General features: G+C 46.7%; 1 protein-coding gene across 1 annotated transcript; it reads left to right on the top strand.

The window, feature by feature from the left end:
• Window positions 1–11,597: 11,597 nt before the first annotated feature.
• Window positions 11,598–70,828, top strand: LOC147663136 (conserved oligomeric Golgi complex subunit 1-like; the record flags this gene model as incomplete). Its single annotated transcript, XM_086950646.1, has 3 exons — window positions 11,598–11,956; window positions 68,974–69,218; window positions 70,647–70,828. Coding segments are annotated over exons 1-3 (739 nt in total), but the record flags the coding sequence as incomplete, so codon positions are not given.
• Window positions 70,829–72,089: the final 1,261 nt, after the last annotated feature.

Genomic DNA, 72,089 nt, shown 5'->3' with positions numbered 1-72,089 from the left:
TCTCTCTCTCTCTCTTTCTCTCTCACACTATCTCAGACCACAGGCCGAACGCAAAGAAAATATTTTGTTTACAACAAGGGGGGAGATGTTGTGCCCTGGACAAGGGCACTAGGACCCTGGGACGCAGGGTAGAGGACAGGGGACACCCGACACCACATCCGGTCAGGGGAGGGGACCTGGGGACACTCTGGAGTCGACCTCGAGGTGAGAGGTCAGGGAAGCAGCACACTGTACCACAACTAATAAAGAAGTACCTGAAACGCCCCATCGTTTCCTGTGTGTTTCCTGGGGTCGGGAACACAACACAATGGATGACGAAGGATGGCTGAAACCAACTATTTTATACAAATACTTTCAGTCAAATCAAAAGGTCTTGGTTAAAGCAAAACCTAGAAACAGCCACATACCATGTGCCATGTAGTGGCGGACCATTAGCAAAGCCTGACTAGCCAGTTGCGAATTACTGTGTTCATGTGCTTAAATTGTACTGGTGAAGCTAAATAATTGCCTAGACATTATTGTTTGTTACAACTGTTCAAAGTAGCAGCATAATACAGGAATAGAAGGTGCAACAAAATTTAGAATTTCTTCCCCCATAATTTAGCCAATCAGCTGCATAAATTGTTCTTCTATTGTTGCAAGATTCAAGTAACCTTGCTCAATTCCTAAATCTTAAAAAATATGGGAAGAGCTCGGCCACATATGTCTTAACTCACTAAGCAATCTTAAAACGTTGTGAATCGTTGTAATTTTTTCTTTGTTGACAATTTGTTTCGAGAGATATCTTGTCAAACACTAATTGAATAAGGTTTTTTGTTCATTCCACTTCTCAGAATACAGCATTCCCAGACTAGTCTCTCATGTCTCAGCATCCTTTCGTCCACCTTCCCATATGTGGAATCTGCTTTTGAATGAGTATTTAATATACTAGAAATTGAGCATACGCTAACATAAGCCTTTTTCATGCTTTATTTAATTCTGAATAAGACATCGTAATATGCCATGCGATCACTGCTGCTATTGCTTACCTTCCTGTACTAGGACATACAGCAAGCAATGCAAACTGCACCATGCTGGTTGGAGCCGGTGCTTGGCTTGCGGCAGCTCTTGCCACTCCAGATTCATTGGGAGCGCCGCAGAGGACCCGTGGTCAATCACTAGGTGAAAGTGTGGGCTGCGGCCACAGTGACCGCAGAAGATTGCAGCAGCCCTTGAAGACCCTAGAAGGGGATTGGTGGCTTGTTTGCTCACCTGCGTGCATCATTACTGCAACATCTTGACGGCCTGGGGAACAGGTGCGGCATGCTCGGGCATGAGGCATCCTTGGGAAGGGTTGAGAGTGGGATGTGTGGAAGTGTTAGCCATAGGTGCAGCTTGCACCCACCTTACTACCCCCTGCCTTGTAGCCGTAAAATCTGCTCACCTGACGGTTCCCCCAGGGCTCTTCCTCACTCGTGAAGTAGTGTGGCTCACTGGTTAGAGGCGGCAGACCCGAGAGCAGAGCACGGCCCGGGACCAGGGTTCGATTCCCGGCACGGCAGGTTTCTGGACCAGGGTCAGCGGACTCGATAATTCTCTCGCCTCGGTGCCCACTCTGATCAGCGATCACACTCGGCAACTCTGGGCATTAGCTTGCCTCATCTTTACTAACGGCCCCACCAGACCGCCGGGGATGCCTGGTCTCACCCTGAAGATACCCATTAAGGGACCATCTCTCAGGGAAGCCAGGAAGGGTTTCGCAGCGGTCGAAGCGCCTTGGGACCCTACGGGTAAGTAGTGCGCTATATAAATGCCTATACATTTACATTTACATTTACATTTACTCGACTCCAGCCCTGTTACTGGCTCATGCACCTGGCTGAATCTGCTGTGCAATCAAACTGGGTCTGTCCTGTTAGCCACTAGGTTAGCAGATGAGAGTGTGAGCAAGCGTGGAGAGAACAAATCAAGATAACCGGCTCCATATAAGACATTACACAACGTATAAAGACTATTTACAAACATTTTCGCCTGTTTAAGGAGTTGTACATGCCTCTCAGAGTACAAAAATATTGGAGTTAACAAAAGTGGGCAGATGCAATTGGATATATGAAGTTAATGATGATAAGTGACAAAACAAACAAGGCAGCCAAGGAAACTACGGAAAGGTCCCAAGGTGTAACCAAAAGAAAACATAAGCACAAAGTAAACCAAAGAAACATTCTGCAGTTTTTATTAAATACCTCCCAAAGGGGACTCAAGCCCATGTCAATCCCAGTCGATTTGCTAAGCAATGAATCTCAGGAGTCCTGTTGCCTCATGCCGTCAAGTAAAGCTGCAAACCTCGCTTTGTAAAAATTGATAACGTCGGATTTTTCATCTTCCCAGCCTCTCAATAAATATGAAACACACAAAAAGTCACCTAGGCTTTCCCCTACATGCATTGTTCCATCGGACTTCCCAACCTTGGGCTTGCAGCTAATTAACTGTAAAAATACACAAGCGAGAATTTGGTACTTACCACTCATCCATCACCTCCTTGGCCGTTAGTAACTACAGACCCTCAAGTAGCCAAAACTCAGCCAAAGGCAATGGTGGAATTCAAGTGGGCAAAATCTGACTACTATCATTCATACAATCTAAGGCTGTGATACTTCCCAGCATTGGTGGAAAAGTGGGTGCGTGGACAAGGTACATCGACACAATTTTCCTTCTGGTAGTTGTTAAAAAGAACTGAATCAATACAGCCCACAAAAGGACAGATGGGGCCTGGAAAATCTACAATCATTAAAGAGGACATTACAGCACAAGTTTGGGGAAATTAAAGTAAATGATGCATCTCCCTGTGGTACAGTGCAAGCGGGAGACAGTTAAAACACATCCAGACCCTTGATTTTCCATCTTAGCTATGGTTCAAGCCACAGTGGAGGCCCTAAACTTTCACTCTGAAAAACTAGCGATTCAGGTGGGTTTATTAAACATGCTTGCACTGTATGTTACTGGAATGGACACTAAGCTAGAAACCTTATTACACATTTCTTTCCCCGCCAATAAGGTCTGCCTACGATGATACCAAGGGATGTTCATGCTCATCCCTCGTAGACAAGCGAAGTTCATTGCTGAGCACTGTGCAATCCTTAATAATGGAGTTAAAGAATAATTTGAGACTTAATTTATTAACAGGAAAGCTTCTTCTAAGCTAGAAACCTTACTACACACTACTTTCCCGTCAATGAGGTCTGCCAACGTTGATTCCAAGGACTGTTCATGGAAGTTCATTGCCAAGCGTTTTGTAATCCTTAATAACAGAGTTAAAAAATAATTTGAAGACTTCCTCTGCCAACAGGCAAAACAAACCATTCAAAACAGGTAGTACATCTACAAATCATATAAGCAGACATGTATCTGGCACCTATTAATTTTCATCAGCACACAAAATTACAAATTTACTAGCTGAGCCAGTAAAATCTAAACCAGGGAATACTAAAAAAGAAGGAAGATAACACACAGAAACCAATAATAATAACGACCTTGTTTGCACGTAGTAAGAGTGACATCTAAGACAAACCCTTCATGAGATTTCCAAGCTTCTACAGTTGGCATTTCCCTTTTAATCCAATGGGTTCCATGGCCAAAACATTCTCCCAAAGGATGCAAAATTACAGAGGCTCCCCTCACCTAAACCAAATGCGAAGCACAGCTTTCCAAGAAAGTGCCACGGAGAATGCAGTAATGGCAAAATCAGATGGGAGTCTGTGTGATATCACAGGGGACCGGGAACGATCACCTCTGCGATATGTATGTAATTATAAATTGTCAAAATGCCAAAGAGACTCCGCAAGAGCAGAAACAAGGTGCAACCACAAGTTACTCAGGATGCATCACCAAGGCCAATCCAACCAGCATTGCATCAAATTCTCAAAATGGCTCCTCAAGGGAATCTTGACAAGGCAGCAGGAGAAGTGTCCAAAAAACAATCCCAGGGTTAGGGACCACCTAGCCAGAAACAATATAACAGGGCATGTTGAGAAGCACTTTGAAGGGGGCCCCTCCTGAGCTGAGAGCATCCACCCCAAGTACAAACTTCCGCCCTTCAGCCTACTCGTTTCTCAGGAACCCCATTGGTAAAAACTGGTCAAAGGTCATTTCAAAGGGATCCCAGCCAAATATGACTACAAAGTTATGTACTCCATGGGAACATTTGGGCAATGAGTGGAGTTGGCTTCCATCGACTCTAACAAACGGAGCCACTAAATGACTTACAAGCATACAACCACATAAGACTAGAAGCACAGAACATACAGATGTTCCTGGTATGAGGGCAGTTTAAAAAAACTGCCCTCAGTATTCACATTTTGTGAGAAGCATCATGTAATTTTTACTGCAAGAGACCTGGGCCCAGGATAAAATCCCATTAATTTAATACATCAAGTTTAACAACCTAGCAGTCAAACATACCCTAAGTGAAAACCAAAAGTGCGATATGTCCATTTACATCTCACTAGTTTTAAAGGTCAAGGCAACCCAGCTGGACTTGACTTTCCGCTGAATCCTGGTGGTTAAACTGGAGGACTGGTCCAAGGACACAAACAAACATGCCCCTACTTATTTTGAATATATACATCAATCCACCATCAGTGGAAAAGCGGAAAGTTGAGGCAGACCTGCAATTGTTAACAAAAGGGAGTTAATATCCTGAGCAACAAGTGTCCAAAAATAATCGGAACAATCCACATCAGTAGAAGCCACAGATTTCTTCTTATCTTCTTTATTTTCATATAACACAGTCCAACTTAGCCGTGAATTCTAGCCAACACGTGTTTCATCTTATGTGGGGTAAACCACAGACTTCTTCAGGGTAAACTGCGAAACAGCTTGGTCAGAAACGTCGAGTATTAGGTACTTCAAAGTAAAGTGGCTGAGTAAAAGAACTCCAAAAACGTCAGAACCGCGAAGGTTGAAGGCTTCAAGGAAAATGAACGAAACCCCAATAGTAATGCGCTGAGTATTCAACTATTGTTCCAAAGTCAGTGATCAGTAATCAATAGTCTCCCGGACTTCTAAGGAGCACTCTCCACGAGAAATGTTGTGTCTCTCATGACCTTTTGATTACCGAAAAAGCATGAACTGCTTACAAAGAACAGTAAAGAAAATGTCCAGATGATAAATCACAGTTAGAGAAATTCAGATGTTCAGACAGGGTATGAAAAAGTAATACGGGCAACCAAGAAGAAGCATACCAAAGGGCTGTGGGCACAAATACTCCACGAATGTATAAGTAAGCATCTAAGCCAATTCTGGAGGACTGTTATCAATTTGAAAGACATACTGCCAGAGATCGACGCCCAACACCACCCACGGCGAGTTCTCCTGCCAACGGTGCCGACAATCCTTCACCACCACCAGCCCCCCCCCCCCTCCCCCCAACAACCACTGAACCCACGCCGGACGCCCGCACCACCAAAGCCCTGACGTACATCCTCCTCAATGTGCACTCCCTCCACAGACACGCCACGGAGATCTGGGACCTGCTTGACACCCTCTCGCCAGACTTCGCCTTCTTCAAAGAAACATGGACAAACGCCACCTCCGCCCCCCACATTGCCACCGCCTCCCCGACGGATACAAGATCCAGAGAAAGGACCGCCACCACCGCCCAGGAGGAGGACTCGCCATCGCACACAAGAGCTCCCTCCGACTCTCCACCTCCAGCATAAGTGACCCCATCTCCAACGCAGAGCACCTCCACTTCCAGGTCCATACCAGCCCCAGAACCATGCTACGGGACACTCGTCTACAGGCCCGCCCCCTCCCCCCCCCCCGGGGCCTCGCGCCTCTTCTGTCACCACCACTGCCGACCTCGTCGCACCCCACGCCATCTCCTCCAAGGACTACATTCTCATCGGAGACCTGAACTTCCACCTCGACACCCTCAGCGACCCTGACTCCACCACCCTTCTCTACAACCTCCCCAACCTCGGACTGAAGCAGCTCGTCACCACCGCCACCCACAGAGCCGGACACACCCTCGACCCCATCTTCGCCGGAGGGACAAACATCCACTACAGCCACACCACGCAGCCCCTCTGGACTGACCACTACTGTGTACTCTTCACTTTCATAACCACCACCGCACCCAAACCCGCCCAGCGCCCACCATGAAGGAACTGGAGTAAGATCACAGAGGAACACCTCAACACCATCCTCCTCCACGACCCTCTCCGCCACGACCGACGCCAACTCCGCAGCCAAAGAACTACACCGATGGAACGCCGGCTGCGCTGAAAAGCTCGCACCCCTCTGCCACCCCGTCAAACAATGGCCTCTAAAGGCCGCCTGGTTCACCACTGACCTCCAAGAAGGCAGGCGCTCCTGGAGATGCCTCGAGAAACTCTGGCGGAACAGGAAAACCACTGAAGACCAGAACAACTACAGGAACCCCATGAATAAATACCACCAGAGTATAAAGGTCACCAAGCGGACCTTCATCAAGAACAACATCCACACCAACGCAAATAACGCTAAAGAACTCTTCAATGTCATACAGCCCATCGAAGCAACGAATGTCATACCTTCTCAGGACCTCTGTAACAAGCTCAGTTCCTACTTCCACCTGAAAATGAAGGCCCTCTACGACAACTTCAGCGAACAGACAGCGGACAAAACCACCCTCTTCACCACTGACAACTAGCAGACCATCAACACTTGGAAACCTGCTACCACTGAAGACACCACCACGACCATGAAGAACACCCACTCAGGAGTACCCAGACCCTTGCTCACCGCACATCTACCACAGAGCCACTCCCGCCATAGCACCCGAACTAGACCGTACCATCAACGCCTCCTTAGAATCTGGCATTACCCCGACTGGAAGCGGGCAGAGGTCAAGCTCCTCCTCAAGCAACCCTCGGCCGATGGACCTGAGGAACTACCGGCCCATCTCTTTCCTCCCCTTCGCAGCCAAAGTCACTTAGAGATTCATCAACGCCCAGCTGACCATCTGCTTCGAAAAGAACTCCATCCTCTACTCCCCCCAGTCCGGTTTCTGCAGCAACCACAGCACCGAGACCGCCCTCCTTGCCGTCACTGATGACATCCACATGCTACTCGACCAGGGCCACACTGCGGCCCTCATCCTGTAGTATTGCCTAAGGCCTGCTTTGCGCGCATGTTATGTAAGCATGGCTCATTAGAAGTTTAAACGCCATTTTATCTTTTGCTGCTTTTGCACACGACACTGCATAGCTGTTTTTGTAAGTTAGCCTTCACGAAGGTCTAAACATGAGAAAAGGTTTTGTTTTCGACATCTCTAGACTTACATTGTGCCCCTAGTCTGCAGAGTGCTGAAGCAGTCTAGGTTATCAAAACAGGTTAGCTGTTTTTCGACATGTTCGAGTAACGCTTTCTAGACACAACAATTTGGCAGCTGTGAGCCAACTAAGATTCTGACGCCTTTATTATTGCACACTTGCCATGATTTCACACACTTGGAAGATTTCCCTTTCCTGGGATGCAGAGAGCTTTAGCTGATCCGGATGTGATTTACCCGTACTGAGCGGAAAGGTAATGGGGTCCTCCAAACAAGCCTCAGAGACCTTCTTTAGTTTATAACACATAGTTCCTATATAGGGAGGGTGTTAAAACTAGGTACTATCGGACCTGTTTTCACCATCATTGTAATATGATTTCTCCTTTTGTATTTTATGGAATTGTAACAATGCTGACCATATTATTTTTAGTCATATGTCTGCTTATGTTGGCTAAGATACTGCATCAGAGAATACGTTGTTAAAATAAATATTTTCACCTTACTGTGTCTCTTCTTTACTCCTGTTGTGGACTGGTACGAGAGTATAATAAAAGAGTGTTCTCACTTCCCACCACTCCTGAGTTTGTCCTAAGTCGCATGTTCTAGGTTGTCCAATCATTCGTTCCTTTGCTATAGGACGAAGAGCTAATGTGACACTGATGCTAGCTGGTTGGGGTTTTTCTAGGTACTGAGGTGAGTTTCTGGTACACCACAATTCACTCATGTCCAAGGTCTCTGTGCACAGTTCTGTGTGTTAGCAGGATCCTTGCACCAATCCTACTAGACTTCTCAGCAGCCTTCGACACCATCTCTCACCACACTCTCGCAGCCAGACTCCAGGGTGCCGGTATACGAGGAGCCGCCCTCGAAAGGTTCCGCTCCTTTCTCTCCGGCAGAACCCAAAGGATTAGACTCCCTCCATTCCTCTCAGGACCTACAGAGATCAACTGTGGAGTACCCAAAGGATACTCGCTCAGCCCCACGCTCTTCAACATCTACATGGCCCTCCTCGCCACCATTGTCAGACACCTTGGGCTCAGCATAGTATCTTACGCCAAAGAGGCCCAGCTCATCCTCTCTCTCACAAAGAATCTCGAAGACTCCAGACTCAGCTTCCAGGAAAGAATGAAAGACGTCGCAGCCTGAATGAGCGACAGCTGCCTAAAACTGAATTCGGAGAAGATAAGAGGTCCTCGTCCTCGGACCCTCCCCCAAAGTGTGGGACAGCTCCTGGTGACCCCCTGCCCTCGGAAACCCACCCACCCCGACAGATCACGCCCAGAACCTTGGCATCATTCTAGACTCCTCCCTCACCTTGACCCACCAGATCAACGCCGTAGCCTCCACCTGCTTCAACTCCCTCTGCAAGACCTTCAAGTGGATCCCCTGAATATAGAAGGACTGTCACCACACATTCATACAAGTAATCAAAAGAAGAGTGACCATACAGGTAAGGTGTGTAGAGGAGGTGGGTGTCGCACGTGAAGTCTGAGGCCAGTTGGTAGTGGTCCGATGGTAGGACCAAATTTCAAGAAAAAATACACTGTTTTTTCAGGAAACCCTCACTCACCCTAGTGGTGACATGCTTCATCATCGGGTCCACCGGGAGAGATCGAGTACCTCCCCGGTGTGCTGCGACGCCAGGAGACTGCGGAGCAGGTTTTTCGTGAAGATGAAGTGTGAAAAAATTAGAAAAGTTTAAAAATGTCAGAGGTTGTACCAAAAAAACTTTATTCACTGGTCAACCTGACATATTAAAAGTAAGATATGTGAAGGGAAACTAGCCAAATACTTTATACTGGTGTTTACCCTGTAAAAAAGGTCAACATGTTTCTGCCCATTTATATGTGTGATTTTACTGGGCTTTCATCAGGACCGGTAAGCGAGGTACTCGATCTCTCCCGGTGGACCCGATGATGAAGCATGTCACCACTAGGGTGAGTGAGGGTTTCCTGAAAAAACAGTGTATTTTTTCTTGAAATTTGGTCCTACCATCGGACCACTACCAACTGGCCTCAGACTTCACGTGCGACACCCACCTCCTCTACACACCTTACCTGTATGGTCACTCTTCTTTTGATTACTTGTATATTGCTTGGGGACTAAGAGTGCCCTAAAAAACCCTCTCTCTCCTTTTGTTGGGACACCACACATTCATAACCAGCAGAATGGACTACAGAATCGCCCTCTATGCCGGAATCAACAAAACCCTGCTACACAAACTCAAAACGACCCAGAAAATCGCAGCCAGACTCGTCCTCGGAACCCCACGACAGGAGCACATGACCGAGCACCTACGAAACCTCCATTGGCTCCCCATCGAGAAGAGAGTAACCTTCAAGCTACTCACCCATATCTACAAATCCCTCTACATAATTGGACCCAAATACCTCAATGAAAGAGTATGCTTCCACGTACACTAAAGGAACCTCCGCTAAGCCGACCTCGCCGTGGCAGAGACCACAAGCATCTGCAGAACCAAAGCAGGTCGCAGCAAAGACCTGGAACGAGCACCAAGTCAACATCAGAAGCTCCCGCACTCTGCACACCTTCAGGAAAAGCCTCAAGACCTGGCTCTTCGACTGATCCGGAGCTGCCCCCCCTCAGCGCCTTCAGACCCACACGGGTGAGTAGCGAGCTTTATAAACCCCCTGATTGATTTATACTGGAGGTCATCAGAACAAAGCTACCTGCTGTAGCCTATGGCTGCAAAGCACCTTACAGACAAGAATCTGAATGGCTTGAGTCATTAAACCTTAACACTTAGTGGTAGCTTTTCAGACTACTCCAGAATGCTGCGCCAGCAAAAATCAGGAGGGCGTTTAGATTTTTGAGACAAAAATATGCAAAACAAGGAGCCTTTGTCAAATTCTACCACAAAGTGACAGCAGCCAAGGTATTAGACTCATTAGATCAAAGGCTGTGGACTGGACTGAACTTTCTACAAACAGGGGCCACACAGTGATTATTTGCAGTTCTGTAGAGAATTTCTACAAATAAACAAATTGTGGGAACTCCCAACCTTATTTCAAGTCTTTAGGAAATATGTTAACAAAATTATGCGAGCACTCGCTTTTGGAAGGTAAAAACATATTTTCAAACCAGTCTCACTCAAAGATAAGCATCCAGACCTATAGACACTATTGCAGCAGGAATACCCAAGCATTTGCAAATCATTCCGCAAAAAATTCAAATAACGCGACTGCACTTGGGTGACTTCCCAATCCGGACTTCTGTCCGAAATGGCGAACAAAAAGAATGAATAGATCCTGAAGAGGTTGTAATCAAATGTAAGAAACTATTATGCAATTCATTTGTATTTGCCCAGCATTGTTAACAGAGCGACTGCAATTTTAAAACGCGCTGGGAGTGCGTACTTGTCAACAAGCAGTTATATGTTGTTTTAATGGGGCAATATTAGACTAAATTTGCAGAGGATCAGATTTTTTTAAACAAGTTGTAAACAAACTGCAACAAAAAACAAGCTAAATGAACCTTAAGCCCTTGCTGATAGCACCGCTTTAAAGTAAATACACCCTGACGAGTCATTAGAAAGCCTTTCTAAATCGCACTTTGTGTTTTATGAGTATTGTCATTAGCATCGGTTGGCGCACTCTTTGCTCTAGTCTCCAAGTAAAAGCCCTATCTATGGACATCTTTGATCTTGATCCCTATCCGTTGCTCCTTGATGCCCCTGGGCTAAGTTCGCGCTTTATAAAGCCTATATCCATTCATTCAAAAGACTACAGTGCGGGTACACCCCACAGCTTGGTAATGTCAATAGACCACGGCAGCAGCTAAATCGCAAATCGACAACTTTGATAGGCATATCTGATGAATGTGCTCCTCGGTCCTCTCAAACAATCTTGAGGTGTTCCAATGATGCGAGGCAAAGAGGACTTGGGTGAAAGTAGTCTTTATTTCCGTAGGCAGACTCCACTCCACCCATAGCTCTGGCTCCTCTAAGCCTCCAGCACCAACTGACCCCGCAACATTCCACAAACCATGCATAAACAAACCAAGAGCACTCTTCCCCATACATTCCACTACATTCCCCTCGAAAACCAGAATGCCAAAAATCCGTATTCCTTTCCGTAGCATAGTATTATCTCACGTGACCAACGTGCGACGAGACGACGTCTCGGTTACATGGATGGGAGACAGCCATCACGTGACTGTATAGTTGACAGTTCCACGTCACCAGTAAGAGTTGTAATGACTTCCCCCGCCTGCTGCTCCAGTTTTTACTCGCTATTGAAGACATGTGACCCACTGCCCTATCACGTGACGAGGGAAGAGCCTGGCCTCGGCCAATACTTCCGGGTACCGCAGTTGCCGCTGTCAGTGAGCACCATGGCGGCGGTACCGGCGCGTAGTCTGAGGGTGGGCGACATAAAGGACCCTGTGGCACTCTTCGAGGCTTACAGCGCCGAGGAAATCCGCGGGTTAGAACGACGTGTGCGTGCCGAGATGGAACAGAAAAAGGAGGAGTTGAGGCAGATGGTTGGGGAGCGCTACCGCGACCTGATCGAGGCGGCGGACACGATCGGAGAGATGAAGCTTTGCGCGCAGCAGGTGGTGGGCTCCGTGCAGGACATGCAGCGATACTGCACTGGTCTACGTGGCGTGCAGCAGCAGGGCCGCGGCCCCCTACGCGCACCCGAGGTACAGTAAGTTCTCTCTTATCTTTATTTTCCTGCCAGGGAAACCTTAGTTAATGGCACAGAACAGTGAAGGAAGAAAGGCACTGTGTGGGTAGGGACTGCAAAGACCGCATCCTGATTAACGCTTATTCCTTTGAGGATCAGCTGTCAAACCATCCACCGATTCTTACCTGTTGCAAGTTGCATTGTGACTTAGTCTGACCTCCTGCTAGTTGCGTTGGAATTATTGGCAGGCGAAGGCTACTGTGCACGATTACACGTAAAGCTTGCTGACGCGTCGTGGCCGCAATAGCTATGTTTGTCGGTGGGCTGTGCAAGGTGCCAAAGGGGACTCACTGCTTTATCCTATAATGTGTACTAGTAGGTGGCTGCAGCGTAGCGGTCGAAGTGCATAATTAAAAGTAAGGAACAGTGATCCGGAGTACAACGGGGGGCGTGGTCGGCGATTGTGGGGGTTGGAGGTAGAGACGTGGCTAAAAACAACAAAATATTCTGTGCCTATTTCGTTAGTTTGATCTACAGATAACTGCATATAATGCAAACACTTCAAATTAAAAATACATTCAATCCAAATTCATCTTTGGGGAGTTCGTTTTTCCGGTAGGACAGTTTTGCTGGTTAATGTGATCTGTGGTTGAATCTTGGTTGGTACCTTGTGGAAATAGTGATGTGTATTTATAGTACTAAGAGGTTCAAGCCTGTGACAGCGCAGTGAGCAAGATAGAAATTGGTTAATAACATAAATCAGACGGTATAAGCTAGGCAACGCACATGAAATCTCAAATCATGCAAAAAGATTTTCTTTAAATATTTACAGTTTTTTCAAACGTTATGTTTTTAGTAATGCACAGCTTGTACCTAGTGCAATCCTTTAGGTTTTCTTTCAAGGACAAATTCAAAATTATATCAATTAAAACCTATACTGGGTCCAAGCAGCCTTTATATTTGCTGATTACCAATTACATACATTTACATTTCTTTCTGGTAGTATACACCCTACAAAAAATACTTGTTCTTGAGCTGCCTCTCTCTTCTCTCACCTCATAGTAAATTCGCCCTTTCCTCTCCGTTTTTTACTGGCATAACTGACCCATTTAGGATAATAAATAAGTATGGGAACTGTTTTGAGCACATTAATTAAAGCTTGCCGCAACTTTCCCTCGACCACTGCCGCTTTGGGGCAAATTGTGACGGAATCTCCTGAATTCAGGACTGTGTGCGCAGCGGCATGGTTGGCTTAGCCTGTTAGACACTCATTAAGCTGCCGTCTTACTGTCCTACCTCCATTATGTGAAGGTTTAATGTAAATGCAGTTGTGTTTGTTAATGATCTGTGCAAGCCACAAATCCCAAAAATAGTGGGGGACAAATTAGCATAAGCATTTCACAACGACGAGACATGACTTAACAGGGAGTCACGTCATTAAGTGATGTCACCTTCCTATGACATCCTTCTCTCTTGAGATCATGTACCATTTTCTTCTACATTACTCACCATGGCCACTTCCTTGGAAGCTGCCCAAGGTCCATCAGGACAAAAACTGCAACCTCGTTGGTGAGTCTCCGTGATTTTAAAAAGTGCAACACCAAGCTTGGGGTTGTGCAGTGCACTTGCATTGGAAACCTTGTTGGAGAGGTTGATAAATACGTGCTTGATTTAAGGGTTGTTACTTAGTAGGTGATTGGGCTGCTGCATACAAAACAATCCCACATTGTTACAGCTATATACACAAAACTATTTAATATACGACTGAAAAAACTAAATATTCCACGCAAGTACAGAAGTTTAAAAATGTCTTCAAACCTTTTACTTTGCTTTTTTTCTAATTAAATACCATGTTTAATTTTGAGATTCTTACAGTAGGGATATCTTATCCACAATACAAGCAAGACAGGTGACAACACCACCAGAGTGTTGGGTGGAGAAGTGTGGCTCAATGATTAGAGCGGCAGACCCTGATGCAGAGGTCTAGCCCGGTACCAGGGTTCAATTCCCCGCCTCGGCGGTTCTTGGGCTCAAAATTCCACGGACCTGATAATTCTCGCCTCGGTGCCTATTCCAATCATGGAGTCCCACTCTGCAACTGGGCAATAGCTTGCTTAATCTCCACAACGGCCCCCACAACGCTAAGGATGCCTGGCCTCCACTTTGGGGGTGCCCAGGAGTGGACGCCTCACAGGGAAAGCCAGGATGGGTTCCACAGCAGTATTCGTACAAGCGCCTTGAGACCCTTACGGGTGAGTAGTACGCTATACAAGTGTCAATTTACATCTACAATTTTACATTACTAGAGTGAGTCGTACAGAAAAATGTACATTCACGGAGGGTGGGTAGATCCTTTCACTCCCCTAGGAAGTGAAGGAGAAGATAGAAGAGATAGGAGTGCATAATAGAGAAAAGGTGTTTGAATCAAGAGGGTGGGAAAGGAGGAGGGAAATAAAAGAAGGGCTGTGAGAGGTAGGTGAGAGTGGAAGATGCAAGAAAGGAACCTGTGGAGAGGAGGATAAAAGGAGTATGTGAACAGGAAGATAAAGGTGAAATGAGAGGAAGGTGGGAATGATTGAGATTACCTAAAATGATAGTTAAAGAGGTGCATATAGGACTAGAAGCGAGACGGGGGCGATGAGACACAGAGTCATAGGTAGAACCAGAGCTAGAGAGAGATTTTGATCTGAAATGGTCTTGTTAGGAGCTGATCTGTCTCTATCGGTAGTCCTTTTCACACACTGAATAGGGAAGGTCTGTGTTAAATTATTTATTTTTATTTGTTTGAGTTTTATATAGGGAATATCCAGAGCTCCAGGATTTCAGGTCTAAGGTGCATTGACAAAATTAGTATTTGTGTGCATATAGGTACAATAGTTGGGGCTCTAGCATTTTACTTTGTGTGGTACCTTGAATCAGCATATCTCTACATGGGTCACAGTCCTGTTAAGTAATGTTGTCATAGGTCGAAACGTTGTGGATAATATGGTACTGATGTACCAAAGAAGGGCAATGACTTGGTGAATATAACACTAGTCTGGCCTGCAGATGTACTGATGTACCAAAGAAGGGCAATGATTTGGTGAATATAACACTAGTCTGGCCTGCAGCATGAACTGCTACTCCAGTCTTTTTGACTTTATTGCCCTGTAACCCTGTAGTGGTGTTGCACCCCCAATTTAGTTGCTAAAGTGGGGATTGCCTCTGGACCCCATGATCTGCTAAGCCAGGTCGCGCCTAAATGCTGGCTAGTTTTTTTTGCCATTGGATTCAAACTAGCCTGGCTGATGAGGGGTGATACCCCGAAAACGGTCCTAGGATGCTTGTTTCCACTCCAGGCAAGACCTGGCAGTTCAGGATGGGCTGTTCCCATGAGGCGCAGGGTCAAGACTGATTTGCATATGGCTAGGACTGAACTGGGAGGGCGAAGTGAGCTAAAAAACGATGATGGATTCAACCCAGATCTGTGACTTGGGGAGAGTGTCTAAAAAGTTTCAGCTCTCCGTCCCATCATCTTTGTCTTTACTCCCCATAAAGAGCTGTGTGTGTGGGGGGGGGGGGGGGGGGGTGTCTCTCCTGGTCTTTCAGGACCGGGGTAACCCAATTTTACTTTATTTGACTTGAGGGGGTCTCTCAGATTTCTCCACATGCCTCTGGATCAGGGTACCCCTACCATGCCCCCTTCTATAAGTCTTTGTTTTGATTTTCAGGACAGAGTGCCACATGTCCTGTATGGTGGGTGCAATAGTTTTAAAGCTGTTGTGACCAACTAGTCAGAGTGGGAGCTCCAGCGGGACCATTTCTCTCCCACCAGAGCAAAAAGCCACTACGAGGAAAAAAGCCCTCTTGGCCAGTCTGAATGCTTTTTCTGAGTAATAATCTAACTTTCTGCCAAATTTGGTGCAATTCCATTCAGCTGTTTTGACTGGTCTTAAATTCCCTATGGAAAATACATCAGGAAAAAGGGTTTTGGGACTCCTGCCCCTTCTTCTCGACCCTTCTTGACAGATCACCCCAAAACTTTTCAAGAAGGTACCAAGGTGGATGACCGTTTAAAAAAAAGAAAAAAGTTTTCTGAAGATTCATGAAACCAAATTTAACAAAATCATAAAACGCTCTCCCTATAAAAAGTCTTACCTAACTATAACCTCCACAATCTTATATATATCAAACAAAAAGTCTCTCGTTTCCGGAGCTCAGAACCCTTCAGGGCGGCCTCAATGAAATGGGCACGAGAAGCCCACAAAGCACTTGCCATGCAAAACAAACGTATTGAGGCCCAATACCGCAGTTTCCGGATGCTACGCGGTCCAGCAGCGCCTGCTTCCCTTTTCCCCTAATGTTTCGGCTGAATGCCTTGCTCACAGGAGGAAGAAGACACCAACGGGCGCTTGGGCGTGCTTTAAAACAGATTTTATTCACGTGACTTCACTTTCAAAAACATCAACTCCCATAGTGCAGTATTGTTCATATAGCTGTTACTGTTGGAAGTCCTTATTTCAAGCCTAATTGTGCCTTATTACTTGAAAACTGCACTGATGTTAAAATAGTTCAATTTCAAACAAAGTTAGTCAGGTGTTATGCCGCAGTGTTTCCATTCTGCGTGCGACCGGCAGACACCAATACCTGCAGCATGATCTTTGCAGAAATCATCCTGCTAGAATCCCTTCTTCATGCAATCCGTTTTCGCTGATTAGCATATCCTCTGTAGGTCGGGTGCATGAGTGAGTGAGGCTCCTCAATTTCAAACAAAAAGTCTCTCGTTTCCGGAGCCCAGAACCCTTCAGGGCGGCCTCAATGAAATGGGCACGAGAAGCCCACAAAGCACTTGCCATGCAAAACAAGCGTATTGAGGCCCAATACCGCAGTTTCAGGATGCTACGCGGTCCAGCAGCGCCTGATTCCCTTTTCCCCTAATGTTTCGGCTGAATGCCTTGCTCACAGGAGGAAGAAGACACCAACGTGCGCTTGGGCGTGCTTTAAAACAGATTTTATTCATGTGACTTCACTTTCAAAAACATCAACTCCCATAGTGCAGTATTGTTCATATAGCGGTTACTGTTGGAAGTCCTTATTTCGAGCCTAGTTGTGCCTTATTACTTGAAAACTGCACTGAAGTTAAAATAGTTCAATTTCAAACAAAGTTAGTCAGGTGTTATGCCGCAGTGTTTCCATCTGCGTGCGACCGGCAGACACCATTACCTGCAGCATGATCTTTGCTCAAATTGAGGAGCCTCACTCACTCATGCACCCGACCAACAGAGGATACGCTAATCAGCGAAACCGGATTGCATGTGGAAGGGATTCTAGCAGGATGATTCCTGCAAAAGATCATGCTGCAGGTAATGGTGTCTGCCGGTCGCACGCAGATGGAAACACTGCGGCATAACACCTGACTAACTTTGTTTGAAATTGAACTATTTTAACTTCAGTGCAGTTTTCAAGTAATAAGGCACAACTAGGCTTGAAATAAGGACTTCCAACAGTAACAGCTATATGAACAATACTGCACTATGGGAGTTGATGTTCTTGAAAGTGAAGTCACGTGAATAAAATCTGTTTTAAAGCACGCCCAAGCGCACGTTGGTGTCTATATATATATATATTTTTTTTTTTTCACTGAAAAAACCATAGGTTTCATCATACATGTTATAGTTAGCTGGACATTTCACTTATACAAAAACCTTTGAAATTCTCCCGTTATAGTTAGTTCAGCTAACTATAACTCGCGTACCCGCAATGCACTGCTGATGACGTCACATATTACATCACTCATGACATGTCTGTGACATCACTCATGACATAACTCATGACATCACTGATGACATCATCCTTGTGAAAGAGTGGCAGACCTCCTCTCAGCGTAATATAACCTTTTATACACCCATTCAAAAATAGAAACTAAAATTTTCAAAAAAATGGAAATACTGATACCACTTACCAACAAGCTATTCAGTAATTCCACCGTCTACATACACATCCACTCATTCACCAATAGTTCTTTATAGTCACTTATACATGTACTCACTCATCATACGTACTCATACTTATACATATTGTTACACACCGACACTCATCCATACACTTACTCGCACATATACTCACACGTGGAAATAAACTATCAAACATACATTTATTTGCATATACAGCATATACACACAGCACTACACTTACTTTTACAGAAACGTACATATACTTACTCTCTTAAACAATCAGTTACAGAAACACATACTTATTTATACAGGAACTCTTTCAATCTCTCACTCTCACATATAATCACTTATATACATCAATACTCATATATAGTAGATTAAAAAATATGTAGCTACTCATAAAGATACTATTGAGACAGTCAATCTCTCACTAACACACCCATACACACACTCATCCACCCATACAGGCCTAAATATATGCAGTCTTCAAAACACATACAAACAGTGAGACACTCGTTCATGCATTTATGCGCTAAGTAATACTCCCCACTAAACCATACAGACACTCATACTGATACTCAAAAAGCCAACTAATAACTCATATAGACACTCATGTAGCTACTCACCAACCCATGCAGCCAATTATAGACCAAGTGAGACACTGATCCAGATATTTACATATGTAAACATTACTCGCTAATACATGTATTCACTAAGATACACTTAATAAGTCAGTTATGCAAACATTTTTACAAAAAAAACATCCATTGAGACATTTATTTATCTATTTCTTCTTCCATCGACCTTGTGATACACATATAGAAAACATATTTAAATTAAAAAAAAACATTCACTGGATGATGTCATCAGTGATGTCATGAGTGATGTTATATGTGATGTCATCAGCAGTGCATTGTGGGCACGTGAGTTATAGTTAGCTGAACTAACTATAACAGGAGAATTTCAAAGGTTTTGTATAAGTGAAATGTCCAGCTAACTATAACATGTATGAAACCTATGGTTTTTTCAGTGAATTTCCAAGGTTTTTTAAATGCTAATTCCTAACTATAACCTGTGTCAAACCTATGGTATATATATATATATATATATATATATATATATATATATATATATATATACACACGCATATACGCACTGGAAAACTAAACACCCACTTCCTTTACAAAGAAATGGAAAGTTTGCATCTCTGCAACCTCTCTAATTTTTCACCTTAGTCATCTTCCACTCAATCAACACAACAACCACAAATACACACACCTACTTGCTACCATTCTTCTTTAATTCAAATTCAAAGTGCAGGCCATTTATTCAGCCTCCGTGAATAGCAGTGGTTAATTTGCACACTTCCGTCCTTTCTTGCGTCTTTTCTACCACACACTGGGGCAAGTTTACAAGCCCATTGCGCCACTTTTGCATCATTTTTCCCACGAGCTTGTAAATCTGCCGAACTGTGCACTAGCTTTCTTCCTTAGATGTAGTACTAGTTTCTCTTGCTCCCACTGCAGAATCCAACACCCTATCTATGTAATGACCTGGAAATTCAAAGATCCACTTCACTGATAATGCAGTAGGTAGTTTGCGTCTCTCCAGCCTTTCTTATTTTTCACTATTCTTCTATTTTATATTCATATTCAAAGTGCAAGCGCTTTATCGAGCCTTTTTGTTGTAACTACTGTTCCAGGAATTCTGCTCATACACAGAACTATGCATAAAGTCTTAGGACCTCAGTGAATTATGGTGTACCAAAACCCACCTTACTACACAAACCCCCTACCAGACTAGCAATCAGTCACTCATTGGTTCTTCGCCCTAGAGCAAAAACACCAATAACTAGTCAACCCAGAACATGCGACTTAAATTACATGAAGTAAACTGGATAACAAGAGCACTCTTTCATTATAGTCTTACACCAGTCAAAAACAAGATGTAAATAAAGACATGTGCAACTTTGAAATGTTTATTTCTAACGCCATAATCTCATGCACAGTACCTTAGATAATACAACTAAACATATTATCAGAAACAAGGTTGTCAGCATTGTTACTATTCTATCAAATACAAACGGAAAAAGCATCCTATAATGTTAAAGGTAAACACATTTAAAATATACCTACATTTCACCCTCCCTACCTAATAGATTAGTTTATAACTACAGAAAGTCTCATAGGATTACATGGGCAGACTCATACCTCTGGTAGTCAGCAGTAGTGCATCACATTCAGTGCTCCACAAACTGTCACGATACGAATGTTCTCCAACTGTGTGTAACTTTGCCTCCACAATGCATTATGACATGTGCAAGTATCAGAGAAGGCCACAGCTGCATATGTGTTATGGCTCGAACGTGCGAGGATCATTCTGAATAAAAGACACAGTATTCAAGATAACCTTGATGTTCCATGCTCTCACTATACACACAAAACTAGCGAGGCAGTTTACAAATCCAGCATACCAAATTATTCTCATATAAACCAAAATACTCAGCGTTCTCTAAACAATATCACAAGTACGTGTCGTGTGCAAAGAAGAGCAGGAAAGCAAAAATAGCGTGTAAGCTTCTAATAAACCCATGCTAACTTAGCAGGGTGTGAGGGCAAGGCTCAGCCCCACAGCACCCTTCCTTGATCGAAGCACATGATATAAACGTGGGCGAATTAGAAACGCAGAGTCCAAGCCTAAAAAGCAGAGTCAAGTTCACATTTCCAAAAAAAGTTATTCGCTCTTTGAAAGAAAGAAGTAGCTAAATAATAAAGAATACGTAGAAAAATCAAAGAGTCTTAATCCAACAGCGTATAAGCACAGTATGAAGCAACAGCCTCCAAGAGGAAGTCATTGTTCTCATCTGAAAACATTTCAGCCATCCAATTCAATAGTGCGAATGAACATACATGTTCCTCAACAACCGGAGCGTCTATCACCATCAGGGGAAAACTCGGGTCATCTTCAATGTAACTGCGTGCCAAGAAGTCATGCGCCGCTGCAAAAACATTCCAACATCCATTATTCCATGTATCCCTGCTCAGGCCATAATCCCGCCGCGAGAACAGAGCAATTCATGAGCAACTAAGGGGCTCATCAGCTGATCATAATCCGCGTTGGGAGACACCGTACTGCAGAGACATAAATCCAGAGCCCAGTCGAAATTGCAGCTCAGGCAATAGAAGACAGGTTGAACGCATGTGAAAAAGGAAAATCGAAACGATAATCCATAAGCTGCACTCAATGTAGCCAGAGGTAGCGCTCCGTAATAATTAAGCATTCGGTTGTGGAGTAACAACAGGGACATATTCTTGTCTGCTGCAAGATGTGCATCCATATGTAAGTAATCAAATTAATACAAGCACACCGGTAACTAATGTGAGCATTAAGGAGAATCCACCAAAGATACTGGAAAAAATCGAATGAATAAACACCGACAAGACACCAAATATACTTTCTACAGAAGTCACAAGGCCACTGCTTCTAACTTTAAAAAAGTAAGGTAACCCCGTAGTCAAGGACACATTAAAGATACTCTAAATTAACTCCCCAAAATTCAAGAACACGTCTGTATTTAATAAATCATGCACTTCTGTGCGGGTGTTTGCTACATGAAGGACAAATGTTTTTGTAGCATATATAACCGCGACCTCTTTTTGACACAATAGCGCTCTTATACGACTCATTTGGTTGATTCTGCTTTCAAGGTCGAAATCGACAGCCAGATGGAAACATCCAGCTTCCCATGCAGAGGAGTTAACACAACTTTTTTTTAATCAAACCACACTCTCAGTTACCGTAATCATGGAAGCGATGCCTGCTAACATTGCACAACAATCTCCATTATTTCAAAGTAAATAAGTCCTGTTTGCAGTAAACTGAACGTTGTTATGATAGCAGGTGTCGGACTACCTTTCCAAACTCAGTCCAAATTAGGCGCATTTTGTTTACAAGAGCCATGCAATTGTATGTGTCTACAAATTAAGGAGTGATCTGCTGCTATTGTGCAATCCTCGCCATTCAGATAGACTTCTTTTCCCTCCCTCAGGCACCTATATGTAAATGGTAATAACCAAGCTTCATGGACATAAGCGCTGCCTAAACATCCATATCATGCAAACCTCAAACTTAAACAGGTTAAAAAATAACGTTAGGATACTGTGGATAAGCCACACACCTGAATTGGATCTCCAATGAGTGACCACTTCTAACTATTCTCATAGCGTGCCTGTCCTCTGACTTGACAGTGAGAGAGTAATCGCACCATAGTTTATACTGCTAATCATTTTCAGCATACGCTACGAATACGCTTTGACGTTACGCGTCGCATCAAACCTTCCGTGTGACGTCATGTACGGCGCTCCGTACGCGAAACACGCAAATGTTTTTAATTGTTTAAAAACATATATTCATGTATTTAATGAACATACTAACAAAAGACTTAATCTAGGATAATTATGAAATCATTTTTTAAAAACTTTTAAAAATCCTATATTAATTCTATATTGTATGAGTGGAGCAGCGTGGCGCTCCGCCAGCTGCCCTAGACTCCACCACGCCCAGACCCGGTTCATAAGCACGTGTGATCGTCACCACAAAACCATTAGCACGCATATCGCTTTACCACACATGCTTTTACAACTAGTATGCATTTACCACGCATAAACGCATAATCTTAATAATATTTTTTTCTTGACGAACACGCGTTCTAATGGCTGTGGCTTACGTCCTTCAAATTAGTTTCTAGGTATACGTGTGACCAAGTCTGATAAGATCGGAGGCCAAGGACAAACACCGTGGTGTCTGTGTCAGGAAATCTCATCGATCAGAGAAAATATGCGCAGGGTAAAATGAAAGTAACGGGTATAATAAAAATAATGGTGGAAAACTACTAAAATGGCAGTTGAACAGAGTATGTAATCAACGTTTGGCGCCTCGTCACTACATTTCAAATAAATATACATACAATATGTTTATTAGCATATTACAAAAGTATAGCACAGGATGACACACACGACCCGGGAAAACAAAGCGACAAATTTAATACCTAAAATCAGGAGAGGTTTTCTTGGCGAACTTGAAGAAAAAGAAAAAAAAGTGCACTCGCAAACAAGGCTGCGCATGCGTAGAGAGTACAACTGATGCAGGAAAAAAAACGGAAAGTTTTACATACTGTCATAGAAATATAGCTCTAAAAATTGCCCCCGGAATTTGCCCCCCGAGGCCTAATGAATAAAACTGACTTCTAGTTTTTTTTTTCCCTTTTCCACTGCGTACGTGTACCATACGCAATTTTTTTTTTTTATTTATACATTTTTTTAAAATGACCCTAAAATTCCATGTACGACCCCCTGAGCAAGCCTACAGGGTCAGAATGTTTCTACCCTGCCCCCTTTCCTTATTTCTCAACTTTGTTTTACTGTTTTCTTGTGACTCGGTTCTACCGAGGCACAAGATGGCCGCCAACACTTCCTGGTTTCGAGTGTTGACAGACAGTTGACAGCCAATCAGCATGCAGCTCGCGCTCGTAATTGAACGGATCTCCGTCTGCGTGTAGAACTCTGTCTCTAGATATCGCTATGATTTTACTTGTAATTTTCTCAGAAACTACTGAACGGATATACACCATTTAACAAAAAGCACAATCTGCGAACCGAACTCTACCTCTCTGCCAAATTTGGTGTAATTCCGTTCAGCCGTTCCGGCTGTAGCCCTGGCTAAAGGTCCCTATGGAATATTACATGGGGAAAACACGTTTTGGGACCCCCTTTTTTTCTCGGCCCCCACTTGACGAATCCCCCCCCCCCCCCCCAAACTTTCAGGGAAGGAGCGGAACCGAGCAGGCCATTTTCTTGGAGACATTTGCGAAGATTCGTCCACCGGCGCTAAAGTTATTCCAAATAGAACGTTGTGGATTTCCTATTGAATGTAGGTCCTAACTATGACTATCTCTTATCCTCTCATTCATATTAAATATCAACTAATGGAACTTACTCAAATAAGGAAGTAAAATTCAGTCACCATATTCAGAAGAGCTGCAAAAGGAGAGGCAGCACTGCAATCCGTGTAATTTTCTCAGAAACTACTGAACGGATATACACCATTTAACAAAAAGCACAATCTGCGAACCGAACTCTACCTCTCTGCCAAATTTGGTGTAATTCCGTTCAGCCGTTCCGGCTGTAGCCCTGGCTAAAGGTCCCTATGGAATATTACATGGGGAAAACACGTTTTGGGACCCCCTTTTTTTCTCGGCCCCCACTTGACGAATCCCCTCCCCCCCCCCCCCCCCCCCCCCAAACTTTCAGGGAAGGAGCGGAACCGAGCAGGCCATTTTCTTGGAGACATTTGCGAAGATTCGTCCACCGGCGCTAAAGTTATTCCAAATAGAACGTTGTGGATTTCCTATTGAATGTAGGTCCTAACTATGACTATCTCTTATCCTCTCATTCATATTAAATATCAACTAATGGAACTTACTCAAATAAGGAAGTAAAATTCAGTCACCATATTCAGAAGAGCTGCAAAAGGAGAGGCAGCACTGCAATCCGTGTAAATCTACAGTTTAATCAAGTTTCAAGCAAACATCAGCACGCAAAATCGAAAACATATACGCACATTTGTTTTATAAAACGGGAAACCTAGGCTTCTTTTTTTCAAAGAGAAAGGGAATCTTACACTGTTGCTGCTCTGTTTTACTGTTGTGCAGTGAAGAAAAACATGCGTTGCGGCTGAATGTGCACCTGTTTTGTGAGGGTGTCAAACTTGCATCTAGGAAGTTTGTGGGTACCTGCTTTGTGAGTCGGAATTTGCTGCTATGTTCTTCCTGTACTTTGTGTCTGAGGGAACCTTTTGCTCGTCTTCTTGCTGCTGACACCTGTTGGGTACCTGTTTGTGCTAGGGAAGCTTGCTCTGCTTCCTTGGTGTGCAGTGCCTAAATTGTATATTAATGAAGCTTCATATATAATGCATACTCTGCATGAATTATGTACAGTCCAATTGATTTGGTGACTGAATATGCCTGAGATTATTCTTATGAATTATCTCTATTTGCACATTTCACTATTGCACTTTTTTGCCAGTTAATGATGAGTAAAATTGGTATCTTAACCAATCTCAACAGCAATATCATGCACATAGCACTTTTATGTATAATATGCACCTTATTTTTATAATTTTATTTTAATTCTCTTTGGGGACATGCACTTTTATAAACTATCAACCGACAATTAGCATCATTAAGGGCAAACAAGGCATATTTAGCATTTATGCAAACATCAACTGAGATTTTTGTGTGCTTAAAATTTGAGATAACTAGTTTTTAAGGAGGGGCGGAGCTAGCCGGCGTCGATGGCGGACGTGTGAGCTTTCGGCTCTCCGCTTAAGCCCCTTAAAAATCCTGCAAAACTATCCTGCTTAATGCCGAATTGACTGGGTTCGGTACCTGGTGACCCCCGGTGGACCCCCTGACCCGGTTGAGTGGCCCGGAACACCGGTGGCTGTGGGTAACGACCTGCACGAGATTGGCGACGGAGAGAGTCGCGGACCAGGCCTGAAGCCGCGACCTGCCCTACGGAGCTAGCCGCACGACGTCACCTGACGTGCGGACCTGTCGCCCGGAGGAGCCGGAGAGCGCAGCACGCAAAGACCGGGACGATTCGCCTGCCCGTCAAGGCTCACTCGGAAAACCAGGCGCAGGGACAAGAAGCCTGCAGAGACACTTTCATTCGTACGCCAGTCGAGACCAGAAGCTGTGCTGGGTGGTTGGCGCAAACCGACACGAGGGGCACCCCGGAGGTTACTTCTGCGACGCAGCCGCCATTTTAGGCTTGCCAGTGCCGCCGTGGCTGGGACTGAGAAGTGTGCGGTACTCTACACTTGAGGCACTGTCTGGACAATTGCTGGGTGAGATCCGCACTGGTATCGGACCCTCACCATGGGGAAAAACGATGCAACGCAAGCGAAACTCTCATTTGACCGCCGGAAGACGAGGGGGCCGGAGTCACAGGCAGCAGAGGCCTCCCCGAAAGGCGCCGCAGCGGCCTCGACCCCTGCGGACCTCAGAGAGTTGCTGGCGGCGATGGAGAAAGGAATCCAGAACAGTATAGAAGCGGTGGGCGCCAAGATCGACGATTTATCGTACCGCATGGACCGCATGGCGGAACGTGTGGACAAACATGCTGAGCGTCTCGACATGGCGGAAAGACGCCTCACGGAAGCAGAGGAGGCACAGACAGAGTGGGACAAAGACCGCCGACAATTCGGCAGGCTGCTCCAAGTGATCCGTGATAAGGCCGAGGACTTGGAAGCGCGCTCCCGCAGATCGAACATTCGCATAACGGGACTGGCGGAATCAACTCAAACGGGCAAGATGGAGCTCTACGTGGAACGCCTGCTGAAAACGCTACTTGGGGAGGAGGCCTTCTCCCCAATGTTCATAGTGGAGAGAGCGCATCGCACTTTGGGCCCTCAACCCCAACCTGGTCTGCCTCCTCGACCCATCATTGCCAAGCTCCTAAACTACAGGGATAGAGACACGGCTCTGCGGCTAGCTCGGGAGAAAGGACAACTGCAGTTGGAAGGTATGAAGATATCATTGTACCCCGACTTCACGGCCAAAGTACAGGAGGAACGCCGCCAGTTCATACCGCACAAGAAGCAGCTGCGCGAGCTGGGCCTAGACTATGCGATGCTGTACCCGGCCAAATTGAGGATTAACACCGGCGGGAAATCGTACTTCTTCACGGACCCGAAGGAACTGCAGAAATCATTGAAAACTTGGGCCAAAGAACGCAAGGAACACCGACAGCGGCATGGAGAGGACTTGGAGGAGTCGTCAACGATGGAGGAACAAGACTGAGGCATCGCACCTGCTTTATTTTCAGTAGTAGTGTGTTTGTTGGATGAGATACTGTGGATGCACTATGAGACTCCCTGTTGTGGGCAGTGGCCTGGACTCGACTAGAGACAATGGCTGAGAGACGGGTGGAAGCTCGTCACGTCGACTCGTACCGCCTTGTTGTTACTGTACCGATTCACGACTGCTGGTGAGGTGTTCACAATGTTATGCTCAGGGACGGGTTGGGGGGCAGGGGGGGGAACCGAGTGGATTCAGTTTGAGGCATTGCCACACGGGGGGGCTGAGCGGGGGGACGGAACGGGAGAGAAGAGAACTTTTGCACCTCTGGTGGTTATTACGCAGTTTCGGCACGCTTTGCCCCTGTGCTTTCGGCTGAGACACTCCCTAGGGAGTTGGGACTAGTATCGCCCGCTACTTTGGGGCATTTGAGTTGATGGGGAATTGTGGGGGGTGCTGTCTGGCCGGGTTGGGGGTGGTCAGCTGTGGGTGGGGCGGGGTCAGGGGGGAGGGTGGTTGGGAGAAAGTTGAGGGGTTTGCTGTCCGGGGATTGAAGGGCCTGTGGTTTGCTATGAATGTCTGGCGAATGGAGTGCGCGAGGGAGCGGGGTGACTGTCTGCCTGCCTTGAGTGTTGCTGTGCTGTTTGGGGGTCCAATACCTCCCGACGGAGTCAATATGGCGTGCTATGATTCAGGATGTCTGCTACTGTAGTGACTGAGCACCCGCAGCCGATACGCGCGCTGTCCCTGATAACCTGGAACGTGCGAGGGCTGAATGACCACTGTAAGCTACGAAAGGTGATGAGCTACCTAAATAGGCACCAAGTGGATGTAGCTCTGCTGCAAGAGACACACCTGCCTGTCCACAGTAAGATGTTACAGGTCAGAGGGTTGGCAGGGAATATAGCGGTAGCGGGTTTCACCTCACACGCCCGTGGTGTAATCACCTGGGTCAACCCTACCTCGAGACTGAAACTTACCCCTCTATCTGTGGACACTGAGGGTAGATATGTAGTGGCTAAGTGCACGGGGAGGGGGTTGGACCTGTTCCTGGTGAATGTTTATGGCCCCAACCATGACAGCCCGGAGTTCTACTCAGCGCTGTCAGCTACCTGTAGGTCACACACATACACCAAAATGTTATGGGGGGGAGACTTCAACTTCGTGTTTGACCCCGACAGGGACCGCTCGGCGGGCCCTGTTAGGAGACCAGTTGCGTCTGCTGTCTACATGAGAGCGGAAATGACGAAGCTGGACCTGGTGGATGTTTGGCGGGAGAAGCACCCTACACAGGGCGGTTACACGCACTACTCCGCATACCACAACATACATACTAGGATAGACTACTGGCTCGCCTCCTCCTCGGTGCTGGGTGGCATCAGCTCGTGTACAGTTCTCCCACGCACGTTATCGGACCACTCCCCGGTCTTGCTCAGTCTCTCCACTGCTAGGAAGGGGATCCCGCCATACACTTGGCGTTTCCCGCCCTATGCGCTCCTTGATGACGCCTTCCGCGGGGAACTAGCGGAAGACATAGAACGGTTTTTCGCCACCAATATTAACTCCGTAGATAGCTTTTTCACCGTGTGGGAGGCCTTCAAGGTCTATATTAGGGGGATGGCCATGTCCAAACACTCGAGTGTCCTACGCTCCATTAGAAGGGATCTCTCTACACTCGAGACCAAGATCGCGGCCCTGGAGAAGGAACGACTGGCGGACCCGGAGGGGGAGGCGGGAAGAGACCTAGTGCCCATGTTAGCGGAATATCACGCGCTTGCGGATAGGGAAGTTCTCTATATGGGAAAGTATGCCACGGCTCGGGCTTATGGAGAGGGGGAGAGGCCGGGGGCCCTGCTGGCGCGTATGGCCAAGGGGTCCCGTAAACCGTTGGTGGTAGATGAACTGCAGACTCCGGAGGGAGTCCGAGCAGTTGAGGAGGACCAAATATTGGAGACGTTCCGCCGATATTACTCGGATCTGTACCGTTCCAGGGCGGGGGGTGTGGACACCGAGATAGATGATTATTTAGATTACATCACGATGCCGTTCCTTAAGAATTCAGACAGGGAATTCCTGATGGCCCCCTTTCATGAGGATGAGATACTGGATGCACTGAGTGGCATGCGTTCGGGGAGCGCCCCGGGCTCTGACGGTCTCACGGCAGGCTTTTACAAGGCCTTCGGGGACCTCTTACTCCCACATTTGCTCGCCCTCTTTGACACAGTCTGCGAAGAGGGCGAAATGCCAGCCTCAATGCGGGAAGCGTTGCTGGTAACGATCCCGAAACCAGGGAAGCCCCCGGACCAGTGTGGGTCGTACCGCCCGCTCAGCTTGCTGAACGTAGACGCGAAGCTCTACGCGAAGGTCCTAGCGAACAGGCTCGCGCTGCTGGTCCCGGACCTAGTGGCGCCGGAACAATCGGGCTTTGTACCTAGCCGGAACCTAACCTATAATATCCGCACGGTGCTGGGGACGATACAACATGTGAAGCAGGATAACCCCGCCTTGGCGATATTCTTGGATATGGAGAAGGCGTTCGACTCTGTCGAATGGCCGTTCATGATCAGGGTCCTACGCAAACTGGGGCTGGGCGAGCCGTTTCTTCAGAGAATAGGGGCTCTTTATCATCACCCTTCAGCCCGCCTGCGTCTCGGCGACAGGGTCTCGGCACCGATACATATAGGTAGAGGCACCCGACAGGGATGCCCCTTGTCCCCTCTGTTATATGCATTGGTGGCTGAGCCACTAGCGTGTGCCATGCGGGAATATCATAGCCTGGAGGGTGTCAGCTTCCCCACATACAAGATTGGCATCTCCACTTATGCAGATGACACCTTACTGTACGTCCGGGACCCGGCCGCTAATCTAGCACCGATACTCAGGGAGGTGGTCCGCTTTGGGGCGCTGTCGGGACTCAAAGTGAACTGGGACAAGTCCATTGCTTTCCCCCTGACCCCAGTCACGCGGCCGTTTGAGATGGAGTATCCCCTACAGTGGACGGACGACTCGGTGAGATACCTGGGCATCCGCCTCCACACGGACCCAGAGATCCTGATCCGCGATAACTATGGGGTTGCGTTTACCAAGCTCGAGGATGACGTGGACGCCTGGATCAAGCTCCCCCTCTCCTTGATGGGAAGGATTGCCCTTATGAAGATGGTGGTACTCCCCCGGTTTCTCTTCCTCTTTGTTAATATACCGGTGGTTTTGTCGAAATCGTTCTTTACGCGCTTAAACCAAGTCCTGATTAAGCTCGCCTGGGGCGGTAAGCAACCTCGTGTTAAGTGGACGACACTGATGCTCCCATGTGAAATGGGGGGCCTGGGGGCTCCGGACCTGGAGCGCTACTACCGAGTGGCACAGGCGACCCACTTACACTCCTGGATCCATGGAGATGCCCGCATTCCGCATCTCATACTGGAGAAACTATTCGCTGACCCACTTCCCCTTCCCGCCACGATTTGTCTCCCAACAGACCGCGCAGTTGGGCGAATGGACTCACTTAAGGCAACGAACCATGCGTGGCAAGCACTGCTGAAAGAAAGGGGAAGTCCCTTACTGTACTCCCCGCAGATGCCGGTAGCCTGGGCCCTGTGGTTGGACCCGCTCAATGAGAGGGGGGTGACAGAGGCCTTGAAGGCCCTGGGCGTGCACACAATGGAGGACTTGTTCTTGGACGGAGCGCTGAAAACCTGGGAACAACTCCCCCCTGTCGCCCCGGCTCCGTCACTACTGCAGAAGTTTCAGTATCACAGGATACGATCGGCCTGCAGAGTAATACTGGGCCCCGCGCTACAGGAGCCTGAAGAGATCCCGGAACTGACGTACATCATCAGGACAAAAACTCCGGCCAAATTGATCTCTACGGTCCACAGGCTTGGGCCTTCATTTCAGGCCTTACCTACTTCGGCCCCGAGGGCGGCGTGGGAAGCGGATCTCCAAATCCCCATTGACGATGCTATGTGGCGCTACTGCTGCGCCAACACTCGCAGAGTTTCGCTTAATGGCAGACACCGCTTGGTGCACTTCAAATTTCTGCAGAGAGTATACTATACACCGGAGCGGCTACACCGCTACGGCCTACGGGGCTCCCCGGAGTGCGAGCGCTGCGGGACCGGGTCCGCTGATTTCCTTCATTTGGCCTGGCTGTGCCCGGGAGTGAGTGCGTTCTGGGAGGAGGTCTTCGCGGAGTTGGGACAGATTATAGGGGAACCGCTGTTGAGATCCCCATCGCTCGCGCTACTGGGCTTCTCCAAGCCGCTGGCTCCTGCGCTGCGCAGATTAGTAGACGTAGCGTTGCTACTGGCCAGAAGAGTGGTGGCTGCGTGCTGGATGCGCGGTCCTCTCCCCACCAAGACGAGATGGCTCAGGGATCTCCAATACTGTTGCACACAGACGAAATTGTACAGCGAGCTGCTGCCACCCAAGAGTAGACCGAAGTCATTCTGGGGGCTCTACAAGGAGTACCAACAAAAGGGGGAGGTGGACGACAGTGACATATCGGAGGACGTGGACCCTCAGGAGGAGGGGTTAGATAATGCTATGGAACGGAGGCAATTACCGCAGGGGGGGCTTTAGTGTTCCTTTGGAGGGAGGCGGGTACAGGGAAAGTGTAGGTGGGTGACGGGGACGGGGGGTTTGGTGTGTCATGGCTTAGGGGACAGGGCTAGCGGGGGACGGGTGCAGAACATACACGGTACGTACACGACATCACGCTCACAGGAAGCGGCACTAGGACTCCTTCACGGTACGAAATAGCAAACGGGGTGGGCCTGGGGGGTGTTTGGGGGGCGTTTGGGTTAGTTTTTCCCTTTTCTACTTTTGCTTTCCTACCCTTTCCTGGTTCATGAAAGACAGTACTAATATGCCTACATTTATTGACTGTCGACTGTCTGGATACCACGCTGGGGACCAACGGTGCACGATCACATTGTTCTTGATTAAGTTATGACATAGAGTCACGCCGCTGGGCCTCCGGGATGCCGGCACAAAGGCTGTGTATTGGGTGCAGCAAATCTGCTCTTGGAACTTATGTTAATTTTGATGCACTGTACAGTCGAACTGCAATGACATTTGTATTCTGACAGTTGGCAACGTTCGCAATAAAGGTCTTTTTTCAATAAAAAAAAAAAAAAAAACTAGTTTTTAATGCAATACACAGCTTTGTATGCTATTATTATTAATTGTCAAATGTGGTGGAGGTATTTTATTTTTTATCACACATTGCGTTGAAATGTTAAGGAAACCATATTCTGTTGTCTATGTTGTTTTTCGTGTTACAAACACTTTCACTTTAAATGTAAGTTAAAGTGTTCAAGCTGTGTCATGTGGTCAATGCTGTGAATCGGCCGAAACGAGTCATGACGGACTGAGTTGGTGGCAATAAAGAAAATTCAGCACTATAGCCGGATCTCAACGCTAGTTTTTCTAGTTCTTAAACGAAGTTACTGATGAGGGTTTGGAGATATATATATATATATAATCTCTTATTCTCTCATTTGTATCAAATATCCACAAATGGAACATACTCAAATACGGAAGTAAAATTCTGTCACCATATTCAGAAGAGCTGCAAAAGGAGAGGCAGCACTGCAATCCGTGTAAATCTACAGTTTAATCAAGTTTCAAGCAAACATCAGCACGCAAAATAGAAAACCTACATGCACATTTGTTTCATAAAACGGGAAACCTAGACTTCTTTTTTTCAAAGAGAAAGGGAATCTTACACTGTTGCTGCTCTGTTTTACTGTTCTGCAGTGAAGAAAAACATGCGTTGCGGCTGAATGTGCACCTGTTTTGTGAGGGCGTCAAACTTGCATCTAGGAAGTTTGTGCGTACCTGTTTTGTGAGTGGGAATTTGCTGCTATGTTCTTCCTATACTTTGTGTCTGATTGATGGAACCTTTTGCTCGTCTTCCTGCTGCTGACACCTGTTGTGTACCTGTTTGTGCTAGGGGAGTTTGCACTGCTGCCTGGTGTGCTGTGCCTTTATTGTAAATTAATCAAGCTTCATATATAATTTCAATCAAGGGCAAAGTGATTGCCATTTTGAATGTTCATTAAATGCATGTTGCAAAGTGTGAACTCTCACAAAACAAGTTAAAAAACATAACTGCTAAGTGGGTCCATGCGTGTGAGGCACCTTATGCCAGTCCTGTGCTTTTCTCTAGCTCCACCTTGCATGTTATGATTTTTTAAAGCACAGTGACATTGCAAAACTGCTTAGTACCCTGTTCGCACTGTGCAAGATGCCGTTTTCAATGATTGCACAGTGCCGGATGCTTGTCCGCACTGTGCAATCATTGAAAACGGCATCTTGCACAATGCAAGCTGTAGTTTTCTGCCGCTCAAGTAGATTTTTACTCGAGCGGCAGCTTTCTCAACGCGGACTGGTAGTTTCTCATTGCGAGCGGTCGCGAGCATACGCGACCACTCGCAATGAGAAACCTGACCTCCCCGCTTTGAGAATCTCGCCGGGAGGTTTATTTACCACACTCGCGATTGGCAACTTGATGTTGCTGATCGCGAACGAGGAAAAAATCTCGCCGGGATGTCATTTTGCTTGCTCGCAGTCGCCAACTTGACGTTGAGGACCGCGAGCAAGCAAAAAATGACTGCTGCGCTACGCTACGCACATTTGCACTGTGCTACGTGCAGTTCGCGTAGTGCGAAGTAGCGCAAACTTCGCAAACGTAGCGTAGTGCTTTGCCCAGGGTTACTAAAGAGCCATCCAAGGCTTTCTCGGGCAAAGGAGGAGAGTGTCTACACTCTAAAATTAGGGGTGGTGTTACATCCTCTCGCGTCTACCCCCATCTAGTGCCCTGGCTAACCGGTGGGCAAATTGCACTGTGTCTCGCTTTCACTGGGAAGTAAAGGTGGGCAACCCACAACATTAATAGAGAGAGCTAAGCTAGTGGTTTATTCATTGCTGATCTCTCGAACGCCTCTTTCAACTTGGTACATTACATTATATCACTACATTTCCATGTGCTTCAAGTAATAGTTTAAAAAATGCTGTTTTCTCTATTCCCCAAAGCCTTGATTATGATGCTACAGTTTATCATGTGCACTGTATATACGGCCAATATTATGTAGTTATTGTCGAGCAAACTGTACTTAAGTGAGGTTTTTATATAGCACACACCCTGAACTTAATTTCTAGACTGTTGTTTCGGATCCTCGATTAACCTGAGGCACAGTCAGATACACACAGAATTAATTTAATTGGGGAAGGTGGCATTTGAGAGTTTTCATGGGTACACAGTGTGTAATTTTGCCACTGTATGTATGTTTTTGTCTTTGCCCCATTTTGTATTATGACCGTATTTGAGAAAAGACTCTGTTAAGATAGAAAAGGTGAACGTTGAATGCAGGGTTTGTAAGATTTCGTGTGATGAATTTTCTTTGACATCACAGGTCATTGGTCATTCTACATCACTTCCTGTGATATCTTCAGTTATGTTAATTAGAACTCGGTGATTAGGATTTCTAAAACTTGAGAGCCTTGGAGTGTTGTACGGGTTGGAAATCAGGAGGCTCTTGTTAATTTTAGGTATAACAGTTCTGTGATATGGAGTATATTCGGCGATCGAAATGCAAAAAAATGTATCAGAAAAGTGAACTGAGTATGGTGAGGGCAGGGCCAGTTAGTGTATCAGTGAGGTATGCGATGTAGCTAAATGAATACAGTATTCTGTAACTCTTTTGTTGGCCTTTCACCTGCAGCTAACTGCTTATAAGAACAACGCACATACACCTCAAATAATACGTGATATTAAACGTGTGTGTGGTAAATGCATAGCTCTGGTAGGAAAGCTCAGTTGAGGTAATCCCTTTTGTATGTCTGTGTGGGTAACCGGAATGGTACTGAGTTGAATCCTGCTTGGTGCTTTGAGGAATAGTGACATAATTATAGTGTCAGCCTTTGCCAGACCGCACAGCAAATATGTCAGAAGTTTAAAACATGTATTACATACAGTACAGCCCATGGTGCCACTTTTTAGAAGTGTTACAGACAGTATAAGATAGGCTGCTACAAAATGTGCATTAAGATTAACTGTTTAATGACTTGTAGTACTTTCAAAAATTATATTTTTATTAATAGTTTGCAGAAGACTTCTTGTGGCCAATACCAAACTTACAGCTTGCTTATAGCCGGCCTATTGGTTATCATTGTTTGGCTCTCGTCCCTGTCATTTGCTTAAAACTTCCTGTTCTTTTGTTGTCTCTCCCTCTGCATCATATTCATATCGTCTTTTTCCATAATTTTGGTTGGATGGCTTATATCTTCCCACTGCTGACCTTTCGGGAATTATTTTTTCCCCTTTTTTAGGTCGCAGCCTACCAGGCAGCCTAACTGTCTGGGTTACTAAAGACATCTTGGGGACTTTGAAAAAGTTAACCTAGGAATGCATTCCTCTCATTGCTTGCTATTGGCTTTGTGGTTTGTAACTCACGTACTATTAATTTCCATTTGCTGGCTTCATTTTCTTTAGGCTGTCCAGGTTGTATTTATTAATTTTATTTATAGAGCGCGAACTCTGACTGAAGGAATCAGACCACTTTACGTAGATGACAAGATAACAATTGGTGAATACTCTTATATGGAGAAGGCAGAAAAAAATTAGCAACACTTCCAATGAGTATACGATAAACAATATCAGTTGCACGAGTTACAAATGGAGTAAGTACCTTACATGGGGGAATAAGCACAAATACATAGGGACAGTGTTCATAAAGAATACACGATAGACAGCAGGAAGCGTATGGGGTAAATGCGGAAGCGTATGGGGTAAATGCAATCACATAGAGTAGTCAGAATTATCTGGCGACCGTATACCAATAAGTATAGGATAAACAGAAGCAGTTGCGCAAGTTGCATATGAAGTAGATACAGTGAGATGGGGTAAGCACATATAATGGCGATAGAATATATAAAAGAGTACATGATAGGCAGCAGGAAGCATGGGCGGCATAGCTCAGGGGCAGTTACGGAAGGGTGTGTCGACTTAAGATGACAGTATATGCAACAGTATACACAACCAGTATGTGATGGACAGTAGCTGTTGCACAGGGTACATATAGAGTAATTACAGTTACTTGGAGTTAACACAGATACAAGCAACAGTGTATACAGGAAGTATACAATGAAAAGGGGGAATGTTTAATGCGTACACAGTGGGATAAGAGCTCCAGAATCCTGAGCTGGAATGTCAACGGGCTTAGGGACAAAGTTAAAAGCAGTATAGTTCTTCAATATATCAGGAAACAAGCCCCTGACATTGTCCTGCTTCAGGAGACACACTTGATAGGAAGCTCATGTAAAGCGATGTGGGGGTACAAGCTAGTGGCGCATGCTGGATTCACAACAAGTCGAGAGGAGTAGGTATTATGTTAAAGAACACTTTCCCCCTCAGCGTGGATTCCAGTTGGGCTGATGACAGGGGCCTTTACATAGGTATTACTGGGTCCTGGGAGGGAAGAACCGTTACATTGGTCTCTAGTTATGTCCCACCGGGCCTCCAGACCACTACATACCAGGACTTATGCACCACTTTTCTTATCAGTACTGAAGGGGCTGTTATTCTTGGGAGGAGATTTCAATTCAGTGGGCTCAGGTAGATTAGACCACCACCCTGCGTGTAATGGGGCCTTCTACTAGATGTCTGGTATTGGTGGATGGTTGGCGCACTTATAACCCCGCGAAAATACAACACACTCTACACTCCGGAGCCCACCACAGCTTATCCAGATTGGATTACATTTTGGTCCCTAGCCCCCAAATCTCACATATTCACGAAATCGGACACCTTGCTAAGGGCATATCCGATCACTCGCCTATATGGGTACACGTATTCCTAGATCAGGTTAGGGTGGGTAGGATTGTCCCAATCAATCCCTGGTATCTCCGGGACCCCAAAATTCGTATGAAATTCCTCAATGCGATGAACTCTTATCTCAATGAGAACACGGGTACAGTAGACTCCTCCCAGACACTCTGGGAAGCTTTTAAAACTGTAATTAGGGGGGAAGCTCTATCCCTAATATCTGGACAGAAGAAGGAACAGCAAAAGGAGGTGTCTAACATAGAGGACGAGATTTACCAATTCGAGAGAGACATGGAAACACTGACCACTCCAGATTCGCTCCACTTGCTGCGTCTTAAACAAGATGAATATAGAGCGTTAGTTACTGAGAACGCTAAAACACTGGGGAGAGAGAAACCCAGTAGACTCGATGATCTAGGAGATAAAGCTGGAAAATTGATAGCTTGGCTTGATAAACGGGAATGGGCAAGTAGATTGGTCCAAGTTCTGCAGGACACTAACAATATTTTCATAACCGATTTTCAAGAAATAGCGAATTGCTTTGCTAGCCATTTTGTGGTGGTGTATACCACAGTAGCCCCCCACACCGAAGAAGACTCCACCGACTTGTTGAGGGACATAACACTTCCCACCCTCTCTCTGACAGAGCAACAACTATTGGATAGCAGACGAAAAAGCGCATGCGATCAGATCGCTAAACTCAGCGAAGGCCCTTGGTCCGAACGGTATTCCCATCAAATTATATAAACTTAATCCTGATCAATTGGCCACTTATCTAAAAGCCATGTTTGAGGAGAGCAGAGAGAGGGGAGCTACCAAAGGACCATCGAATAGCCAATATAGTAACTATACACAAGGAAGACAAACCCAAAACAAACTGTACCTCTTATAGACCTATTTCCCTCCCTAATGCTGAACCTAAGATCATTGCCAAAGTACTGGCCAACCAACTAGTTAAATTCATATCTAACCTTTTGCACCCAGACCAATCCGGTTTTATACCGCACCGGAACGTGGCGCTAAATCTGCGCAAAGTTCATGGGGTCCTAGGTAGGGTGGACACAATCCTGGAGCCGGGTATTCTTGTCTCCTTGGACGCCACGATGGCATTCAATACTATCGAATGGCCTTATCTCATAGCTGTGCTCCGAAAACTGGGGTTAGGCCTGGAATGTATCCAGTGGGTATCGCCTCCTGTACTCTACGCCACTGGCGCAAGTCGTGGTTAATAATAAAAAGTCAGACACATTTTCTTGAGCCGGGGTACCCACCAGGGATGCCCTCTCTCTCCCCTCCTGTTTGCCTTAGCATTGGAACCACTAGCGGCATGGATCCGACGGGATCAAGTTATTCGAGGTATGCGTTGGTCACCTGAATGGGAGGACTCTATTTAAGTGACCCTAAAAAAATCCCTAATTGCAGTTGTAGACATTGACAGTATTTGGCAGATATTCTGGATTTACGATCAACTGGACTAAGTCCCACCTATATGTTCTTCAGGGAGGCTCACCTGCCTGACCCTGTGACTGTCCAAACCAGATTAGTTCCACGGGATTCAAATACTTTGGGATTTCCCTTTCCTTAGACCCCGCACTTCGATAGGAAAAAAACCTCCTTCCTCCAATACTGTGGTTAAGGTGGGACCTAGCCAGCTGGAAATCACTTCCCCTCTCTCTTCTGGGCAAAGCTGCCCTTTTTAAAATGATTTCCCTCCCCCACTTTCTCTATGCCCTGCAAAACTCACTAAACCGGTCGCCCTGACATATTTTAAAGAAATTGAAAGCTTGCAGAGAGAATTATTGTGCAATGGGATACCACGCATAGCCCTGGGTAAACTAACATTAAAATGGTATGATGGAGGCATCAGCCTCTCTGATGTAAGAAATATTAATGGGCTGCACATCTGACAGCTATCAACCATGGCACATACGGTGGCCCTAATGATCCAGGCTACTGTATGGATAGATGGCTTCTTCCGGGAGGGAATTATAACAGATCACTCGACTCGAAACCTGTCCAACCTCGTTTGACGGGCCCCACTGGTCACTCAGTAGGTGTATGGCACGCTGCAAACAGATCCCTCGGATGGGAGGGTAAACTGATGTGGGGTACTCCCCTGTCGGACTCTGCACAATTAGTTATGGACTTCGAAGGGGTTTGACAGATGGAACATGATGGCTATTTCACAAATTAAAGATATATGGGAGAAGGGAGGAGTGAAAACTTTTGCCACTCTCCAAAGCCAACACGAGCTGGCTGATACTGAGCTTTTATATTACACACAGATTTGCCATGCACTGCACTCACTCCTTAGAAAGGGCTCCTCCCTCGTTCTCGAATCATCCCCGGTTATAGGAGAGGATACTGGATGGCCACCTCCCGGAGAAGACATCTAATTAATCTATAACAAATTAATATATAATATGGATGACCCCCTCTCCGTAGTATGACAGAAATGGGTGGCGGATGGCATAGAAATGGATGATGAATGGCACGAGGCGACATCCTCCCCTCGGGTGGTGGCTATTCCAGCACGACAAAGGCTAGTACAGCTTAAAATCCTACATAGGATATATATGACTGGCCACCGACTAGTACAGTTGGGAAGAGCGGAAACAGGCGACTATCGTAGGAGGTGTGGTCAAATGGGCACCTTTCTGCACATCCTATGGGAATGCACACACAATCAGGCATACTGGAGTGAGATACATGACTCGAAAGGCAAATGCTGCTAGAATCTATGCCGCTATTAATGCGCCCCCTGCCCTAATCATTCTTTTTAAACTAACCCGCCGACGGACGCTCGTCGTGTTGGGCTCCTAGCGATTTTTAAACAAATTGTATACCTGTTTATTTTCTGCACTATAATTATGTCCACATTTTAATTGGATTACTAAATTGATTGTGTACGACTGTAGGGCTACCAGAGGCGCGATCCCCGTTTCACCACCGATTATTCGGCTTGTTGTGGAGGGATAGACCGCCATACTGGGAAGGGCTACATCGGACTTCTGGGTGAGAGGTTAGCAGTCTAGCTGCTCGCCTACTCGCCTATTTAAACTCGTGGCTCTTTTCCTCACATTAGATTTACTTGACACGAAAGACAAATGCTGCTAGAATCTATGCTGCTATTAATGCGCCCCCTGCCCTAATCATTCTTTTAAAATGAACCCGCCGACGGACGCTCCTCGTGTTGGGCTCCTAGCGGTTTTTAAACAAATTGTATACCAGTTTATTTTCTGCACTATAATTATGTCCACATTTTAATTTGATTACTAAATTGATTGTGTACGACTGTAGGGCTACCAGAGGCGCGATCCCCGTTCCACCACTGATTATTCGGCTTGTTGTAGAGGGATAGACCGCCATACTGGGAAGGGCTACATCTGACTTCCGGGTGAGAGGTTAGCAGTCTAGCTGCTCGCCTACTCGCACTTCATGCCCCCACGGAAGCGCAGCGGACGAGCCGAAAGCGCGCGAGCCCAGGGCCACCACCCCTGTGCAAAATACATCCTCAAGCCCAACCCCTCTCATCCGGTACACAGCTGACCAGTTAAAAAACATAAATGTAAGTGTCTTTCCATACCATTGCTCTCCTACGTCTTGTAGGTCACTATCTAGGCCTTCCAGCACTCCATGCCCAACATGTCTTTTTTCACTCCCAGATCTCTGCCCACCTACTCACCCCTCCTGTTCGAAACTAAGGCCTCCTTACTCTGCTGCCCTTATTAATGCTCGGTCTTTACCTAGGCATAACCTAGAAATCCGGGAATTAATTACCAATTTAGACCTAGATATTCTGTTTATTACTGAAATATGGGGTGATGCGGCCTCTGGACCAGACTTCTGCTCAGCCACTCCTGAGGGCTTTGGGCTTTCTTGTATCCAAACTTGACAGACCCTTAGGTAGGGGCGGGGGACTCGCCATAGTCCATAAAACTAAGTTTCGCCTAAAAACCGAATCAATGCCCACTCTGACCAGTGAAGTTCTTAGGTTCTACATTACACTTAATAACAACCAAGTCTTTAGGGGCAGTCTTCTCTATCGACCTCCAGGTCCACGCACTCGTTTTCTCTCCGATCCCGCCGAGATATTACTACTGTGCACAGACTTGTCAGACTACACAGTCCTGTGAGATTTCAACTTCCATCTTGAATCTCCCGTGGACAAAGATACAATTCAACTCATTGCCGATCTGGAAGCACTAGGACTACACCAACTAGTCACGGTCTCGACCCATTAGGCTGGTCACACTTTGGACGGGCTATTCACCAATAACGCTGCTATATCGTTAACCAGGGTGCTACCTCTGACTTGGTCAGACCATGATGCTGTCATCTTTAGTATTAAAGCACACAACCTCAATCCAGCACAATCAAAATCGCAATCTGTGCAGAGTATCCGTGACTGGAAAAACCTAGATCTCCCCGTGTTCACTCAATTACTTACCACCCCCCCCCCCCCCCCTTTGTGACTCCGCCTGACCCCAATCAGGCGTCTATCAAATACCATGATTGGCTTCTGAACGCACTCAATCAGGCGGTCCCCTCCAAGGTAATTTCTCCAAACCGTTCTACCAGATCTGCTGCATGGTTCTCAGAGGAACTTAGACTGCAAACACAGCACTGCAGGAACCTTGAGAGACACTGGCGAAAACACTATAACCCTTATGACAAACAGAGCTATAAAGCTGCCATAGCCATCTACAAGCGTGCTATAATCTCTCATAAAAGGGATTATTACCTATCCCAGATAGAGCTTGCACAAAATTCCTCTAGAAAACTGTTTCAAATAGTAAACATCTTATCCACCCCTCCTTCTGTCTCTGCAATTGAACCATCCCAAGACCTCTGTTACTCTCTAGCCGAGTACTTCACCAACAAAGTCACCAACATCTATGCTACCTTTTCCTCATTGGCCCGTCCCACAGGTCCTGACCCTCTACTCATTTCTACTCCGGTTACTGGTCCTACTCTTTCTCTGTTTCATCCTGTCCTTCCGGAGACAATTAATAAATACACAGCATCCATTACCTCAGGCTCCCCGCTTGATCCGTGCCCTCCATCGATACTTAATTCACTCAGTGGACTTATTACACCTCCTCTCACTGAGATTTGTAATTCTATGTTCCTTATGGGTGAGTACCCACAGATTTGGAAGAAAACAATAATTAAACCTCTGTTAAAAAAAACCTTCACTGGACCCTGTAGAACTAGCTAGTTACAGACCCATAGCCTGCCTCCCTCTCCCAGCAAAAATCTTTGAAGCACTCATGAACCACCAACTTTCAGATTTCATTGATCAGCACCACTTGCTGGATGATACCCAATTCCGATTTAAAAAGAGCCATGGGACAGAAACAGCACTGATAAAGGCGACTGATGAGATCAGAACTATTCTAGACCACAATGGGGCGGCTGCACTCATATTGCTCGATCTCTCCGCCGCCTTTGACACGGTCGATCACTCCATCTTGATCGACCGTGTCTCAGCACTGGGGGTCAACAATCTAGCCAGAGACCTTATAGCTTCCTTTCTGGCAAACCGCTCCCAATCTGTGAAACTTGGCACTTTCTACTCGCCCACATCCACACTACCCTGTGGAGTACCCAAGGGATCCTCGCTAAGTCCGACACTATTTAACATCTATGTGTCGGACCTGGCGAGGGTCATAAAAACTTACGGGCTAAATCTGACTACCTACGCAGACGACACCCAATTGGTGTTGGCGGTCCATAAGAATGGTCTGGCAGTTGCATCAAGATTCCAGGAGGCTATGCTAGTCATAGGCTCCTGGATGCTGATGAACTGCCTAAAATTAAATTCGGATAAGACAGAGGTGATGACCTTTGGCAACCTGTCCCCGGTATGGTCTGACATCTGGTGGCCCACCGTCTTTGGCCCCCCCACCAGCACCGGTTGCCAAGGTCAGGAACCTGGGGGTCATATTCGACACCAAGTTAACATTTATCCATAATGTTAATACGGTGACCTCATCTGCTTTTTTCACCCTCAGAAAAATCAAAAAACGACTTCCCTACTTACCACCAGCCGCAGGAAAAACACTGATAACTACCCTAATATTTTCAAAATTGGACTATTGCAATGCCCTCCTGTTAAATGCCCAACAACAGGTTGTGGATAAATTGCAATCAGCCCAAAATGCTGCAGCTAGGGCTCTTCTCTTCATCCCCAAATACCAATCTGTTTCGGCGACCATACGTCAACTGCACTGGCTTAGTCAGAAGCCGCATAAAATTCAAGGCCCACTGTATTGCATATAAGGCCATTCACAACGTAGGTCCCCAATTCTTAATAAATGCCTTCAGGATTTACACCCCCAACAGGTCTCTCTGCTCGGCATCCAACTTCCTTCTTCCTCTTCCTCGCACCAGAACAGTTGCTTGGGGGGACAGACCTTTCTTGGTAGCCACGGCAAGCCTATGGAACACTCTCCCTCTTTACATCAAAACCAGTCCATTGCTTTTAATTTTCCGAAGACAGTTGAAAACGTGGCTCTTTGATCAATAATTTCACTTTTCATTTATTTCAGTCAATGTATAATCCTCTGCGCCGAGACACCTTCGGGTATTTGTGCGCAATACAAATTTAATAAACATAAAAAACATAAGTAATGGGGGCAGTACTTGATATTGCTATTCACCGTGAACCACGTAGATGCCTACTGAACGTATGGGAACCAACTGACCTAAACACCCACCAAACACAGTGGGCCACCTTGGGGTTCATGCTAGCCAAAAGAAACAATTCTCAGGCCTAAGGAGCAGCAAACCGCCCCCCCCCCTCTCTGCCCCCCCTCCCCCCACCTCCCATGATGGAACTCGCATCGTGGAGACATTTCTGCTCCCCCACAGAGCATTGAGCTGGATGACCTGCTCCCTCCTTGAAATGTCCTTACTGTGTATAATGATTATGGCCTAATTTTGTCATACCTGTATTGATATTGATCTGGATCTGTGTTTGTTTGTATGTCAATGACTGACTGTTAATAGAAAGATTTATAAAAAATAAAAATAAGAAAAGGGGGAATGCGAGTGGAATGGTTCAGAGGAAATTGCAGTAGGGCAAAAAAAGGTAACCGTGTATGCATACATTAGCAGAGATGACGTAAAGTGAACCTCATGTTGCTGTAATACCTTCGCAGTCGACCAAACACGAACGCCACTTCTCCGTGACCCTGGGGCCAGCAAGTCGCTTGGGGTCGAGGGGGTACGTCTACTTGCCCTTGTCTGGGTATCGACTGTTGTTCCGGAGACGGCCTATTTGTGTCAGCAGGGAGGCAAACAGTGGGCTCACCTCTTAATTCTTCACCTGTTTTTCTGGGCCGGGCACTCGTGGGACACTATGATCTGTTCCCAGCTCCGGTGGCCTGTTGAGCGCCACAGGTTGAAGGAGGCTGATAGCAAATATGTGCAGTGGTGGGCTCTCTTCAGGGTGACACGGCTGCCTCGTTCACTCCATCACCTGCTCTGGCAGGTCGAAGACACACAGGAGATCGGGAGAGGCAACATCTGTATGCAGCTGAAATCGTAGACTCCCGTTCTTCAGAGGGGGAAGCTGGTTACACAGGGGTATTGAGACTGACTGCTATCTGCAGGCACCAGGACTGGCGGCTGCCTACAGGCACGCAGTAGGAGAGAACCTTCCTGCGTTTCCCCTCTTTCCTCTTCCTCGTTGCACGGTTTTCATCTGCGTTTCTCCTTGTGTTGCACTGTTCTATGTTCAGGACGCAGAGTTCCTGTCCTTCGAGGGTGAACGGGCTGCACAGGGACAGCAGGGTAGCCGTCTGCAGTCATCCAGCGAGGAAGTTATTCTGGGCTTTTTTCTCCATTGCGCGGTCCTTGTTTCGTTCTTCAATGTGTCACTGTGAACTCCTTAACAGTCGTGCTGGACTGTTCCCATGAGGCACAGGGTCAAGATTGATTTGCATACAGCTGGTCCAAACTTGGGTGGCGTACTGAGCAGAAGAATGATGGATTTAACCCAGATATTTTGATTAGGGGTGAATGTATGATTTATTCAGCATTCCATCCACCATTTGTTTGGGTATCACTTTTTGCCCTAAGTGGGATCTATATGTCCAGACATGGGTCCTTTTCTCACTTTGCCACTGGATTAAAGCTAGCCTGGCTGCAGGCGCGGTGCGTCCATTGGGGCGTAGCCCCACTAAGCCCCATGGACCTTCCGCGTCGTCACTAAAAGCCCGCCGGAGTGCGCAGGGGCTGGGGGGGGGGGGAGGGGGAGGATGGTCCTGCTACAGCTGCACAAGTGTTTTTTTGGGCACAAGCATGCCCGCGCATGCGCAGATCGTTTCCCTTTGAATTCCCCCTTAGAGAGCGGACCGGGGGGCGGGCCGCAGCCCCCGGGGTTACAGAGGGCGACTGGGCGAGGAGTCATGGTGCCCCCCCGCCCCCCCAGCCAATCCTGGCACTGCATACAGCACCAGGATTGGCTGGTCAATACATAGCTGACTTTGGTGCTGGGAAACCAGGTTCGAGGCTCTTATCGAGCCATAACAATGTATACATTACTTACTTTTGTGTTAAATAAATAGATATTTGGATGGATGGATGGGTGGATGAATGAATGATGGATGCAGGATGGATGGCTGGGTGGATGGGTGGATGCATGAATGAATGAATGAAGTATGCAGGATCGGTGGGTGGATGGATGGGTGGATGCATGAATGATGGATGCAAGGTGGTTCGGGCTCGCTCGCTGCGGTGCAATATGCAGATTAGTTTACGCCTCACCACTTTCAAATGTCACCAGCCGCCCCTGCCTGGCTGATGAGGGGTAAACCCAGAAACCGGTCCCAGGATGCTTGGTTCCGGTCCAGGGAGGACCTGGCTTGGCAGTTCGGAATGGGCTGTTCCCATGAGTCCAGACTGATTTGCATATAGCTGGGTCCAAACTGGGGTGGCGTATTGTGCAGAAGAAGGATGGATTCAGCCTAGATCTTTTGACTGGGGGTGAATGTATGATTTATTCAGCATTCCGTCCATCATTTGTTTGGGTATCACTTTTGGCCCTAAGTGGGATGTGAATGCCCAGACGTGGGTCCCTTGCTCACTTTGCCACTGGATTCAAGCTAGTTTGTCTGATGAGGGGTAATAACCCGAAACCGGTTCCACAATGTTTGTTTCCAGTCCAGGGAGGACCTGGCTTGGCAGTTCGGGCTGGACTGTTCCCACGAGGCACAGGGTCAAAACTGATTTGCATATAGTTGGGTCCAAACTGGAGTGGCGTAGTGAGCAGAAAGCATTTATAAAGGTGTGCCTTACCCCTTCACTATTTTGTTTTAACGTTGTGTCTCTTCCAGTGATACTTTGCCTTTCTTTATTAACTCTTGTCCTGTGTTAGTGGTTCTGAGCATCATAGTGTCTATTTTACGGTGAGATGATTAACTTTCCATTGCTGTCCTTCCAAGCCTGCAGACAGGGACCCACTGCTGGCTTCTTGCTATACTGGTCGGACTTGTCCCTCATCTGTGTCAGTTGCAAGATGGACCTAGATTAGCTGTAAATATTACCCGTCAGGTTCAGGTAGAGGAACAGAGGGGTCAAAGGCGGTCCTGCGTTGGCGTGGACTCTTGGTTTTCAGGAGGGAGGACAACTCAGATGTTCCATTTCAAAGCTCGTGCTAACCCATGAGAGGATTCGTTTTTTTTGTTTGTTTTTTAAAGATGTTTCGCAATCATGCATTTACATTTTTTTTACAACATATATACTTCAGAGCATTCAAGTTTATCATTCCTTTGCGTGGACAGGTCATGCAGTCCAGGATTTTGATTGTTGGATTTGTCCTGGTTTTATAATAGGTTAAATAGAGCCACAAATCCCAGCATGCAGTGGAAAAACACTGGACTAGATGCTTCATGCACGCAAGGAACAGGGTAACTTGAGAGCCCGCATTGTTTCAGATCTCACTCCTCCTGGAAGATTTAGCATCATCCCTTGTCATTTCCCCATCTCCCAAATCTTTGAGTTTTTGGTCAAGTGCTTTCTGTCCTATGCCTGTCAACACAAATGGATTTACTCCACCTTTTTGACTTTTTTTTAGCATTGAACCTTTTTTATTTTATAAAGTGAATAAGATAAAACCTATTTTTTAAGCTGACAATTTTGCTTCACAGCTGGGAAGCCGAGGATTTTCCTGGAAAACTGTGAAATTTGTATTGTGAAATTTCCTTTCGTGGTTCCAGGCCAGCGTTATTATTTCATGTAAATTTGCATTTTTGCAGTGTGAAATGACCTTCATACACTCGCCTCTCCTCCATGCTATCTCTTCCAGAGCTGCTTCCCAAGCCCGATTTCCCCCCCCCCCCCCCCCCCCCACCCCACCCCCGACTCACCCCTATCCACACATAGCTGGCGTGGGGTGAGAATTTCCTGCCATCTGCAAGTGATCAGACCTGTGGACTCTGACAGGGAAATCGAGGCAGCTAGACCCCGAGACAGCCACACATTCCTTCCACTGTGACCCTGCATGATCTCCAACTTTACTCTTTGTTACTCTCAGTATTTTACTGACCAGGCTTATACAAATATTCATGAGCTTGGTAAACAAACACCTTGTCTTCACAGTACTATCTAAGGGCAACCTGTCCCATGCTTGAAAGATTGGAAGAGCCAGTCACGCATAGGAAATAAACCTGGGTTCCTTAGTAAGTCAGTCCACTTCTGGTGACTTTCATCATAGATCGTGGAGAAGTGTGGCTCACTGGTTAGAGTGGCAGACTCTGAAGCAGAGATCAGGCCCGGGACCAGGGTTCAATTCCCGACGCGGCAGGGTCTTGGGCTCATTGTCTGCGGACTCGATAATTCTCGCCTCGGCGCCTACTCTAATCATGGGTCCCACGCTGCAACTCTGGGCAATAGCTTGCTTAATCTCCACAACGGCCCCTACAACACTGGGATGCCTGGCTTCACCTTGGGGGTGCCCAGGAGGGGCATCTCACAGGGAGAGCCAGGAAGGGTTCTACAGCGTTATACAGCGCCGGGACGCCCCGTTGGGGCAGCTGTGCGCTTTACAAAATACACTACATTTACATTTACATATGTCTTTAGGTCTCGCCTAGGCACCGCATGCTCAGTCTCTTCGAGACATGAGGTATCTATTCTGTGTGCTTAGAGCATGACCATCACCTTTCATTCATTCTTTTGTGTACCCTTTTCTATGTTGAATAGGTTGGTTTTGCTGTGTTGCTCCTTCCCATTGAGCCTATTCCTATTACATGTAGTAATTATCTTCTGGCCATTTACGCTTGTTTCAGCACAATATTTTTTCTTTAGCCTCAACTTGTGTTGTAAGATTATGTTTTTTGGCTTTGCGAACAACTTGCTCAGCCAATGGCATTTTTAGTTTTGGAAACATGCAGCTAACGTACACCGCGATCTGTGGGCCTTCAGATCGCCGTGCATGTTAGCTGCATGGTTGGTGCAAGCCTGTCTAGGCCGGGAGGAGCTTGGGCGTGTACCATGGCGCCATGTTGGAAGGAGATATTGCCTTAGACATTATTAGTCTCTTGGCTCCCCATCGCTGCACCGAACCCAGATATCCTTTGAAATACTTCCAAAACTATTGGGTAGTTTGTCCAAGTCTCATTTGTGCTAACTTGGTGCTCCTGAAGAAGAGATTTAGAATCTTTTTGTTCCTGTTCCCTGTTTTAATTTATACTTAATTTTCATGAAAAAGACAGAATAAACATTCTTTGATTTAGCCCTCACTCATCTTCTCTGGTTGCCGCATGTCCAGAGCGCCGGGACACCCCCGTTGGGGGTAGCTGTGCGCTTTACAAGCTTCTACATAAATAAAAATAAAATAAGCATACGCTGTTGTGTTAAAAATATTGTACAGAGCTATAACATTCCAAACAGAATTTTTTGCCACAAATTCTAAGGAGTGTTTCGGTGAGTGCCATATCCTGTTTATGGTTTCGCTAGTCAGCGTGCGTCTTACTGGCCTCTCTCCACATGATAGTTCTTCCCGGCGCCCCACTCCATAATTACCTACAGCCCATAAAAACAAGAAACAAAGGCACTGGAGCTGCGTGTAAAGTTTCTGACATTTACATTTGGTTTTCGTGTGTTGTTGAAGCTTAATATGGTGTTGCTCTCTCTCTCTCGCCGGTATGCTTCTCCCCACCCCCTCAGCACTCACCCTTGTTTTTATTTGTTTCTGCTCATAACATAAGTGCATGTATTTTTGTTGCTCCGTTCCTGTTTATCGTCACATTTGCAATTTTTTACATGATCTGTTGTAATTTTGGTTTGTAATTTTTTTTAAGCATAGTTTTATTTTTAAAATGTTGGTATGTGATGTAAAAATCCTTCGCTCATTTTGATCCTCACAATGCTCAATCCATTAGCAGAACCAGAGCCCCTGAGAGGGTGGTTTACAGGAGGGGCATGGCTAGCACCAGCACACTGCACATGCGCATTACCTGTGCATGGCTCGTTACTTTAGCAGGCCCCAGCTTGGCAGCCAGTTCCTGTAATGGACCGTGATCACTCAACACTTTAAGGTTGCCTCAACCACCAGTACTTCTGAAGCAGAGTAGCTGCATATGAGCCAGTTTATTCTGCTTAAAAACACAGCGGCGATGCATTATAATGTCCTCCTGTTCCCTGTGTCTTCACCACCCCCCTAGCTACTACCTCATCTCTGTTTCTTTACTGCCCCATTAGCCACCCCCACCCGATTGGCAAAGCATTAGGTCTCCCATCGGCAAGACCCATTGGCTTTTTTTCTGAAAAGGTCCTTTTTGTCGAACTAATAGAATCCAAAAAGAACTTCTACCCAAAGTAGGTTTATATCAATGCAGATATTTGTAAACTTGCATGTTGCTACTGCAGCAAAAGCATTTACAGTATAGTTAAATTGACACTAGCAAACCGTGGACATTTAAGTTAAGTAGTTATTTTTTATTTTTACTATAATTGAATTCCTGCCTGGACAAAAATGATCCAGCAAGGTTTTTCACATAGTGCATAATCCTTGTTTAAAAGCTAAGCCGGTTTTCTGGCATACTTTACCAGTGAAAAGTTTAAATAGTCCCCTTTTTTTAGGTCTCGCGACCTGCGTTGCTCTGCACAGCAGTATTTGCGCAGGCGAAAGTCCTTTTGTCCGGGGTTTAGAAATGGACCCTGGAAATGAACACGCTTGTGCGTGTGTTTTTACTTTTGGTTCGATGACCACACTGTGACTTTGACGCTAACATAGTGCGATTTTACACTTTGCTGGAAAATAAATATATATAAAAAAAGGGGTGAATTTATCATGCTTTTCTCAAGAACCTCATCTACAAAAAGTCCAAAAGTATTGAATAACTGGTTTCAAGATGGAAGGAACTATTCCCATGATGCTTATGAAGCTTAATCAGCCCTGAAGAAGTCCAGTAATGGACGAAACGCGTTGGCTATCTGCGTTTTAACTAAGAAAATTTAATGAAGAATTGAACAAGAATTGAGGAAGCCTCCGTTTACTATTGCTTGGGAAAACTGACAACACTGAAATTGTGTATATTCAAATAAGATCTTTATTTGTAAGATACGACATATGTATTAGATCATTGAAGGGTGCGGACCATTTTCTGTGAAATTTGTTAAGGGAACTGGGGTTTCCCAGTTTCCTCTTTGGATCACATAGGGATTGCGTTCCTGGGTACTAGTACCTTCTGTATACATTTATTTTGTGTGACATTCAATGGTGGTGCAGGCTTTCTTTTGCCTTAATCCCTAGACTTTGTTGCTGCTATTGGCCTTTGCCTGCGTGTTTGTTTTAAAGATAGCACACAATAGGCCAGAGGCGGGCGCATATCTCCGCCCCTGGCCTATTGGTGTCTATTACGCGCATTTCTGCCATATGGTTTCAATTATCGTGTCCAGTCATGGGCGCGATAATTGAAAGCATATGGCTCGCTGTGGCGCACGCGCGCACCACTCGCAGCTTTATCTGTTTCGCGAAAGTGAAAGCGATCGCTTTCCTTGTTTCTTGTTTTTCATTCCTCTGGTTCTGCTATCATCTCGGGCTCCGTATCTTCCTTCCTCTGGTTTATCGGCTTAATTTCAGCATTGCGAAGGTTTGGTTGACTTTGGGGGGCACATCTTTACATTTAGAGGAATCTTTATTAATTTGGTGACTGCTGTGCCCAGAGTCGAGGATATTTCTCACAGTTCATGAAAATTATTTTGAAAGAAAACATTCTTCAGGATGATTCGTGATCCCAACCCCACTCAGAGCGTTTGTTGGTGTCTTGTATTCTGTTCACAGTTTAGCAAATTTAGGCAATTAATTGGTCTCCAGTCCTGATGGGGTAACAATACTGGGTGGGTGCTACAGCACCATCTGAACACCGTGCGTCCTTTAATCTGCTGTGAGGAGCAGTGAAGAATTTCGGGTTCTAGAACGTAATATCTGGTGTTTGTACAGTGAAATGGTAGGTGAAAGTGATATTGTTCCAGAGTAAGCTAACGTTCACCAGAGTTTTGACAGCTCCGGGTTTCCTCACATATACTTTCCCAGAACTCATCACGCTGCACTGTGCAGTGTCGGAGGCGTGGGTGCAGTGTTCGTTTGACTGCTGCCTCCGCTCGGAGCACCTTCATGTTTTCTCGGGAGCTGGCATGTAACTCTGCAGGGTTAGTTAGATAGGTGAAAACCTGCCATGTGCACGTGACCCGATGGGGACCTGGAATGCCGCATACTTGCAGAGGTTTAGCAAAGACCACTGAACAACAGGTGTTTGGGATTACATATTAATTTGGTGTGAGCAGGAGACCGCTCTGAAGAGACTCCTGTACGCTATTGTTAACCCTTCCCCCACCCCATGGAAACCATTATAATAGTAGTTTTAGGAAGCGCACCAATGAAGAGCGAACATTTGAAAGTGTATTGTGCTCGTTATGTGCAGTAAGTTTTTTACTCCTGCAAATCTTCCACTTGGTCGTATAGTTAGGTGATATTTGTCGGCATTCTCCAAAACTGAGTGGCACCTATCCGTATTTTACCCACACAAACAGTATTTTTCTAGCCTAGATAAGTAACAAATATTGGGGAAATCCATCAAAAGTCGGTATTTTCTCATTTGAAATTGAAATACCTTAATTAGGAAATCGCTTCAAATGTATTTTAAATCTATCCAAACTATTCCTCTCTATTTTATTTTTTATTTTTACGGCTGACAAGGTTATTATTGCCTTATTCGCAAAAAATACAGATCATTTTAGTCGAAATAGTTTTAAAGTATCGGCTGCTGACCCTTCCAGAATCTCTGAACACAACCAAATGGCGATGATTGTTCATGAGAACAGACCAGCATTCCGTCTCATTCACGAAGCCCACTCTTGTACTCCTTGTTTATCATGGGTCGGAAACACTGATCCCTGTTTCCTCCCCATCTGTCATTCTTTGCCCTCACCTAGCTAGAAGCTATATTTTTTTTCGCCACCACACATTTTTCTGACTTTAGTTTTAGGTTGTGGGTCAGTTTCGCATTCAATTCCAGACCACTCTTGGTTCATAAGCCACATTTGGATTACTTGGATTATCTATGAGTTCACTGGGATTCTCTCACCAGCACCCTACTTTTGCACTTGCGCTAGGCACCAGTTGAGTTTATTGAGGGTGATCAAGATTCGCACACTGTGTGCTCTCAGCACCACCCTGTTACAGTCTTGGGGTGCATACATTTCAGTTGTCCGTTCCAGTATGGTACTTCTTTTTATCAGTCGCGCAGAGTCCTTCGTTTATGTTTATGATCGTTCCACATTCACACCAGACTGCCCGGCTTCACGTCTGTTCCTGAATTTTTGGGTTTGCGTCTCTGGATGTAAAACACTTATCCTCCGTACATTGGTGAGTAGCTGGTTCACACTCTGTCATTTTCTCAATAGTTTAGGCATTTCGGCACATTGCTTATGTTGCATTTTGTGTCTCGTTTTAGTGTCTCGCAAACTTGGCGTCAGTTGCTAAGGAGATCTTGCTATCTGGGTTGAAAGTTCAATTTGTTTCCACTTAGGCCCCACACACATGTTGCCAGGTAATACATTGGCCATTCCCATAGTCTTTAGACTGCCTCACTCTTGTTCACTCAGTTCATATGTTTTGTTCGTTTGGTTTCACATCAGGGTACTCATTTTAGCCCCTTCACGTGGCTGGAAGCTGCCCAATCCTTCGAGGGATTCATTAACTATTGTCACCTTTTTTTACGCTCTGAGAGGAAGGGGTTTCATTTGTCAGAATTCACAGTATGCACCATTTCATCATAGTGTTTGAATTTAAAACTTTATTTATCTCGTTCTCAGATTGTGCTACTGGCTCCATATCGTCCATGGATGATCATTCACGACCCACTTTATGTAAGCGACTATTCAAAATAACTAGGACACGTGAGGTTGCTTTCTCAAATGTGGCACTGTCACATTAAATCACTTGGTCTTTCAATTGGTGGGCGATTTGTTTGCTGGTGTTTCCTGCACTTGTCACTACTCATGTGGGGTTTACCTTGAAATACAGTGGGATTACCTTGAAACGAAGTCTTCATATTTGTTGACCTTGATATAAATTGTTATGTCTCTGTTTTGTTTGTAAATATTATGTGTCACATCGTTACCTGTATTAGCCCAATGAGCCAAATAAAGGCCATGCCTTTAGTGGTGTAATCTACAGATTATTGTGTTCAACCTTGTTGAGATTACTTTCTGTTTATTGTGGATTTTCTATTTGATGATGTGAAAAATTGCATTGGACCCTGGGCATCCAGAATTCTAGTGAACAGTCACTTGGTACATTCTTGTTCTTTGAGCGGTTGGCAACCCCAATCTGGTATGCAAGCATAAGAGTTAAACTTTTTGATTTAAGTGTTTAATGAGTTTATAAACCGGTGTGCGCTAACTCTACCAATTTACATAACTACATTACAACATAAGCAATGCAATAGGTCTTGCAATATTAAAGTTAAGCTATTGGTGTTGCATTATTTAGCAATGCCAATAGCTCAAACTTTAATAATGAGACCTATTGCATTGCAAATGCTTGTCACATTAGGTCGTTGGTATAGTATTGCATTTGAGCATTTATATAGCGACTCATGCACTTGACGCTATTCACAAAGTGCTTCCCGGGTTCGAGTAAAAAAACTGCTCTGTTGCTAATGATTGGTAGCAGGAGGCTTAATAGAGTGACCCATGTAGGAAGAATTCTGATGCTTGAGGTTGGTGGGTGCGCCAAATGTTTCAAAGCGAAAGTGCAAAGGCACTTAGCATTGAGTAGAGCAAAGCATGATGTAAGAAAGACGCTTTTGTGTTTCATTACCATAGCTAATGATGGGATGCACTGTTCATTGTGTCATTATTGTTTGTGCACTGTATCATTCTAGCAGGAAACTATATGCGGCAAATGCAATGGTTATTTCAATTAAAAATGTGTTGTCTGTAATGGCCGCGCACTACCATACCATGCACAAGCCACCTATGCAACTCCACGATGCGATACTGTACCTCACTCCATTCTACAACACTTTACTCCACTCTAGTACAACGCTCCACTAAGACACTCCATTCTATAATACTCCACACTACAACCCTCCATTCCTACCTACGCCAATCCACTCCATTCTATAGCATTCCACTCCATGACACTCCGCGCCACTTTTCTCCACTATACGCCACTCTGCCCTATAACACTTCCCGCTATGCCGCTCCACTCTACTCTGCGCAATTCCTTCTATGCCACTCCACTCCCCTCCACTTCACTCTACGTCACTGTATGCCACTCCACTCTACACCACTGTATGCTACTCTACTCAGTTCCCTATATGCCACTCCATGCCAGCTTACTCCACTCTATGCCAGTTTACTCCACTCTATGCCACCCAACTCTACAACACTGTATTCCATTGTACGTCACTCTACACCACGCCACTTTACGCCACCCCACCCCACTCCTCTCCACTCTGTGCCCCTCCAGTCCACACCTCCCCACGCTGTGCCCCTCTTCCCCACGCTGTGCCCCTCTTCCCCACGCTGTGCCCCTCTTCCCCACGCTGTGCCCCTCTTCCCCACGCTGTGCCCCTCTTCCCCACGCTGTGCCCCTCTTCCCCACGCTGTGCCCCTCTTCCCCACGCTGTGTCCCTCTTCCCCACGCTGTGCCCCTCTTCCCCACGCTGTGCCCCTCTTCCCCACGCTGTGCCCCTCTTCCCCACGCTGTGCCCTTCTTCCCCACGCTGTGCCCTTCTTCCCCACGCTGTGCCCTTCTTCCCCACGCTGTGCCCTTCTTCCCCACGCTGTGCCCCTCTTCCCCACGCTGTGCCCCTCCTCCCCACGCTGTGCCCCTCCTCCCCACGCTGTGCCCCTCCTCCCCACGCTGTGCCCCTCCTCCCCACGCTGTGCCCCTCCTCCCCACGCTGTGCCCCTCCTCCCCACGCTGTGCCCCTCCTCCCCATACTGTGCCCCTCCTCCCCATACTGTGCCCCTCCTCCCCATACTGTGCCCCTCCTCCCCATACTGTGCCCCTCCTCCCCATACTGTGCCCCTCCTCCCCATACTGTGCCCCTCCTCCCCACTCTGTGCCCCTCCTCCCCACTCTGTGCCCCTCCCCCTCCCCACTCTGTGCCCCTCCTCCTCCTCCCCACTCTGTGCCCCTCCTCCTCCTCCCCACTCTGTGCCCCTCCTCCTCCTCCCCACTCTGTGCCCCTCCTCCTCCTCCCCACTCTGTGCTCCTCCTCCCTACTATGTGCCACTCCTCCTCCCTCCAGTCCGCTCTGCCCAGCCCCTCATCTCTTCACTACGACACACCACTCTACTCTCTATGCCAGTCTACTCCACTGTTCTTTTCCCACAACACTTTACTCCACTCTGACACGTCACACAACAACACTCTACTCTATGCCACGGCACTCCACGGAACTGTACACTACTCCACTCTTCGCCACTTTTACTCCACACTTCCCCACTCCTACTCCACTGGTGTACAACATGGCTAAAACTCATTGGCAGCGCCCATAGCTCTTGCATAGGCAACACCTATTGGCTTTCTCAATGCTTGTTTCTACCGCACTCCAAGAGGAGATGTGTTTTCTAATTCTCCCTCTTGTGTTGCTTTCCCCTCAAATGCCTTCCCATTCTTCACACTGTTGCTTCCTTCTCCCCCACACCCACCTCCTCCTTTGCTTCCTTTCGCCTCAGCCTTTTTAGGTCTCGCAAGCGAGAACTATTGTCATCGTGATGGCTGCCAAGCGACCACAGACCGGGCCACGAGCAGATTGTGGCTTGTGAACGCGCACGTCCAGCAACGTGCACATCTCCTGTCCCGAGGCAAAAGCATGCAGTTTCACTTTCGCGTACACGTAAACAACACAGCATTCAACATGCAAGTCTTTAAATATTTTAAATGTAGATATATCCCACTTACCAGCAATTGTGGTGACTTTGCGCTGGTCTCTTGTCTTCATCGGCATACTCCGTCTGGATCACAGGAGCCCCCTCAAGTTTGCATCGCCGCCACTGTGCACGAGCCGCAGATCCAGCAACAGCGCACGCGCAAGCAGCCCTCCCGCTCCTATCCCCCCCCTGTTTCCTCCCCGGCCCGGATGTGGAGCACAGGTGCCGGGATGCTTGTTCTAATGTACGGCCTTGCTCGTCACTGCTTATTACCGTTGTCGTCATCCAGGGGAAAAAGCCATTTACGGTAAAGAGATTGTTCCTGATATAAGGGGGTTGTTTGCAGAAGGGGGCCTTGAGAGGCGGGGAGCCTCTTCTCCGACCTCCTGCCTTGGATCGGGGTTCGCGCTCAAGATCTGGTTTCCTATTTGGGTATTTAATGCTCAAGTGAAACCTCTGAAGAACCGAGGCAAACGCTGCTTTTACTTAGCGCGGAGCAAGTTTGCACGCCGTCAACGTTTCAATGTTTAAAAATGGTGAAAATATGGATTATCAATAGGTGTGCATCTCATCCCTACTTAGCTCATTGAATGAACATATTCGTCTCCAATCAGATTGCACCCAAGTTTAAAAGTTTATAAATAACTGGTCAAGTATTGGACTATATGTTGATGTTAAAGATGATGAATTGCCCAGGAGCTGGGCTTCCTATCATGTTGGGTAATCACGGACAAGCATAGTCTACAAGCATTTTACGGATGGAGTAACAAGGATAATAATGATTTTTACGAAGAAGAGCTTTCTGGAAGTAAATACGAGGCGAATATTAAAATGGAGAAAAGATGGTTTGGAAAAGAGTGGCACCGCTGTTGTAAATAATATGCTGCGGGGAAAGGTGTATGAATGACGTCTGTAAAACAAACTATGCGGAAGGGGACGGGGTTTACTGAATTCTGGGACTTGTAGCAGCACTCGTCAAACCATAGGCGAAAGCGCGCCACGCACACAGTGTTTGGTTAAATTGAGGGTCGTGATGCAATTAACCACCTGCAGATTGTCAACACGGTCGGAAACACGTAAAAGTGGTTGTTTTATGAACAGATGCAGCTTGCAGTGAAACAAGCAGGGAAAACGGAGAAATTAATTTACAGTTTTAAGTTGGAGTTCGTGATTGTGGAACTGATGTCCAGTTTGTCATGGTAAGCGCGTAGAGCGTTATGGATTTTCTGTTCATTAAATGAGTGTCATCGCTTTAAACTATCGATAAGGGGGGTGTTTGTTTAACCCATGATGTTATCGTGCCTCGTTAAACATATGCAAGGAATTCGGAAATAGGAAAGACTGTACGCAGCTTATAAGTGGGAACCTTCTGAGCACATGTTGAATGCATTTTTAGCGCCTTTTGGATAGTTCTATGGTTAATATAATTATTTCCATGTCTTGTTCATATTTTTTGTGATAGATTTTCAGTGAAATGTATTGTTGATGACAATGGTTAATAAGTATATGTATGCTTGCACTTTTAGATGCCCCTGACGAAGGGAATTTAATTCCCGAAATGCATTGGGTCTGCAAAAATAAATCATGACATGGAACCCATTTTAATGCTCCTGTGCTTTTTTGAAAATGGACGTTACGCATGTATTGAATAGAATGAATTGAACAAAAGAAAGAAGGATGAAAATGAACGGTATAAAAAAGGAAAAGTTGAACTAACAACAAGAATGTGATTCATTGGATTCAGGCAGTCACGTGGCTGTGCAGCTTGGTGGATCCTAAAAGTTGGCTCCCTCGTGGTTTAGCTTTTACTTAAGGTCGGCACGTTCCAGTGCAGCTCAGACAGGGTTCCCTCCGAGGCTTTGTCCCCGTCTGCCACCGCCTCCCACTGCACCAGTTTAATGGTTTGTACCGCGCGCCAAGGGGCACAGACGCTGTCTCGCCGAATTATGAGAAGAGTTCAATTACACAGCTGATCATTACACACAAAAGCAACAGATTAGTTTTCCGGTTGTGTTTTTAATTTGTCTGCGGCATCCTGCGGGCAACAGTGACATAGATCTATTCCTGTTTTATTCGATATGTGCCTGTTTTCTCTTTGATTGTCCGTGGCTCACCTGCTTCAGGTGTTTCCTTTTATTTGTATTTGTGTTTCTTTTTATATGTGCCTGCTCCTTCTCTTTCATCTTCCGCGGCCCACCTGGTTCAGCTGTTTCCTCTTATTTGTATTCCTGTTTCATTCCCTATGTGCCTGTTTTCTCTCTTTGTTCTTCTATGGCCTCCTGGCTTCAAGTGTTCCCTTTTATTTGTATTCCTGATTTATTCGGTATGTGCATGCTCGCTCTCCTTGATCTTTCATGGCCACGTGCTTCAGGTGTTTACTTTTATTTTTAGTCCTGTTTCATTTTATATGTGCCTGCTCTCTCTTTTTGATAATCCGTGGCCCACCTGCTTCAGGTGTTTCATTTTATTTGTATTCCCGTTCGGTTCCGTATGTGCCTGTTTTTCTCTCTTTGATCTTCCATTGACTTCTAGCTTCAAGCGTTTCCTTTTATTTGTGTTCCTCTTTCATTCGGTTAACCCCCTCTCACCCTCACAGCCCCTCACCCTCACACCCACCCTCACAGCCACCCTCACAGCCCCTCACCCTCACACCCACCCTCTCACCCACCCTCACCCACCCTCACACACCCTCTCACCCTCACACATCTCTCACCCCCCCTCACCCTCACACCCCCTCACCCCTCCTCACCCTCGCATACCCTCACCTTCACACACCCTCGCATACCCTCACACTCTCACCCTCACACACAACCCCACCCTCACCCTCACACCCCCTCTCACCGTCACACACACCCTCTCATCCTCACTTACCCTCTCACCCTCACACACCCTCACTCTCACACCCCCTCTCTCCCTCACACCCCCTCTCACCCTCGCACCCCCTCATCCTCACCCTCATACCCCCTCACCCTCATACCCCCTCACCCTCATACCCCCTCACCCTCACACACCCTCACCCTCCCTCACACACTCTCACTCTCACACCCCTCACCCTCACACACACCCCGACACTCCCTCACTTCACCCTCACCTCGCTCACCCTCACTCCCTCACGCTCACAACCCTCACTCACCCTCACACCCTCACGCTCACAACCCTCACTCACCCTCACACCCTACACCACCTCACCCTCACACCCCCTCACCCTCACACCCCCTCACCCTCACACCCCCTCACCCTCACACCCCCTCACCCTCACACCACCTCACCCTCACACCACCTCACCCTCACACCACCTCACCCTCACACCACCTCACCCTCACACCACCTCACCCTCACACCACCTCACCCTCACACCACCTCACCCTCACACCCCATCTCACCCCCTCACCCCCTCACCCTCACGCACACCCTCTCACCCACGCTCACTCACCCTCACCCACCCTCCCTCACACACCTTCTCACCCACCCCTTCACCCTCACACACCCCCTCACCCTCACACCCCCTCACCCCCACCTCCTCACCCTCACAACCCCCTCATCCTCTCACCCACCCTCTCACAACCCCTGACCCCCTGACCCTCACACCCCCTCACCCACCCCCTCACTCAACCTCACACACCCTCTCACCCTCTCACCCTCACACACCCACCCTCCCTCTCCCGCACACACCTTCGCCCTCATCCTCCCTCTCCCTCACACCCCCTCACCCTTACATGCCCTCACTCACACACCGCACCCTCACACACCCCTCACTCACCCTCACTCACACCCTCACCCTTACACACCCCCACACACCCTCACTCTACCGCCCTCACTCTACCGCCCTCACTCTACCGCCCTCACTCTACCGCCCTCACTCTACCGCCCTCACTCTACCGCCCTCACTCTACCGCCCTCACTCTACCGCCCTCACTCTACCGCCCTCACTCTACCGCCCTCACTCTACCGCCCTCACTCTACCGCCCTCACCCACTCTACCGCCCTCACCCACTCTACCGCCCTCACCCACTCTACCGCCCTCACCCACTCTACCTCTATCTATCGCCCTCACTCTATCGCCCTCACTCTATCGCCCCACGTCCTTCTTTATATCCATGTTCTCTTCACCTGTGCTGATCTGCTGCTCTCTTCCACCCTGCCTCCTTCTTTAACTCTGTTCTTTTCTCCTGTGCTGATCTGCAGCTCTCTTCCACATACATCCTTCTGTAACCACACACACACAATCAATCAATCAATCAAGGCATTTATAGAGCGCACTACTTACCCGGAGGGTCTCAAGGCGCTAGGGGGGGGGTTGCGGGGGGGGGGGGGGGGGTGCCGCTACTGCTCGAACAGCCAGGTCTTGAGTTTCTTCCTGAAGGAGAGGTGGTCTTGGGTCAGGCGAAGGTCGGTCGGGAGGGTGTTCCAGGTCTTGGCGGCCAGGTAGGAGAAGGATCTTCCTCCTGTTGTCGCTCTTCGGATGCGGGGGACGGCGGCGAGGGCGTGGTAGGTCGATCGGAGGTGGCGTTTGGGAGCGTAGAAGTTGAGGCGGTTGTTGAGGTAGCTCGGGCCTTGGTCGTGTAGAGCTTTGTGTGCGTGGGTGAGGAGGCGGAAGGTGACTCTCTTGTTGACGGGGAGCCAGTGCAGGTCTCTCAGATGTCCGGAGATGTGGCTGCTTCGGGGGATGTCGAGGATGAGTCTGGCTGAGGCGTTCTGGATCCGCTGGAGTCTCTTCTGGAGCTTGGCGGTGGTTCCGGCGTAGAGGGCGTTGCCGTAGTCCAGTCGGCTGGTGACGAGGGCCTGGGTGACCGTCTTCCTGGTCTCGGTGGGGATCCACCGGAAGATCTTCCGTAACATGCGCAGGATGTTAAAACAGGATGCGGAGACGGCGTTGACTTGTCTGGTCATGGAGAGGGAGGAGTCAAGGATGAAGCCCAGGTTGCGTGCGTGGTCTGTCGGTTTGGGTGCGGTGCCCAGGGCGGGGGGCCACCAGGAGTCGTCCCAGGCGGAGGGCGAGGAGCCCAGGATGAGGACTTCCGTCTTGTCTGAGTTCAGTTTCAGGCAGCTGGTCGTCATCCACTCGGCTACGTCTTTCATCCCTTCGTGGAGGTTGGTTCTGGCGGCGGCGGAGTCGTTGGTCAGGGAGAGGATCAGCTGGATGTCGTCGGCGTAGGAGATGATGTTGAGGTTGTGTTGGCGTGCGATGGCCGCAAGGGTGCTCATGTAGACGTTGAAGAGGGTGGGGCTGAGAGAGGAGCCCTGGGGAACGCCGCAGATGACTTCCGTGGCTGCAGATCTGAACGGTGGTAGGCGGACTCTCTGTGTCCTTCCAGCGAGGAAGGAGATGATCCACTCCAGTGCCTTTTCCTGGATTCCGATGTTGCTGAGGCGCTGCACTAGGGTGCGGTGGCAGACAGTGTCGAACGCCGCGGAGAGGTCTAGGAGGATGAGGGCCGCTGTTTCACCGTTGTCCAGCAGGGCTCGGATGTCATCGGTGGCAGCGATGAGGGCGGTCTCGGTGCTGTGGTTGGCTCGGAAGCCAGACTGAGAGGGGTCGAGGGATCCATTCGTCTCGAGGAAGGCGGCCAGCTGCTTGTTGACGGTCTTCTCGATGACTTTGGCTGGGAACGGGAGGAGCGAGATGGGGCGGTAATTGAGTTCGGTGGGGTCCGCTGTTGGTTTCTTTAGTAGAGCGCTGAGTTCGGCGTGCTTCCAGCTCTCCGGGAAGGTGGCGGTGTCGAAGGAGGAGTTGATGATGTCCCGCAGGTGGGGTGCGATGACAGCGTCGGCCTTGTTGAAGACGTGGTGGGGGCACGGGTCGGTCGGGGATCCGGAGTGGATAGAGTTCATCGTGCAGATGGTGTCTTCTGTGTTGATCTGGGTCCAGGCGCTGAGGGTGGTGGTGGGGGGCGTTGGTGCGGTCATTGGGAGCGTTGTTTGTGGGCTGAAGCTGTTGTGTATGTCCGCGATCTTGTTGTGGAAGTAGGAGGCGAGGGAGTTGCAGAGGTCTTGCGACGGGGTGATGTCGTTGTTTCCGGCGTTGGGGTTGGAGAGCTCTTTCACGATGTTGAAAAGTTCCTTGCAGTTGTGTGCGTTGTTGTCCAGCCGGTCCTTGAATGCTGTTTTCTTGTTGGCGCAGATCAGTTGATGGTGCTTCCGGGTGGCGAGCTTGAGGGTGGTCATGTTGTCCGGTGTTGGCTCCCTTCTCCAGGCTTTCTCGAGGGCTCTGCAGTTCTTCTTGGAGCTCTTGAGTTCGTCGGTGAACCATGGGGCCTTCTTGCTGCCGGGTCTGCTAGGCGGGGTCCTCAGAGGGGCGAGGTCGTCTGCGCAGTTGCTGATCCACTTTGTGAGGTTGTCGGCGGCCTGGCTGGGGTTTGCTGAGCTGGCGGGAGGGTGCTGGCTCAGGGAAGCGGCGAGCTGGTCTGCTGTGATCTTGTTCCAGTTTCTTCGAGCAACCTGTTGCTGGTGGTGGTGGATCGTGGATCTTCTGAAAGTGAAGTGGACGCAGCTGTGGTCCGTCCAGTGGAGTCCGGTGGCGTGGCTGAAGACGATGTCCTTGCTGGATGAGAAGACAGCGTCGAGGGTGTGTCCGGCGAGGTGGGTGGGGGTGTTCACCAGCTGCTTGAGTCCGAGGTTGGCGAGGTTGTCAAGCAGGGTGGTGGTGTTGCGATCGTTGTTGTTCTCCAGGTGGAAGTTGATGTCCCCCAGGAGGATGTAGTCAGCGGAAGGGAGGGCGAGCGGGCTGATGAAGTCGGCGATGTCTTCGCTGAATTGTGTGCGTGGTCCCGGGGGTCGGTAGATGAGGGTGCCTCTGAAAGTGGTTCTGGGGTCCGTGTGGATCTGGAAGTGCAGGTGTTCGGCGGTCGTCAGGGTGTTGTTGGTGTTGGTCGTGATGCGGATGGTGTCCCTGTAGATGATGGCGATGCCTCCTCCCGTCTGGTTGCCTCGGTCTCTTCGGGTGATCTTGTAGCTCTCTGGTATGGCGATGGCGATGTCGGGCGCTGAGGAGTCGTTCATCCAGGTTTCCGTGAGGAAGGCGACGTCAGGATCTGTGGTGTCGAGGAGGTTCCAGAGTTCGATGATGTGTCTGTGGACGGAGCGGGTGTCGAGTAGGATGCACTTGAGGTGGTTGCTGCTGGTGATCGGCTTGGCGGGTGCAGGTGCGGGGCAGGTCCGGATGCAGGAGAACTTGCAGGCGTGACAGCTGAAGGGTCCGTGGGTTCGGACCCTTCAGCTGTCACGCTGACACACAACCCCACACACAAACATCACCCCACACACGCTCAGCCACATGCTCAGCCACACACACACAACCACACACAACCACACACAACCACACACACACAACCACACACACACACAACCACACACACACAACCACACACACACAACCACACACACACAACCACACACACACAACCACACACACACAACCACACACACACAACCACACACACACACAACCACACACACACACAAACACACACACACAAACACACACACAACCACACACACAACCACACACATACAACCACACACATCTATCTATCGCCTTCACGCTATCTATCGCCTTCACGCTATCTATCGCCCTCACGCTATCTATCGCCCTCACGCTATCTATCGCTCTCACGCTATCTATCGCTCTCACGCTATCTATCTATCTATCGCCCTCACGCTATCTATCTATCGCCCTCACGCTAGCTATCTATCGCCCTCACGCTAGCTATCTATCGCCCTCACGCTAGCTATCTATCGCCCTCACGCTAGCTATCTATCGCCCTCACGCTAGCTATCTATGGCCCTCACGCTATCTATCTATGGCCCTCACGCTATCTATCTATGGCCCTCACGCTATCTATCTATGGCCCTCACGCTATCTATCTATCGCCCTCACGCTATCTATCTATCGCCCTCACGCTATCTATCTATCGCCCTCACGCTATCTATCTATCGCCCTCACGCACGCTATCTATCTATCGCCCTCACGCACGCTATCTATCTATCGCCCTCACGCACGCTATCTATCTATCGCCCTCACGCACGCTATCTATCTATCGCCCTCACGCACGCTATCTATCTATCGCCCTCATGCACGTTATCTATCGCCCTCACGCTAGCTATCTATCGCCCTCACGCTAGCTATCTATCGCCCTCACGCTAGCTATCTATCGCCCTCACGCTATCTATCTATCGCCCTCACGCTATCTATCTATCGCCCTCACGCTATCTATCTATCGCCCTCACGCTATCTATCTATCGCCCTCACGCTATCTATCTTTCGCCCTCACTCTATCTATCTTTCGCCCTCACTCTAGCTGCCCCAGACCATCAGACAGGCCAGTTCATGGACCTGTTTCAGAAAGAATCTGAAAACCTGGTTGTTTCCTAAGATGGAAAACTAGTTCTTTCACTGCCTATTACGGGCTGGTAATGTGCGGACCATCACCATTTCTAAAAGCGCCAGGATACCCGTAGGGTGACAGTTTTTGCGCTATATAAGTGATTTTTACATTACATTACATCTATCGCCCTCCCTCTAGCTATCTTTCGCCCTCCCATTAGCTATCTTTCGCCCTCCCTCTAGCTATCTATCGCCCTCACTCTATCTATCGCACCACCACAGCATCACTCAGGAGTCCCACAGCATCACTCAGGGGCACCACAACATCACTATGCGCTGCCACAGCATCACTGAACGCCACAGCATCACTCAGTGCCACCACAGTATCAATCTGTGCAACCATTCAACAATAACTGGTTCAAATATTTTCTCTTAATGTTTCAAGCTTTATTACAAATGTCATAAAAAGATGTTAATATTTCACTTCTGTTCTTGGATTTTCATCACAATAAAATACACTGAACATAATCTTCACAAAAGTTATTTACAAAAGTTTAAGCTATTGCCATTATAAATTACAATAACTTTTATTTAAGTATTAATTATTTAAAAAAATTAAAAGCCTTTGTTATTTGTAATATCAATACATCTAAGTCACGTAAATACAAAACATGTTGCATTACAAATGCTATAGGTGTCACATTTGCAAAAGATAAAAGTATTAGCATTGTAAATGGCAAAGCTATTAATTTCGCTATTTTCAAAACCAACACATTAATAAAAATGTTGTCATTTACTAGACCAATAGCTCAAACTTTCCTAATGCGAGACCTATTGCATTGCAAATGCTTGTTTAATTTTAACTTTCTTATTTACTCCGCTCACTTCAAGCTGCTCTGTTGAGCTCCACCCCTCCCGTTACAGTCTTTTACAGAAGCACAAATATTTAATTTCGTGCTGCTGTGCTGCTCTGTTTTGCACAGGCCCTTTTTTGCTTTTATGTTTTTTATTTAAGAAAATATCTACTGCGCTGAGTGACGTCTGCCGCACCATCCTAGAATTCTGAAAAAGAAAAGGCAACAAAATCATGAGTGCGTAATGATGTATGCGTAATGATGTATGCAGGCTTATCGCATCGCTCGGGGCCTCCGTAGTGTCATGATGCATACATTCACAAAACAAGCATTGGCATTACAAATTGGTTCAAAACAAAAGCACACACTCCAGAATAGGTTACATCCCTACTTTGCCTTTTAAAAGGTATAACTATCAACCTGAAGATTCAAATGATTAGATCAATTAGAACCTATACAGACTCTCAAACTGATTAACCAATTACATTTTTTTTTCAGGTACCAGGCACTCTGGGGAGAGGGGTTGTTGCTTTACCGGTTTTCCTTTCTCTCTCTTCAAAGTACAAGAGACTCCCCCTCCCCCCCCCCCCCCCCCTTCTTCCCTTTCAGCTCGAGGCAACTCAAGGTCGACATTATCCTTTCAGTAACAGTCGTACTTGTTTAACCAAAAGATTTGGAACTGTTTTGGTACAAATAAAAAGTAGTGGGAACTTCCGAATGTTGATCACTAATGTAGACTTATAAACCTATTATGGGGTCTCATTAGGATTGAAACCTGTTAAATTATAGTTTGCAAACCTACCCCAGCAATAGGTGCAATAACCCAAACCCATACTTCGATTATGTGTATTTTAATGGTATTTTTATTCAGGTTTTTCAAAAGCTAGAACTAGGCATACAGGCATTAAAGCATTATGCAGTGGGTGCAGAAGAAATAATTCTAATAGATTATGGGAGGAGGAACAAAATGGGATATAGTTCACTTCAGGTGGTAACTATACACAAAGAAAATTATTCTTTAAAAGGATGCAATGTCACAAATGAATGTTTTGGTGAAACGGTGGTCAGAAATCCAAAACGTGCTTTGAGAGGGAGTCGATAAATGACAGAGAGTGGACCCGAGACTCGAAGGGACCGGGTGGATATTAAGGTTCCATTGGGGAGGCAAGAGCCTAGAAACTGGTGGCAGGAAAAAGGAAACGGAGCTAGAAAGGGGTGAGGGAGATGAGAGGGACAAGCTCAAGGAGGCAATACTTCATTTAGGATAAAAGGAAGTGAAACCAGATTATACTGTGAAGTACCGGTTAAACATAGGTTGTTAAAAGGTTTTTCGAAAGTCAAGTAAATGTAATCAAACCAAGTTCTTAATAGAAGAAGATATAGATGTAATATGTATCGTTTGTTTTGTACAGGGCTCACTGCTTACCTCCGTTTCTTGTAAGCACTTCAAGGAGTTGACTGATGGAGGCTCGTGATTACATCGACTGGTTATGACCGTAGTGTGGGGATGAAGGAATTCATATATGGAAGATTATATTGGACAAATGTTCAATTCACAGATGTTGTTAACTTAGCACTTTTGAGTTAACAGCAGATATTTGTGTCCGTGTTTGGGGAGTTGAACTATAACCATTAGCTCTGATGGGACTTGGAATGGGCATGTCTTTAGTCTGCTTCTGAACAGGAGGCGTGTGGGTGCATTGCAAATGTCTAATCCTAATTTAGTACAAAAGAGTCATGATTTGTCAAGAATAGCGGGTGGGAAGGCTGATGTCTTTTGATCTTGTCTTGAATGTATTTGAGCGTGGATCCTTAAATGTATTTGTAGGTGAGGCACATGATTTTGTGACTCGCGCTTGCACGGAGTACTAGTGAAGGCTTTTAATTTGTGATGCTATTGGTTGCCATTTTAGTACTAAAAATGGAAATGGTGGAGAAACAATGGGCACGCATAGGCTCCCTCTCACGCACAGTTTCATGCAATGGCAGGTTTAAGTTGACGCACTTCAACTTCCTACACCGCACTTATCTAACCCCGGAACCCCTGAAATGCATCTCTAGTGACAGGGGAGATAGATACCCTAGATGTGCAGAGGAGAAAGCAGGCTTTTTGCATTTGGCATGGATTGTCTAATGGTCCGACAGTTTTGGGTGGAGGTGGTGGGAAGGATTGTTGCAGCCACAGGCCTTCGGATAACGCCCGAACCCTTGCACTGTTTGCTTGCACTAGTCCGGAAGCCCAAGAAAAAGAAGCTCCCTTACATGCTTCTACAAATAATGCTTGTGCTTGCTAGGTGCAGGGTAGCTATAACCTGGATGGGCAAAGGGCCCCAGAAGTCCCCATCTGGCTCAAAGATGTCCGTGAATGGTGCCTGGCCGAAGAGGCCCACCTGAAGCTCACCCGCAGGGACGAGAAGTTGTAACGTGACCTACTAGCTGGCGAGACATGTGTACTTCTGGGTTGGCGGAGGGGGAGCCCTAATCGCAGGATACCTACGGCAGCGGGGAGATTGGATTAGATATAGCAGGTGGGTCCAGCCCTGATGAGGAGCGAGAGGGTTGATCTCAGTAATGTCCGTATTGGAACTCAGTGCCATGCTCAGTCCCTTCCTCACTATGATAATATTGCAAATTATTTATCTCTCCCCATTGTACCTTTCCCTCCCAGCTGCTGCCTTTTGTCCTACATGTCATTCAACGATATGTCTACATATGCCAATTTGATTTGTTTTGATCTGTAAACTGAGAAAATAAAGTAAAAAAAAAATAGTCTTGTTGCTCAATTTTGGGATTTCTGTTTTGTGAGTGTGCTGGAGATTCCTGCCTGTTAAGGCAAGTCATGCGTTCACAAGACCCCTCTATCACGGCATGCCTTTATGGGCTTAATAATGGCTTAGGTTTAGGAGATCAGGTGGAAGAATGACGATTTCACTTGTGTGTTTTGAGGACCACATATCATATGGCTGAGATACCCGCCACCCCCTCTCAACACAATCCCCAAGAATGGGAATACGGAATCATTTCTGAACTTTTGGAAGGCTGGAGGGAGTTACCCTCCCGGCCGTATTTATTAAAATATGAAACAAAAGTAAAACATTAAAATAACAGTTTCATATCATGTACAATTTCATTTCCACATTACGATGTTTTGGCTGACCTTAACACATTTCTAATACAAAGGTTCTCCTAGCCGATACTAACATCCTACAAATGCATTTTCAAATTGAATCGGATCGGGGTACTCCACCATACGTTCGGGGGGACCGAGTGGTCGCCCCTTTCCATATGACTCCTAGGTTTGTAACTTTAGCTGTGATGGGATGGGCTTGGTTTGGCCAAAGATGTGGGGTGAAATTCGTTTGTTTGATATTACTGTGGGCCAAGATTTCATCCTAAAATAAGTCAAGGGCCATGTCATCAGATGCTTATTAATAATATTTGAAGATGAAGTATCAGTCGCTCTTGGTTGAGTGCTAATGTGAATTTTATTAGGAGGTTTTCTTTTGTAAGCAGTCTATGAAGTCTATGTGAATTTAAGTGAAGCAAACTTGAGACTAGGTTAACTTCCTTGTTGGATGAGAAAGAGACCCTAACTTATACAAGTTGCTCTCCTTCATTTTTGCGTTATTGAAACCAGTATTACTTTCTGATTGACCTCGTAAATGTTTTCCTGGGCCGCATGTACCAGGGATCCTGCCTGACATTTCTTCTTTTCTCCTTCGAAAATGTGCTCTTGCTGAGTTCGGGCACAATAGCATTAACCCTCAAGCATTTCTACTCTGTGCTGGCTTACACAATTGGTAACGTATTTTATATATTTGTGTTTCGTGACACAGAAGCAGGCTGCGGCTCAGGAGAAATTCTACAGTAAAGCGGCCCAGATCAAGCTGCTCTTGGAAATCCCAGAGAAGATCTGGAGTTGCATGCAAGCGTCGCAGTACCTGCATGCCACACAGCTCTACCTACTCTGCTGCCACCTTCACACCCTTCTGCAGCTTGATACCTCCAGCTCCCGCTACAGCCCAATTCTGGCTCGTTTCCCCATTCTTGTACGACAGGTGGCAGCAGCTGGACACTTCCGGTAAGCTTCATGCATGTAGCTTATCTTGTTAAGGGGTGGCCATCTAGGGGTCACGCGGAGAGGCTGTAGAATAGCAAGCACACAGTTCTCTTTTATGCTCATTGTGTTTTACCGGGTGTTTAAAGCGAAGAAGGCATGACCCACGTTATGCTCAAAAACCTACTGGGCTGTATACATGTTTTGTAGGCTAACTGTAGAAATTCTGTACATTCGTATCAAACTTTATGTAACGCACAGTTGAGCAATTTAAGCCTTTTGAAATGGAGGAAACCTGTGCTCAGATTATGTTTTCTGCCACTAATTAACCTTGGGACAGGCCTTCTCCATTCTTGTGTTGCCTATAACTGACTGATGCCTGCAGCTTAGAATATTGTTGATGTGATTTAGTCCAGTATTTTCGTTGTAGAGGGCAGTTGTACGTTAGATCTCCCTACTTTCATTTACAAGCTATGGGCAAAGAGGTTAAAGCATTCATTCCCCGGTAGAATCTCCTTAGAACCACTTGCATTCAAAGTATTCAACAGGCCTCCAATCCCACCCCAATGAACAGTCTAAAACGAGAATCGTTTCTTCACCTTTCTCCACAAAATGGACTTTAACCCTGTGTTATTAATTTTCCCGTAATTCATTTTTTTGTTGATTGAATACTACTTACGACCTTTATGGGTGCCACTAGGATTGAACCCAAACAACTAGTACGGACGCTTGAAAAACAAATAGAAGTCAGGCTGCAATTCCGTCCAGAAATGGCTCAATAGTATGTAGCGGTGGCAGATATCCTTCTTTAGACTTACTCTGCCAGACCTCTGCACACTCACAAACGACCACACATGCTTGCCTAATCGCTAACCCTGAAGCAAATGCATTATCCTCCTTTCCAGAACACTTTAAAGCCTGATGTGTTATCGACAAGGCCATCCATGCAAACAGACCAGACTACTTTGCTTAAAGATTACATTCTCCCAGGCTCACTTGTACAACTCACAGTTCCTCCTTTGGTGTGCTCCAAGTCTAGAAAACATGCGTTCTGCACACATGCTTCAAGAATCTACAATGTTTTAACAATGTTTTACCTTTGAAACTAAAAATTAATGTTTCAGGAAAAATCTCCATCTCCAATTACCCACTGACTCCTCCCCCTCCCTCTCTATGCTTCATCCACCCCCTCCACCTAACCTCCTCACATTGATGTAATATACTGACTTCTTGCTATGTAAACTAATCTCAACATGTTTAAGTAACGTTGCATGAAAGTCATGCATTCCTCTTGCTGTGTATAGTCCTCCTTTGCTTCTTGGGCCTAATTTTTTTTGTAAAAGCCTTTCTCGTCCCTGTTGTGGCTTACAGCTTTCATATCTATGTTGTGGCTGGATGTAACGTGTTTTCCTTCTGAATGCCTGATGACGCCCACTTTGTATTTCCTGCTAGATCTACCATCCTGCAAGAGAGCAAGTCTTTGCTCAAATGTCCCTCTGTATCAGATCAGGCTGTTGCTGAAGCTCTCTGTTCCATTATGCTACTGGAAGACAGTTCTCCACGTCAGGCTCTCACAGACTTTCTTCTGGCCAGAAAATCAGCAATTCAGCAGCTGCTCAACCAGCCACATCATGGTTAGTGCCAATATTCTTCTAAGAAAAATTCTCGTTCTTCCCCAACATGTGTTAAGCCCCATTGCTAAGGAGGGTTTGACTTCCTTTCAAAACACGTTTACAGGTAAATGGTGCATTCCCATCTAACAGCATGCATGTATCTGGAACTTAACTAATGTTGAAAACACTGTTTGCTTAGCCTGACACCATTAAAAACCAGCATTGGCATAGCCAATAGTTCTCGCCTTTGGGACCTTATGTGTTTAGCCATGCTACACTTGATGATGTTGCACCAAGGATATTGTGCTGGATAACTAAACACTTATAAGGTCCCAAAGGCGAGACCTATTGGCTGTGCCAATGCTTGTTTTATATAGCCTTCTACCGCTTGATGATAACCCGTAAAATCCAATGTAACTTTTTTTTGTCACTAGAATGTAGTCATTTGCGTACTCAGTTCAATAGGTTGTTACTATTACTTCATTACGCTGGCAGGTTGGCTCACTCGATGCTCAGTGAATTACTGCTCACTGTTGTTGAAGATCGCTAGTACATATCCGGATCATTGTAAGGATGATGACTTGAGGACCATTGAAATGTGTAATATCAATGCCTGGCACTTGCTGCTCTTTCAAGTGGCAGAAGTTTAGTATGAAGCACCTTCCAAGTAGGTATCCTACCAGACCACATCTTGCCTCTTCCTGTAAGACCATTCCCAGCCATTGAATTAATTTAATAGCCGGTCCAGCAAGTAACATTTTCATCAGGAATGTTGTGTTTACAAAGTGCTTCAGTTTCAGTGTATAAGACAGTAGATGGAGGGCGTGAGTACCAACACTAAACTCGCAACACCACATCACCCCACACGATGTCTATCACCACACCACATCCCATCACATCATACAACTCACCGTGGAGCATGGCATTCTTTTGACGGATCACACATCTTTCCAACGCCTCATCACATCACACTACTTGACAAAGCATATCAGCCGTGACAATTTGCTGGTGTGCATCTCCTGACGCCCAGGCCAAACTGTTTAGGTTAAGAACAAAAAGTCTTCACAACTCAGTGGCTTTCTCTACCTCGAGTGGAACTGAATAGGCTACTAAGGCAGTACATGAACCCATATATAGAATTTCTTCAAATCGTATATATGATTCAGTATTCAGAGGCTTTGCTGTTGGAGCAAATTCTGTCAGGAAAGCTCTGATTCCTGTGCTTGCAGTAATGCCAAAGTAAATATGTATACACATACTTCTAAAAAGTAACAGTTTGTAG

The sequence above is a fragment of the Lissotriton vulgaris genome, unplaced genomic scaffold, assembly GCF_964263255.1.
Source record: "Lissotriton vulgaris unplaced genomic scaffold, aLisVul1.2 SCAFFOLD_4370, whole genome shotgun sequence".
NCBI classification, from domain to species: Eukaryota; Metazoa; Chordata; class Amphibia; order Caudata; family Salamandridae; genus Lissotriton; species Lissotriton vulgaris.
This window is presented reverse-complemented; position numbering and strand designations above follow the sequence as displayed.